At 31.6% G+C, this 72,089-nt stretch overlaps 5 protein-coding genes across 9 annotated transcripts; 1 reads left to right on the forward strand and 4 right to left on the reverse strand.

Moving 5' to 3' along the window:
* Positions 1-1,318: 1,318 nt before the first annotated feature.
* LOC107953587 (protein tipD) lies at positions 1,319-7,647 on the reverse strand. Its single transcript, XM_016888935.2, has 7 exons — positions 7,123-7,647; positions 5,408-5,792; positions 5,166-5,322; positions 4,943-4,987; positions 3,773-3,938; positions 2,857-3,224; positions 1,319-2,082 (listed from the first exon to the last, which is right to left on the reverse strand). The coding sequence occupies exons 1-7, from the start codon at positions 7,285-7,287 to the stop codon at positions 1,767-1,769; spliced, it is 1,602 nt and encodes a 533-aa protein (XP_016744424.2). The 5' UTR covers positions 7,288-7,647; the 3' UTR covers positions 1,319-1,766.
* A 693-nt stretch (positions 7,648-8,340) lies between these two features.
* Positions 8,341-16,558, reverse strand: LOC107953586 (protein MEI2-like 1). 4 transcript variants are annotated; one of them, XM_016888930.2, is made up of 15 exons: positions 16,078-16,558; positions 15,127-15,297; positions 14,864-14,909; positions 13,906-14,193; positions 12,988-13,412; positions 12,706-12,864; positions 12,430-12,546; positions 12,193-12,341; positions 11,835-11,917; positions 11,341-11,736; positions 10,444-11,092; positions 9,884-9,968; positions 9,687-9,755; positions 9,379-9,558; positions 8,341-9,019 (listed from the first exon to the last, which is right to left on the reverse strand). In XM_016888930.2, the coding sequence occupies exons 2-15, from the start codon at positions 15,208-15,210 to the stop codon at positions 8,855-8,857; spliced, it is 2,895 nt and encodes a 964-aa protein (XP_016744419.2). In that variant the 5' UTR covers positions 15,211-15,297; positions 16,078-16,558; the 3' UTR covers positions 8,341-8,854. The 4 variants fall into 4 exon arrangements, with proteins under 4 accessions (XP_016744419.2, XP_016744422.2, XP_016744420.2 ...); XM_016888933.2 differs by having other exon boundaries at positions 11,341-11,727; positions 16,078-16,557; XM_016888931.2 differs by lacking the exon at positions 16,078-16,558 and adding an exon at positions 15,628-16,049.
* Positions 16,559-22,449: 5,891 nt separating this feature from the next.
* On the reverse strand, positions 22,450-25,988 carry LOC107953585 (protein MHF1 homolog). The gene is made up of 4 exons (XM_016888929.2): positions 25,727-25,988; positions 25,535-25,606; positions 24,847-24,927; positions 22,450-22,843 (listed from the first exon to the last, which is right to left on the reverse strand). Exons 1-4 carry the CDS (start codon positions 25,848-25,850, stop codon positions 22,695-22,697), a joined length of 426 nt encoding a protein of 141 aa, XP_016744418.1. The 5' UTR covers positions 25,851-25,988; the 3' UTR covers positions 22,450-22,694.
* Positions 25,989-28,355: 2,367 nt separating this feature from the next.
* LOC121219290 (magnesium protoporphyrin IX methyltransferase, chloroplastic) lies at positions 28,356-30,093 on the reverse strand. Its single transcript, XM_041097199.1, has 2 exons — positions 29,298-30,093; positions 28,356-28,973 (listed from the first exon to the last, which is right to left on the reverse strand). The coding sequence occupies exons 1-2, from the start codon at positions 29,877-29,879 to the stop codon at positions 28,572-28,574; spliced, it is 984 nt and encodes a 327-aa protein (XP_040953133.1). The 5' UTR covers positions 29,880-30,093; the 3' UTR covers positions 28,356-28,571.
* A 13,838-nt stretch (positions 30,094-43,931) lies between these two features.
* Positions 43,932-50,457, forward strand: LOC121219291 (signal recognition particle subunit SRP68). 2 transcript variants are annotated; one of them, XM_041097201.1, is made up of 14 exons: positions 43,932-44,072; positions 44,237-44,332; positions 44,477-44,543; positions 44,635-44,745; positions 45,058-45,253; positions 45,752-45,837; positions 46,039-46,234; positions 46,900-47,011; positions 47,718-47,845; positions 48,021-48,227; positions 48,325-48,434; positions 48,803-48,932; positions 49,121-49,270; positions 49,948-50,457. In XM_041097201.1, exons 2-14 carry the CDS (start codon positions 44,242-44,244, stop codon positions 50,167-50,169), a joined length of 1,806 nt encoding a protein of 601 aa, XP_040953135.1. In that variant the 5' UTR covers positions 43,932-44,072; positions 44,237-44,241; the 3' UTR covers positions 50,170-50,457. The 2 variants fall into 2 exon arrangements, with proteins under 2 accessions (XP_040953135.1, XP_040953134.1); XM_041097200.1 differs by having other exon boundaries at positions 43,987-44,128.
* The last annotated feature ends 21,632 nt before the right edge of the window (positions 50,458-72,089 follow it).

Raw genomic sequence — 72,089 nt, forward strand, 5'->3', positions numbered from 1 at the left:
CGTGAGGACTATCTAAAATGTGGGAAGCTCATCAAGACTATCTTTTGTGGAAGTCCGTCAAGACTATCTAATATGTGAAAAGTTCGCCTTGTGAGGAAAGTTCACCAGAAAAACATAATTTCACCTTATGTTCTTTTGTATGAGTCCGCAAAAAGGTGATTTATTATTTTGGGTAGGCCATTGTGCATGTGCTAGCAAATAAATTAAGGCGAATATAAATTATGACGATCCGTCGGCTTATTCTTACAGTTTTGCAGCTACCGTAATTGTGGAATTCATTTTGGTGAAAGTTCCAAGTGCGGTCAGAGATTCAAATCTAAATTTATAAGCCCGCATGCTAGTAGCACATCCTACGATGGATCCCACTGTACAGGCAAATTGTATGGAAGTCACATTATATATGACAGTCTGCTAGGTTCTTTTGAGGACAATGCAAGGGTATTCTCCTATACTTCTGAGATGAAAGAACTGTTCATTCAATTAAGTACTGTATCTGACTATGCGGTTGAAAGTAAGGATCCACCTACTGGAGACCATTAAATCAAGCAATAATAATGGTTCATGGTGGAGGGTATTCTCTATGATCTACCCTTCACCATAGGTATGACACAAGATAGATGCACGAGTATCTCTCTTAAGTATGCAAGTGAGAATTCGCAAAAAGTATTTTGAAAAGAACAGCGAAAGGGTCCGCAAGGGAAATTATGGAAGAAAGGATTGGCGGAAATTACCCGCCAACATACCAACGTCTCTACCTTGGCATTCTTGATTATGCCTCAACGAAATATCACTACTGGAACCTATTCAGTTAAGGCTACGCAAGCAAGATTTGACGGACATGCTCTTACACCAGCACAGCCATGTGGTTTTCCAATAACAAACTGCTAATTCAATAAATGTTATGTCAATCGAACATACCATTATGTTGCTATGAATTGCAAGTAAAAAGAGGAATTTGAGAGTTTAAGAAGGTATCAAGCCAAAATCCGCCGAGCTAAGACAGATTGTCTCTTAATCGTAGTGTGCATACGATGGGACAGCCTTGAGGCAACGCCTCAGGTCTTAGATGTAATTTTAACTAGCTGCATCTAGAAGGTCTCTTTCCAACTTAGTCAAATGGTCAGTATGTTGAAGATTACTTGTAAAATATCAGAGGTTCTAGCATAATTGGAAGTAAATTCACGTACATTGCAAGGTTCATTAAATAATTGAGATTCTATAATACTCATACTACGTGATTATAAAACTCAATTGCATGTGGCAGGAACGATTAGACAATCGTATTCTATTATAGATTGCATTAAGTTCAAATGGCGGAAGAAAAAATACATATAAATATGTTATTAATCAAGAATGTGTTAGAAATTTCAGATCTTGAGCATAGCACCTCATAGTTCGGATCCGACGATTGGGTCGGATATAGGATGTTACAATTATAACAGTAAATATATATAACTGTAGAGCTTCAACCAATACTTGTGACGTCCAAAAAATGGGAAAACATTAAAAATTTTGAGCATTCTTGAGCTATATGTTCTCTCCTGATTCAATAAAATCCAGATTCCATACTGGTTTGTAGATACTGTATAAGTTTAGCTTCAGAATCAAAAACATGTTCATTGACCAACTCCTCTTCTCGGATGAGTTGCAAGACTTCAGTTCTAAAGCAAAAACGAGGATCAAGCAGCAACAGAGCAAAACGAGAGCAAATGCGGAAGTTGCTCTCTCATGGGAACGAACATGCTGTCAGCTACAGAAAGGTACTTCTACATTTTGTGCAGTCCGATTTGAAGATCAGAAGATATGGAAATGAGAAGCGGTAAAGAGTGATCCCATACAGCTTTGAAGACTCGTCTGCGATGAGCTCGGATTGATTGGGATGGCTTGCAAGCATTGTACCTAATATCGAAAATGTGAATATCAGGGTCAGCTGAACCCGACGAGAGGTATAAACCATCAGGAGACCAAGCTTGATTGATAAGAGCCGAATGAGATTCACTGCTTTCTTGCTTCCACCCAAATGAATGCAGTTCGGCATACATCGATCTAATATCATAAAGCCGGAGCTGCCTTTCATGGACCCTGCAAAAAGATACATCACATTGTTTAAAACTTTGGAAGGTAAAGTTATAGAACTCTTTTAACAATATATGCCTCGCAATATGTATTCGAAGGGTCATATTACTATACCAATATGCATAGGCTACAAGCACTTCCATGAGCAACAACGGGCCAAAGATATCCAAGATTTAGATAGGTATAAATACTATAGAAGTTCTTGTACTAAGAGTCAGATTGCATTTTGCCCCCTTTACTCAAAAAATTGAGCAAATTAGTCATTATACATTAGTATTAAAGAGTAAACCAGTCCTTCTGTTAAAAATTTCATACATTTCTACGTTTAAACACTAGTATGGTTAACGGAATAACCAAACTGTTACACATGGTGTGCCATGCATACCACATTCTAACGTACAATGACCAATTTTTAACAATAGAAATAGATGGAATTTTTAATACAAAAATTAATTTGCTCTTCGATCTAACATATAGGGACTATTTTACTCATTTTTTGAGTAAAGAGAGCAAAACACAATCTAACTTCCAGTACAAGGGCTTCCATGGTACTTTTAACAATTTAGATATTTTAAAATTATGAACTGCAAAACTGATTACAATACCACAATTATGCACAACAGCCCTAGTGCCTAACTCAATGTATCCAAAATGAAGGTTCTAGGAATATGGTTTGAAGTGTTACGGGTTTATTTCATTACCAATATTCAAAAAGCACGAAAGGTTAATGGTCAACAAACATAAAGAAGCTTTTCTGGTCACAGAACAGATGTTTCTTACCCAGTTTGAATCATGAATAGATTGAAGTCACAAGGATTTGGTAAAACACTCATGCATTTACTTTCTATTAGATACTTGAAGTCCACACGTCCAGCAAGCACATCGAACCCAACAATTCTTTTATCAGCCCCGGCAGACAGTACAATCTGCTTTTGCTGCATCCCTGCAACTCCCATGACAGTAGAAGAATGTAGAGTTCTATGTAAGGTCTTTGGCTTCCATACGTTCTCATCTTGCTCGCCCCAAAGCACCACCGCATGATCACTGCCACCAGTAACAAAACAGGTATCTTCCCAGGGCATGAATGTTATGCTGTTGATGATACCTTTAACATGAGGCTTATCCTCTAAGTACGTTACATTGGATCTCTGTCATTGCACATGCAAGAAAAACGATAGTTGACTTTAAATAAAGATAGGCCCCTACTAAAATGGAAAACAACTGTTTTTACTAAAAGAATTACAGGTTATATTGTTCTTAGGTAAAAATACCATGGAGGCTCTTGTATTTTGCATTTTGCTTTCTTCACTCAAAAATTGAGTAAATTAGTCCCTGTCCATTAGATAAAGAGCAACCTGATCTTTTCTGTTAAGAATTCCATCCATTTCTATTGTTAAAAACTAGCATGGATGATAGAATAACCAAACAGAGAAATGTGATGTGCCACATGTACCTTATGCTGACGTACAAGGGTCAGTTTCTAACAATAGAAATAGATAAAACTTTTAACAGGAGGACCAATTTACTTTTTTATCTAATATACAAGGACTAATTTGCCAAATTTTTAGTAGAAGGGGCAAAATACAATCCAGCTTCTAGTACAAGGGCCTTCATGATACTTTTACCATCTTCCATAGTCTCAATACATCCAAGAATATATTATTTCTAAATAAATTCATATATATATAACACTTACCCCTTCTGTTTTCTTAAGATTTAGTACCGATATCTGAGAATCACCTGCATCAGCAGTGTATACAGAAAAAAGGCTGTTTCGATGTGGATGCCACGCCATATCTTCTGGCCATCTTCTCTCTCCCGATGATACACAACTTGTGGTACTAAGCAAAGAAGCGGATGATCTGAAGTTCAACGCAAATAAACAAAAAAAGAACAAGAAAACCTTAGGTCTCAATTGATACAATTGATAAACATATTTGCAATAAGCAACAAATCACAGCCTGATCTAAACATGTCAGTTCTGCAATGTACTCATAAATGCCATCAAAGCAAAAAGTATGAAAAATTAATGAACATGCCACTCACAGCCTAAATCAATAAAAGTACCATAGAAGCCCTTGTATTGAGAGTCAGATCGCCTCTGCCCCCCTTTACCCAAAAAAATGGACAAATTAGTCCCTATACATTAAATCAAAGAGTAAACTGGTCCCTTCTAATAAAATTTCCGTCCATTCCAACTGTTAAAAACCAGCCTGACTGATGAAATAACCAAACAATTACACGTGGTGTGTCACAAGTACCTAATGCTAACATACAGGACTAGTTTTTAACAATAAAAAAGAATAGAATTATTAACAATATGACAAACTTGCTATTTGATCTAACGTACAGGGACTAATTTGCCCATTTTTTGAGTAAAGGGGGCAAAATGCAATCTGACTCCTAGTACAAGGGCCTCCATGGTACTTTTACCTGCCTAAATCATAACATGAAGGGGAGGAAAAAGGATCAATGAATCATACCGATAAACTTCAGAAGAGCTCAGCCTAAAATCAACCTGATATTGTATTTTTCCATCGAGAGTCAGAAGATAAACCACTCATTTCAAAAATGGTGCATACAATTTAGGCCTTAACCACAATTATCCTTTTCCTCCATTTCACATGCTCTAACCACACTAACCTTATCATGCTAGCTAAGGTACTTAAAAGACAACCCTCCCCTTTTACCCAAGGGCAGAAGAAATGTCACAGTTAACACCTTTCGGCAAAATGAATGCTTCACTACGTCTATCGAATGTATCATATTCATAGTCCACCATGGATATAAAGATAAACACATGTATCAAATGCATACCATGATATAATTTGAAGATCAATTATATGAAAATTTTGCCTTAACTCACCCTCTACCTTGAATTTGCCACAAGTTGACTAATCCATCCAAAGCACTGCACATGATCCAAGACACTAGAAAAAATAAGATCCTAGAATATAAAGAAACTATAAATTTTGCATGCTTAATAGTTCAAACAATGAAGTGCATGGGGCCTTCGATCATGCTCCTAAAACAAAAGTTTTCTCATAATGAAAGGCATACCTTCCGTCTCAATTATTAAAAAAACATACCTGGTTACAAAAAGCTGATCATTCACCGGACACACAGCAAGACTTCTCAACTTTCTTTTGTGCTGACTTGGGATCAAATTGCTTGAATAGGATCTGATTAATGTTGGTGAAGAGCTACTTTCAACCAAGGGAATCAAGTCCTTGTGTTCCTTTTTTTCTATAGAGAAGAAAGTTTGTAATGTTCAAGTAAAATCCAACATCGAAATAAGTAATCAAAATCTAGTTCAAGGTGATTGACTTACCAAACTTCCTTTTAGTTCCTCCATCTTTAATTTCAACAACTTCCACATCCGTAGTAGAACTTGTATTAGATTTCTTAGCTCTTTTTCTTACAGCCCTATTAGAGGCAGCAGTTTCTTCGAGATCAATGATAGTTTTCGCAACTAACCCTTCCGGTTTTATAGGTTGTGAAATCTTGGGACTTACGTTAGGTATTATGAGTTCCGTTTTTGGTTGCAATAGGTTTTCAGAACCTATATTTATATGTTCAGGACTGACTATTCTCTGCTCTACCCTCACCCTTTTAGTAGCCAACAACGAAGCATTAGATGATGCCAAGAAACGTCGACCTCGAAGGCGAGCCAATTTAGATTGTGAATCTTGAAACCTCTCCTCAGCTTCAACAAGCTATGTTTCAAACAAGCAAGAAGAATAAAACAATAAAACAAAGCAATCTGATATAAATGCATAGTAAAAGTACTATGGAGGCCTCTTTACTAGGAGTCAAATTGCATTTTGCCCCCTTTACTCAAAAAATAGGCAAATTAATCCTAGTAAGTTAGATCAAAGAGCAAATTAGTCCTTTTTGTTAAAGATTTCATCCATTTCTAGTGTTAAAAATTGGCATGGCTAACAGAATAACCAGACAGTTATAAACCAATTTTTAACAGAAAAAATAGATGAAATTTTTGTTAGAAGGACCAATTTACTCCATGATCTAAGTACAGGGACTAGTTTTCCCTTCTTTTAGTAGAAGAGGCAAAATACAATCCGAGGGCCTCCATAGTACTTTTATCTCATTACAACACACTTGCCAACAAGATAAAAGAAACAACTTTATTAGCAAGCAATTTGGTTCACTAACAGTATGCCTCTAAACAACATTATAAGCTATGTTTCAAACAAGCAAGAAGAATAAAACAATAAAACAAAGCAATCTGAGATAAATGCACAGTAAAATTACTATGGAGGCATCTTTACTAGGAGTCAGATTGCATTTTGCCCCCTTTACTCAAAAAATAGGCAAATTAATCCTTGTAAGTTAGATCAAAGAGCAAATTAGTCCTTTTCGTTAAAGATTTCATCCATTTCTAGTGTTAAAATTTTTTATTAGGAGGACCAATTTACTCCATGATCTGAGTACAGGAACTAATTTGCCCTTCTTTTAGTAGAAGAGGCAAAATACAATCCGAGGGCCTCCAAGTACTTTTATCTCATTACAACACACTTGCCAACAAGATAAAAGAAACAACTTTATTAGCAAGCAATTTGGTTCACTAACAGTATGCCTCTAAACAACATGATAATCTCATAAACCCATAATAAAATATTTAACAAACAATGAAAAGATAGTTTCTTTGTATTCTACTACTGATAACAGCTCATGAAAAGTGGTAAATTTTATCAGATTGGTCCGTTCACTTCAATGTCACTTATTTAAACTTTTGTTTCTCAAAAGAGAAGGCATTAAAGCGTACATAGTAAAATGGAAAAAAATAATTAAAAATATGAAAATTCGAAAGAGAAAAAACTACTCTTTTTTTCATCTATTGTTTAGTAAAATTGAAAAATGAGAAGAAAAAAAAATTAAAATATTTAACTTACATCTGTCATTTTTCTCCTTTTATTATTCCAATTTAAGATTTATTCATTTTTACACAAAAAAAATTATTTTTCCACAGAATACACTCAAAAATTATTTTCCACCAAAAAAAAAAAGAAAAAATGAAGGAAGAACCTGAGATTTGTAATAGGAGACACGTTGGCGAAGAAGTTCAACTTCTTTGGCGCGATGTTCCACTAAAGCCACTAATGCTTCTTCTTGCTCTACTAAGTCGTTTTTGTCTTCTTCATACGCTTCTTCTTGCTTAACTCTCTTTGAAATCATTGAACCGTCGCTCATTTCTTTTCACTTCTTCTTCACCTCACAGTGCCACACCTTCTCGGCTTCCTCGACCCCAAAACCCCTTTGGTTTTCCTTTTCTTTCAAGTTCACATATTAGGGCGCGTTCTTGGTCTAATTTTTAAATGTGATAATTGATGTTTAATTGATAATATTTTAAAATAAAAAATTTAATTAAGTGGTTAAATTAGATCGATAGTGGAATCGGCTAAGCTATTGGTTTATTCCGATGGTTCAATTCTCGTTTTTATTTGTCTAAGTAACACAACTACTTTTTTATTTGTTTAAATAACACAATGTTATTTGAAGCAACTTTAAGCAATTATTTTAGTTATTTCTATATTACTTTTTAACATTTTTTAATTCTAATTATCTCATTTTATTCTTTTATAAATATATAAATAATTAACCAATCATTAATTTCACTCAAGGAGTAGGTGATCAAAAGACTAATTTAAAATAATAATAATTTGATATACTAATCAATATAAAATCCTCATAATTATGAGAAACCAATTTAACACTAGATTTATCAATTCTGACTTGAACTCAAAGTATTTGATCCAATTACTTCAAATCCGAACCTGTTCAAACCAATTTGATCAAATGATGCAAAATACCGGAATTGAACTGAGATGATCTGACTCGAAAACTCAACTAACACAAAATAATTCAAAACTGAAATAACCAACAAATTTCAAAACCTTTGAAAAAGCAACCCAATTTGTCTAATTGACAGATCTAGCAAGAACTCAACTAATTTCCACGGCTAATGAAAGTATGAAACATCTGCAATTATCAGCCTCACCTTTGCCTCATTTTCAGACAAAAACCTCCTTAAAATTCCTGTTGCTGTTACTAACATAATCTGGCAAATATTGAAACAAGAATTACACGAAGATCTAATGCTTCTCTTATACAACATTTTTCGAACCAAGTTGTTATTTTTGGGTCTTAGTTCGAGGAAAGAAAGCAGTTCACCATAAAGTAGTCATCCAAGTTGTATGTTACAGAACATAGAAATAAGAGAGGACATACAAGAGACCAAAAACAGAACAAGAATATACTTCCATTAAAGGTAAACAAATAGCTTCAAAATTCCACAACTAGAAAACTTAGATATGCTGTTTCTTGCTCTCTGTATCTCTCTCTCTCTCTTTCTCTGTAAGCAATTACACCCCAAATAGACCAAAACCAGGGATTATACGGATTTGAGAACCCCCGGGGTTAAAAAAATGAGATTCACATAATTCAGGTACAAAACTGAAACAACAAAGGATTCCCTAAAGTTGGTGCATAAGCCCTGGTACTTCTATACAACATGATACCCTTCGGTCATAAGACTATCCAAAATTTGAAGCCCTCATTACGCCAGTCTTTATACTCATAATGGCCTACGGGCTTTGATAAAAAAACAAAAATTTTCAAGTTTAGTTTTGGTTATGCATCTTGCTTTCTGAAACTGATTCTCTATAGCCAAAAAAGAGTCATCAGTCCACCATCAAATACAGAGTATTGTCTACAAAAGTTCTAGTACTCTGCAGTTAGAGATGGATAAGTGGAGTGCTCAATCAGAATCTTTGGAAGAAACCAACAATGAGTCGACCCCATTGGGAAATTCCTCTGTGTTAGCTAAAGTTGAAGAACTACCTTGGCGGTGGCTCTCGTCATTGCTAGTTGTTCGAGGTCTCCTTGGTCTTGGTCGAATATTGGTACCCATAGGAAATGGCTCCTACAAAAGCAAAGTAGGAATTAAATACTCAAAACATCCATCTCCATTACAGAAACGAGTTTGTTTAGGTAAAAGTACCATGGAAACCCTCATACTAGGAGTCAAATTGAATTTTGCCCACTTTACTCAAAAAAAAGAGTAAATTAGTCCCTATGCATTAAATCAAAGAGTAAACTAGTCCTTCTGTTAACAAAAATGGATGAAATTTTTAACAAAAAGAACCAATTAGCTCTTTGATCAAACATACAAGGATTAATTTGCCCATTTTTTGAGAAAATGGGGCAAAATGCAAATTGACTCCTAGGACGAGGGCTTCCACTGTAGTTTTACCGCTTGTTTATGGTGTCAAGCTAGCTTACCTGATCACCAGCATTTGGGCCATTAGTGTGAAAAAGAATAGGGCGACATCGTTTATCTTCATTCATCAAGCTCGAATTCTGGAAATGAGTAATAAGAGCAGCCTTTCCCTGGATCCTAGCAAATGCAATAGACGCAACCTTTTCACTGTTGAACTTCTCCCATTTGTTGCCATTGAATGCCTGAAAAGATATATTGGTTTAACCCGAAGGTTTGATTTATCAAAATATAACCACACAACACACATGCAAATGACAATATTTTACAGAGCTAAGAGATATTAGTGTGAGATATCATCCATTTATCAAACCTTATAGAAGGGAACAATATGTTGCGGGTCAATCATGTTGATGAAAGCATAGCCTACATTGCATTTATTCTGACAAAAAATAATTATTTGTAAAATTTAGGTTAGTAACATTGAACTACAAGTAAATGTAGCACAACCAAGCATGTATCAGAATGTCGAGGATGGAAAATGCTTAAAGGACCAATTGAGTTACTTGCCTTGAAGTCAATTGGCAAATAAATAAAATCATAAGTTCCTCGACAGTGCTCATCAATGGCTGCCAGAAGCATCTTTGAGGTATACCTGCGAAAATAAACATTTAAGTTTTTCTTAAGTTGATAATCATTTTGAAAAAAGAAACATAGGGAAAGGACAAGCAATAAAAAATCCAAAGGATGAACATTAGCATAACATCACGTCAAATTCATTAAGCATTCACCACCTTCGCTAACTCACTTCAACATATTACTATAAATGGTGAATTTGAATGAATCAGAACCAATATATCAAGTAGTCAAATAGAAACTACATTGCAAAATTAGTGATGCATCAACAATTAGTCCATTTTGTAGCAACAATGAGATATAAAGGCAAAGTGCTGCTAATCATCACAGGCTATCTGCAACTTTAAGATAATTTATCGCACAGTTTTCTTCAAGCATGAGAAAGTTCAAACAGAAAAAATATTCTAAGAAATAAATTATTGAATAGTAAATAAAAATAAAAATTCAAGACATTATATATAAAGAGTAAAATGTCTGAGGAGCAGTTCACATACTTGTTGGGTATATTTTTAATCATAAGCGTTGTTCTGCTGTCTTCCCCGCGTATGATTCGGTCAATATCAAGTTCATATTGTTTTTTATCAGCATTACTAGAATTTGATTCATTTCTGCGGTATGAAAAGTTTCTGACACGATCATTAGGAGAATCAAGAGATGCGGGCATAATAGGGTTCCTGCGAGGGAAAAGGTGGCGCATCTGCTGAGGAGAGCGTACCCCACCAGTTTTTGTCAAATCCATGCAATTTCCACCAACATGAGAAAAAATGTTGTGGGAAGCATATTCCACCGGATGTGATAGCGAGCTACTAGGAAAGCCCACGCTTCCAAGAGATCCAAGGGGAAAACCTGAAGTTTCAGGAGACTCCCCGATATAAGGATGCCGCTTGTCCCAGAATGCAGAATTAACTGGTGGCGCTGAGCCAATGTGGTGGTGTACAGGTGATCCTACATTCAACATTACAGAAGGAGCCCTAGGAAATGCAGGGATATGTGGAAGGCGATTAGCATGAATGCCATTAACAAACAATGGTGAATTTGGCCAAACCATGGCAGTTGGCAGATCTTGCTGGTGCGAGTTGGAGTTGTTCCACATGTAATGGTTTCCATTACGTGACAAGCTTCCATTTCCAGATGACCCGAACACTAGAGAATTTATTAGTAACACAAAGTTAGTTTTAGGAAAGTAAAATCCAAAGCATAAGTATCATAATTGAATTCAAGAATAAAGAAGAATTACATTAGTCAGAACTTTTAACATAATAAATTGTGAGCTTTACAAAAAATATTAACATACTGAATTATGAAGTTCCTATAAATTCACAAAGAGGTGCAACAAAGATGCTGGAAAACAATTTTAATTAATATTAGATACCATAATCAGCTGAGCTTACCCCCTGCATTAGGTTGCATTAGGTGCCCATTTGACCTTGCTCCTCGAATATGCCTATTATCAAGTCCTTCAGCCATCATGGGACTGCTGCTGCTAGCCATGTCTATTATGGTACAAGAGGAGTTGAATGGAATACCATTGGCTAAGCTATCATGATACTCAGGTAAAGAATGGGGATGGAAACTTGGTACACCTTGGTTAGCAAACTTCATTTCATCTAGAGAGTGGTCGGGCTCCCGAAAGCTTAAGGGTTTTCCTATCGGTGACACTCTTGCTGGAGAGGCTAAGTTAATCGGAACACTAGAACTTCGATGAGTTTCAGCAAATGTACTCACAGGTGCAACAACCTGAGTAGACCCATTATCCATGCAGCCAGATGCAGTCAATCCTGGAGAAACTGTCAGAATGAGTATATGAAGCAACAGAAACATTTGCTCTGAAACAACAGTTTATAATGAATTGATCAGGTGGCAGAAATTTAAAGGGAAATCATACCACAATTTCCCGATGATAACTCATCAAAAGAGCTTTTGCATAGGTTAGGTTCATCTTGCTCTGACTCAGACTGTTGCGTAAAGCTGCAAAAGGAATTCTGATGTACTATTACTTGTAGAGGCCACAGAAAAAAAGAACTTTTTTTTTACTAAAAGAAAAAAGAATAAGGAACGGAATACAACTTAGAAGCACAAAATGCAAATAAGCTATCCCAAAAGTTACCAAACATGATTTACCAACTCCATATTCATATTGAAGTAGACAAGTAGCACAGCATCATCATGTTAAAAATAAAAACAAATTCCCACTTTCAGGAGCCAAGATCATGGAAAGGGAGAGAACAAGTTTATGATGTTACCATCCAATGCCCCATAGATGGCTTGGTTCAATTTTGATCTGCTTCCCAGCAATGTCACTGCTATTCAGTGCTTGAAAAGCAGCTTCTGCAGCTCTAACATCATAAAACTCAATGAATTTGGGATTATGCTTCTGCGGAGTTTCATGGATCTGCCACAAAATTTAACCACATGAGATACATTATCATCCCAAACATAAGGGAATTGTGAAGCCGAAGGAAATTGAGTGAACCCTTTACTTCTTTAATTTCTCCAAAAGCACCAAATATTTGTTGAAGTTTATCGGATGAAACAGAAGAATCAAGGTTGAAAACCACCAGCGCCCCATGGTTCACATCTTTTTCAGATTGGTTTTCCTGAGGTCGCAAGATTTTGGAAAATAAATTAATAAAGCAGCAACATGTCACATGAAGATGAAAAAAATTGGACAAAACAAGGTTGTAAGTTGAAACAACAGAGAGTAACAACAATAAAAGAAGACATAACCATCCAGAACAAATTGGTTGAAGCCAAACCTTTGGAATTGAATAATGTATATCAAGTTTCCTACGCCTCAATGATTTATTCTGCAGAGCCCTCATTGCATTTTGGGCTGCTCTTATATCATAATAAGAAATCATAACAAACCCACGATGCTTGCAGGCAGTATAGAGAGTTCGAATATCTCCATATTGCTGACAGAAGAAAACAGGTTGGTCAATTAACTTACTAGAACATGTACCTTTAAAACGAGATTTGATGGATTTTCTTGCAGAAAGTCTCAATAAACAATGTATCAGATTCAAAGGAACACGAACCTCAAATAGAGTCTTTAACTCTGAGTCTTCGACATTGCTATTAATGTTCCTAACAAAAAGTGTCCTAGAAGGATGTTCACCATATGGATGTTCACCAACAATTAAGCCATTTGAACCCCCTTGAATGTTGAATACTCTAACAAGATCAGAATTCCTCGGAACCATGGATACACGATCATCACCTTCTAGTTCCATTCCTCCACCACTGCTGAATAGGTCAAAGTCTTCTAATTCATCTCCTTTACTGTCTAGAGTATTAAGTCCCAAGTCATCAATCACCCCAGATAATAGATCATCTTCATCAGGAAGGAGATTTCCGATAGTCTGTGCCTCAACTTCTTCCATAGATTTGAAAGGTTCTTCCTCAACGTGTGGAGCAGCTGAACTGGCATGTTGACAAGATAGATCATTCCCTAATAATCTCACTGCATAAAGACAAAAGCAAAGCAAATCACAGATAAAAAAATTATTAATTGTATGCTAATGAAAAGAAAAAGACAGTGAGTAACCAGAAAAAATTGGGGGAAAAGGAATCATTGCAGTGAAGAACGATATCAGCCATGGTTTTCAGTCAGATGGGAAAATGTCCTACTGGGATGAACCTCTAGCAGAGAAAAAGGCAAATAGAGAAATACATGTGTGTGTGTGTGTGTGTCTGAACAGATTGATAAAATAGACAAACCAAGAAGTGATTAATTAACAATTTCATATTTTCTTTTAGAAATTTTAGCATGATATGGTAGGAAATTAATAGTCATCAATCAAAAGATTCAACACATAAAAAGCTATATAAGCATCTGATATCAGAAAATCAAGAGAGAAACAGTGCAAACATGGAATGCAAAAGTATCTTGACGCATGAGTCCAGACACCCATAGATATGCACAGAAGCTTGATGCATGTGGTAAAAACACTTACACTTTCTATTAAATACTTCAGAGAATGAACTTGAAAACAGGCTACTTTCATGCTGGATCACATTGCCATAGGTCCTGTTTCTATTCAAGTTCTCTGCTGGTTTTGTATACAGATTTGACATTGATTTAGGATGGTGATTCACAGAATTCCATGAATGCTCAGACAAATTGGTAATTTCCTTCCAACCAATGCTTAACTTTTCTTCTTGATCTCTGGCCAAATTTGATGGGGGTTGTTCCATATAGTCAGTAGACAGTTTTTCCATCGGAGATGGACCAACAATCTTGTCTGCAAAGACCAGAATTTTTTTTACACAAACAGGAAACAAACCATGCAAAAGGTTTTTTAGAGAGAAAAGTACATTAAGTTTTCATTTTAAAATATCCAAGATTTAGGAATGATATTCAAAGTTTTACATGTGACACCAGCAAAAATTCCATAAAACAAGAAACATATTGCTAACAAGAATAAGAAAAATAAGTGAACTTACTAAACCAATCAAGGTTAATATGCATGTATGCTATCTCAAGGGATAAACCTCATGTTCCCAGAGAGATCTCACAAGGGGTGAATTCTGACAATAAATACAGCATTTGCAAAAGGGGAAAAAAAACTAAGACCAACACCAATTGTTGGCTCTCAATTACACCGAGTATATCATACACTTTTGGAATTAATATATTTGCAGTATTCACTCAACCATAAAGGTTAATGGTGATTCTTAAATACACCCCATACGTCATCCCTAGGTCAAGGATGCATATGTCATCGTAGTAACCAAGAGACTGAACTGGTCATCTATTAAGTTTAACAATGACAAAAGCTACAAGTTAAGTTTTTCTAATCTAAGCCTACAGGCAAGAAATTGACAACCAGTTTAAACAGTCAATGCATTTAAAATAAACCAATTAGAAGCAGAGAGAACAAGCAATTCATTTGTCCATATCTTTGTTCTCACCTTGATTATCAGACATTGTATTCGGCTTCCAAAATCCAACTTGTCTCTGCCCAATGGAAGTAAATGTTAAACAACATGAAATGAATTACTGTTTTTTGATACAGTGACTTGAAAGCTTCAACGAGAAGAAAATGTTCACAATTCAAAAAGAAGCACATACAGGAACCTTACAATATGTCCAAAACAAGACACCAAGACCCACTAATAAACTCAAAATATAAAGAAAAATAAAAAATTGGGTGCATCATTTTTCCCTACAATACCTCAACTGGGAGAAGAATGTCTTCTAAAAAGTGGGATGATGCCGATGCCGATGCATTACTTTGATCCATGACCTCGAATGGCATTTTTCAGTTTTAACACCAGACAATCTGAAAAACTGAAAGCTAAAAGTCCAACATTTGCCGGTTGCAACTCCACCTGACTTGATGGACCTATATCAAAAAACATTCAACAACCAGCAATTCCTAGTCAATAAACTTGTAAGTTTTCATAAAATAAAGATAACACAACATTGCAAGAAGTTCAAATTTTGAAAGAAACATGAATTTACTAATTTAAATTCTAAACTCTTTCGTTTCAATATATCAAAAATCTTAGAAAGAACAGAAGATAGACACAAAAGCTACCTATTTTCTTAAAAATTTGGCAACTTAAAAGCATTTTTAAAGGAAGAATAGGCGGCAGTGGGTTTTTTTTTTTTTTACTTGTGGTAATTCAAAAAAAAAATTGAAACATGTAACATTAGAAGGACAGCCACTTACCTACCAACGACCAAATGAAATTACCCCCGTTGGGTTTCCAAGAACAGGTACATGTTGATTATGGGGAACTTAATTTAAAAGTGATAAAAGAAATATACATGATGCTGATTAAGGTGAATTTTCCATTTGCGAACCAAAAAAAAATTACAAATTTTTTATAAAAAAATCATTAAATTCCCAATATTTATATTCTAGTTTCCTTTTCTTTTCCCTTTTTCCCACGACCTTTTTGTAGGCAGCTAAAACAAAACAAATGATTTATGCAACTTCAACCCTGAAAAGAAATTTGTTAGCTACAGCACCAGTTTAAACTTTAAACCCAACTTGCATTTCTTAAATTTGACCAGATCGAGGAATTTAGTCATGAAAAATGCCTAAATTCTGAAATTATCCTTAAAAAACCCAAAATTGTCAAAGTTTGACCTCAATAAAACAGAAACCAAACCTTACCTTTTGAAGCCAAAACAAAATTTGTTCAAATTTCTGCAAGCCGTTTCATGAATTGATACCCAGGTCGAAAGCAACACTCATTCAATTTTTTTTTTTTAAAGAGCAATTCCGAGAGAGATAAAAGGGTAAAAAAAATCAAGGCATAGAGGAAGAAGACAAAGCAAGGGATCTCATCATCTTTTTCCCTGCATTGCAAGCCATTACTCGCCACAAGAGAGAGAGAGAACACTTTCCCCTTTTTTTTTTTTGTTGGTTTTTTGTTTTCTTCTACAAAACCATAATTACATAACCATTTAACATCAATTTGAAAAAAAATGAAATTCAATTCTCTCGGCAGCTTTGAAAAAAAAGGAACAACTACAAAATTCTGACGATCAGAAAAAGCGAAATTCCGGCGAGATTTGATTCTCGCCGGTCGCTGAGTTTTTCTTTTAAAAAGAGAAAACAGGGAGAGAAACAAGTTTAGATTTTTGGATTTTAGAGAGAAATATATATAATTAATTAATTAAACGGGATAAAAAAAAAAGTGTTTTGCTTTGTTAGTTGGCTTTGAGGGGAAAAAGAACATAAAAAAGAAATAGGCGCGCTGGCGCAACGGCTTTTTATATTTTGTTTTTATTTATTTATTTACATTCCTGAATTAAAAAAATAAGGTTAAAACTTCTCATAAATCTGAAATTAGTTCATATACTTTTATTTCTAAAAATTTACTCTTTCTATTTTATTATTTCAAAATTCAGATGTAACGGTTAACATTGTTAAACCTATTTTGTTAAATTTAGGTTTATTTTAACGTTATTTTTTTAGTTACATTACTATTAAGTGAGTTTTTTTTTATTTCAAAATATCATACAAACGAATTTAACAAAATAATAATAATGTTAACAATTAAATTAGAAAAAATAAAGGGACTAATTTTCTAGAAATAAAAGTATATAAATTAAATTTCAAATTTGTGAAGAGTACAGGGACCTGTTGCACATTTTAACCAAATAAATAAATAAATTTCGTCCCTTAAAAACGACCATAAATTTTGGTTGTTAGTAGTAACCGCGTTACGGCTCTATTCTTTGTTGAAAAATATTACCGATATAATAAATTGAGCTGCTTTTTTTAAATATATTTTTAGAAATAAATAATATGATTAATTTCACTAAACGAGGTCTCAAACTTTAAAATATTGCAATTGAATTTTTTAAATATCAACCTAGGTACCAACATAAGGGACATAAGTCACATACTTACAAGTATGGTTCCACTTAACTTATATTAGGTTGGTGGTTTGAATCCCCGCTCCAAAAGATTTGTAGAATCAAACTAGTAGCCAAACCGATTAAACCATCAATTCTCAATTTAATTAGTCCAACCGATTTTAGCTAATTCAATTGAATGAATTATTATAAATATTAGAGAAAACTAGTTCACCTATCTATTTAATTGGTCCAACCCCTTATTCCATACTAGTACCTCAATTGGTTCCTAGTCTAATTTTGAAAATAGTGCCTTGAGCGCAAGTGATTTACATAATTAAGGTTACGTGCTACACCTTACAAGTTGTATCTCTACTAAACGAGATGCTCCCCTTTTCATGAACCCTTTAAGGTTCTCGACAAAAGAGTGAGACAAAACCTCAACACGAGGACAATACATGCTGTTATTAGGGTTTGGTTGGCTATCCAGTGGATGACACTTTAAGGGCTTCTCTTGAAAGAGTCAACCCCCCTCAACGATACTAATACTTTAAGGACTCGCTTAGATTTTTTTGTTGTATAGATAGTAATTTAGAATTTGGATCATAATTGAAGGATGAGTAATGGAATTATCCCGAAAACAATAATAATTTGTTATAATTATGAAGAGAATTTTTGTAGGTAATTATGAACTGCTTCGTTTACATTAGAATTGATAATTAATCTTTCTTATATTTAACTTTGTTTTCTAATAAATTTTTATAAAAATAATAATAACAGATTTACGAAATCAAGCAAAGGCGGGCATAAGTATTTGAAGGCGCCAGCCAGCTAGTTTCAACTTTCAAGCCGGCGCCATCTAGTTTTGTAAAGCTCCGCGTATAAGATTTACGTCCTTGTCTTAATTTTCCACGTGTCATTCATCTATTAGTACTTCAAATACGCCTAACATGATTTTTTGATAAGAGCAAATTTTACAATAAAAATAATAATACTATTGAATTTTATTTTTATTTTGTATTTTGTATAAATAGAATAAATGTTTTAAATGAAATATTGATGCATAGTTGGGGAGTGTTTAGGGATGCCGACGGAAAGTGGTTAGGTGATTTTTCGATGCAGTTGGAAAAAGATTCAATTTTTAAGATTGAGGCAAAAGTCTTACCCGGGGGTCTACTTTTATCATGGAGAAAGAGTTATCGACAATTTGAAGTGGATATTAGTTGATCTTAGTTGGCGGACCCGTGGATAGTTACTTGGCTGAATTACGTTTTGTTCATCACTTGTTGAGTCGAAACTAGAAGGTCATTGTTCGTCATATTCCAATGTTCAAAATTGAATGTGTTAAAAAATTCTGTTGTTGATTATATGGCCAAGTGTATGGCGACAAAGTTTCACATAAATTTATTGGTTTGAAAACCCCCCGCAATCAACTAGAAGCTTAATTGAGATGAATTATGTTACTTCTTTGAAAAACTAGTGTATTATTTGGTTTTCGCTTTAAATTGTCTTTATCTATCCAAAAAAAAACGATAAGAGTTTAAGTGCAAAATAAAATAAAATAAATGAAGAGATTCTATTACAAATTGATGTGATGCATCTAAATAATCACAATCAAAATTAATATTATCAATTGGAATATATTCAAAATTAAATTAAAATAAATTTAATCCTCTCTTAAATGATTAATAAAATTACACATTAACTTCCAAATTCAAAATATATATGTTTAGTCTCTTCAAAAAATGATGAAATTACAAATTAATACATAACTTAAAAAATCTCGATCACCTAAAAAAATTTTTGAATTTACCCAAGAATAAATTTGGACTATCCATATAAATTGAAACTTAAATACAAAATTTTAATTTTATCATTTAACCAATACCTCGTGACGGATAAAAATTAAATTTTAATAATTTAATTAAATGTTAATTTAATATTTGGGGGTTATCTCTTGGTTGGCTTTTTTTTTTTAATTTTAATTTATGTAGTGGAAAGTGATGTGTATATAGATCATCCAACAAACATTCATTCCAAGGATGTAATGGAAATGGGAATGTTATAAATTATTTTTATAGAAAAAAAGGAGTCAAAGAAATTATAGAATCTTTGAAAAATATAAGGACCTTTCATGAAAAAGGGGAGACTTCAACATAATAATCTTTTAATCCTAAAGCAATATAAGAATGTAGACAACTCCATGAAACCATGGATATGATTTCTTAAAACACTAAATAAAATTAGGATCATATTTGCTACACTTTTATTTAACCATCAATTGGGTCATTTAAATTTATTTAAATCTGTTTCTGAATTTTAAAATTCTCACCTTCAGTAAATAATATAATGTTGATTGAATTGAGGTGATAGAATAAATTTGAGGGGTTTTTTTTTCTAAATATAAATTAAATTTGATTAAAAAATAAAAATTCCAATTCAAATAAATATTTTCGTAACTATATCGGTGATTGAATCAATTAGGAAATTAGAGAACTTTGATTTAACCACCAGTTTAACCGAATTTTTAATTCTATTCAACTAATTTAATTAATTCACGAATCAATCAATCAACATCTTATTTCGGATCAAAACTCAGATCAATTATCAATCCAAATTTACAAACAGTTATTTAAACTAAAAAATTCCAAACTTTAACTAGACCTAAAATTTAAAAGCATATTAAATTAATTTCATTTTCCATAAAAATTCAAAATTAATTTAATCATCCTAAACCCTAAGAAACCTAAGAGAATTTAAATTCAAAAAAAATCTTTATTTGCATCTAACATGTCTGATCCCAGTTCAATTACCACCACAAAATCAATAAGATGTCTAAAATCCCAAACTTTAATTAGACCTAAAATTTAAAAGCATATTAAATTAATTTCATTTTCCATAAAATCCAAAATTAATTTAATCATCCTAAACCCTAAGAAACCTAAGAGAATTTATATTTCGTATCTAAAATGTCTCATCCCAATTCAATTACCATTGATTGAATTTTCACCTTCTTTAGCAATAATTTAAGTTTCAATCGTAATTGAACAAAACAATATATCTTTATGAAATTATTAGTAAAAAAAAACTATAACAAATAATATAATTTTGAATAAGGTGATTAGCAATTTCGAGTTTATTTTTTTTATTTAAATCCCATTTATAATAAAATCAAAATTTCAATCCAAATTAAGAGTTTTATAATTAAATTGGTGATCAAACCAACTAGATTATTATTTTTCGAATCGACTGGTTTGATTGATCTAACTGGTTTATTCGGTTCGATTGAATAAAGTATTAAAATTTAAAATTTAAAAATATATTATTTTAAAAAATAGAGAAAACTAACTCAACCGCCTATTCAACTGATTTTTTAACCCAATTCAATTGAATCCCAAGTTAACCAATTCCACATATTATTCAGAACCAAAATCTTGACCGATTAGTGATTAAAAAAAATACCAGACTTAAATAAAAAAAAGCATATTAAATGAAGTCCATTTTCCATAAAATAAAATAAAATAACAAAATTAATAACCCTAAACTTAAAAAGAAAAAGCAAATAAAAAAAACCCCAATTGAATCAGCACCACAAAGTGAACGGAAAACCTAAATTAGGCAAACTTAAATGGACCCCACACATTAAAGCATGAAATAGTATAAAGTTCCATGTATGGATCAAATTTATGTCCATCGTTATTAACCTAATCCATTGTCCATTATCCAAACAAAAAAATGCTTAGAAAAATACAGCATGGCATGTTCACTTTTTAAGTACCTCTAATTATGGATTCTAATATCTTTTTCAACATGCTTTTGTCGGTTCTTTATTCCTTTTGATTTCCATTTTATATATATTCCTTTCCTCTTCAATATTCATTAATAATTTATCTTATCACAACATGGTGGAATATTTTATATATTTCACAGTTTTTATTGGTTGTATAAACAAATATTTTTAAAAATAATTTTATAAGTTTTTAAACTTCAAAACAATTAAATAAAAATAATTTAAAAGAGTTTAAAACATTTTATTTTTGTGGTTGTGATTATTAAATATTTTTAATTTTTATTTAAATAACAATATTTTTATAAAACATACTAACAACCGATGCACCGTCTGAGATAGTTTTTATTTTGTATAATCGTCAATTATGAGGAAAAATAATAAAAATATAATTCATTTCTTTTCGAATGTTTGTATTCAATATTATTTAATAAAATCTCATTGATTTTTTTTATTCTTAAAAAATAAACATAACTATCCGTTCACAAAAACAACCTTACACGTATACTTGTTTTGAACTTTAGGATTAATACAACTAATACTTAATTAACTAATTTTCGGTTCTGCATCAGTTATGGCTATTTCGGCCTATGCATATTATTCTAGTAATAAATTGATAAAAAAATCTTTTTTTTGCACCGCTTAAATTTTCAACCTGTACCATCACACCAACTTGTTCTACCCTATTTTGGTTGCATCGATCAAAATATTGTGTACAAACCGGTGTAAAAATAAAATAAAAATTTTAACTCTTGTCCAAAATGGTAATAAATAATAAAAATTTAAAAAAGAACATTGTACATTGACTTGTTTTTGAATATTTTATATTTAAAATTTATTTAATATCATTTATTGGTTATTTCTAAATATTTTTATATGCATATATTAATTTTTTTTCCCAAAAATACGACTAAATCCAAAATGATACACCAAAACGGACCAATACTAATACACATCAGTTCCAATAAAAAAATGATGCATCCACTAGTACAATATGAATTACTTTGAGTAAAATTGTAAACCACATCAACCTTAAATATTTTTATATGCATACATTAAAAATTTTTTTCCCAAAAATATGACTAAATCCAAAATGATACACCGAATTAGACCAATACCAATACACATCAGTTTCAATAGAAAAATGATGCATTCACTAGTACAATATTAATTACCTTGAGTAAAATTGTAGACCAACATTAAAAAATATTTACTTGTAATGTTTTAAAGTGACTTGGAAAAGAAAACCAGACCAAAATTCAACATATTTCAAAACGCGAACAATGACTAAATTACTCAAATTTTTTTCAAGTCACTTTGAAATACGACAAATCATCATTTTTCTTTCAACGTTCTATTGGATACAATTTTACATATTTGCTTCAAAATTAAATGTAAAAAAAAAACCAAACTAAATTATTCGATTTTATAGTAGAGAGATACAAAGACTCTCAAAGTAGTTTAACATATACAAATTTGACACTAGCATGCAACTAGTAAATAGGTTGTATTACAACTTGAATTACCATTAAACATAAGTTTTTACAAGCTTTTAGTGTGTAATGACATATAAGTATAGTTCAGTACTTTCAGGTAAGAGTTGGTTATGCATAAAATCTCCTATTAAGAGAAACCTAGAATCAAAGATCGGGGATATTCACCATACCGTCGATACCCTTGTCCTCTTTTCTAGGTACTTTCTTCCTCTTCCTTTCGGATTGGGGTTCTTTTGCTTTAAGCTCATCGCTGTAGGACCTCAACGAGGCAGCTAAATGTTCATTTCTATGAGCTGAAAATTGAAACAAATATGAGTTGGCTACTTCTAACCTACTGATACGAAATGGACCTCAATGAGACAGCTAAATGTTCATTTCTATGAGCTGAAAATTGAAACAAATATGAGTTGGCTACTTCTAACCTACCACTACGAAATATATCTCAATGAGTCAGCTAAATGTTCATTTCTTTGAGCTGAAAGACGAAGCAAATATGCGTCAGCTACTTCTAAGCTACCAATACGAAATGGATCTCAACGACGCAGCTAAATGTTCATTTCTTTGAGCTGAAAATGGAAGCAAATATGAGTCGGCTACTTCTAAGCTACCAATACGAAATGGACCTCAATGAGGCAGCTACATATTCAATTCTGTGAGCTGAAAATTGAAACAAATATGAGTTGACTACTTTTAACCTACTGCTACGAAACTGACCTTGATGTGGCAGCTAAATGTTCATTTCTTTGAGTTGAAAATCGAGAGTGAATAGGTTTTTTTGTTTCTGTAGCTCTGAACAAATATGAATTGGCTAGTTCTAACCTACCAATACGAAATGGACCTCAAAGAGGCAGCTAAATGTTCGTTTCTGTGAGCTGAAAACCAAAGTGAATAGGTTTTATGTTTCTGTAGCTCTGAACAAATATGAATTGGCTAGTTCTAACCTACCAATACGAAATGGACCTCAAAGAGGCAGCTAAATGTTCGTTTCTGTGAGCTGAAAACCAAAGTGAATAGGTTTTATGTTTATGTAGCTCTGAACAAATATGAATTGCCTACTTCTAACCTACCGATACAAAATGGACCTCAATGAGTCAGCTAAATGTTCATTTCCATGAGCTGAAAATCAAAGTGAATAGATTTTATGTTTCCGTAACCCTGAACAAATATGAATTGGCTACTTCTGACCTATCGATACGAAATGTACCTCAATGAGGCAGCTAAATGTTCATTTCTGTGAGCTGAAAATCAAAGTGAATAGGTTTTTATGTTTCTGTAGCTCTGAACAAATATGAATTGCCTACTTCTAACCTACTGATACAAAATGGACCTCAATGAGGCAGCTAAATGTTCACTTCCATGAGCTGAAAACCAAAATAGATTTTATGTTTCAGTAACCCTGAACAAATATGTATTGGCTACTTCTGACCTACCGATACGAAATGTACCTCAATGAAGCGGCTAAATGTTCATTTCTGTGAGCTGAAAATCAAAAGCGAATAGGTTTTTATGTTTTCTGTAGCTCTGAACTAATAATGAATTGGCTACTTCTAACCAACCGATATGAAATAGACCTAAATGAGGCAGCAAAACGTTCATTTCTGTGAGATGAAAATCGAAGTGAATAGGTTTTATGTTTCTGTAGCTCTCAACAAATATGAATTTCCTACTTCTAACCTACCAATACAAAACAGCCCTCAATAAGCCAGCTAAATGTTCATTCCTGTGAGCTGAAAATCGAAATGAATAGATTTCATGTTTCTGTAGTTGTGAACAAATATGAATTGGCTACTTCTAACCTACCGATACGAAATGGACCTCAATGAGGCAGCTAAATGTTCATTTCTATGAGCTAAAAATCAAAGTGAATAGGTTTTTATGTTTCTGCAGCTCTGGACAAATATGAATTGGCTACTTCTAAGCTACTGATACAAAATGGACCTCAATGAGGCAGCTAAATGTTCATTTCTGTGAGCTGAAAATCAAAGTGAATAGGGTTTTATGTTTCTGTAGCTCTGAACTAATATGAATTGGCTACCTCTAACCTACCCATACAAAATGGAACTCAATGAGGCAGCTAAATGTTAATTTCTATGAGCTGAAATCGAAGTAAATAGGTCTTATGTTTCTATAATCCAAACGAATATGAATCTGTTACTTCTAACCTATCGATACAGAATAGGCATGCTCTTTCTCTCAAAATAAGTCACTACTTTAAAGATGAACAAGATTGTCACTAACAATAATACCACAAAATAAGAAATACTTCCAAAAGCATTGTTTGACATTATGCACTCACCAGAAACTATGACATCTGTCATGGTCACAGATTTACGACCGGCATGGTGTGCAAATAGTTCAAGGTCCTTTGCCAACTGACCTGCAACTCAAACAGCCCAAACACTTCATTAAATCAAGCAATCATTTTTCATAATAATATCAAACAACACAAAGGGTTCTATAAGCAAATGCAAATTTCTCACCTTCTGCAATTGATAATGGTTACTGATTGTAGTTATAATACCACAGGTATACTGAGAATATAAATATACAATCACATTCAATAAAGCTTGAAATTATATGATAATTATACCAAATGCCTTAGTGCTCAAGCACCAACGAACGCCAAGTCTCAGCGGTGTCCGATGGTACCCAATTTCATAGGCCATCAGGTGCAAATGGTGCTCGAACACCAAGTATTACTAAGGCATTCAGAATTTTGCAGAAATAACTCCTAAATTGTTAATAACTAGTTCATAAATGTTCTTAATATAATAGCAAGAAATATCCTCTATGGTTGCCTTCACTGTAAATTGACACAAAATCTTAATAATTGCTTCTTTCAGCTTCACCGTTAAACCCAATAAAATAATGAATTGGAATACTAAGATGCTTCATATTCAAAGAAGGAAGTAGAAACAACATAAAAGAAAACCGATTCACGAAAATAGAGAATTTAAATAGTAACGAAAAGTGAGGTGTTTTACCGATGTATTTGAAGGCCAAATCGGCAATACAAGCTACTATCGGTGGAGAAATTTCCATACCGCTTCTCTTCGCTGCGACAATTAGTTGAAGATTTGAATTCAATTTAGTCGATTATGAAAATTATTTAACTAGAAAAAGAAAATGCTAAGAAGCCAAAAATAAGAATAGAAATTGGGTCGAAAAAAATGGACCTTCGGATTCGGCGATGGAAATAGCGGAGAGACGAAAGCGATCTCTCAAGAGATCGGAAACTGAATCGTCTTCTTCCTCTTCTTCTTTCTCAAAATCGCTCCTATTATCTTCGTCGACTTCCATACTTCTTTCAAATCTAGGGTTCAAATTTCCCGGTCTTCTTCAGTACACCATCTGATGAGAAGATGGAGAAATGCGCGGGAATTTGATCCAGGCGTACGGTTTTGGGCCCTTGAAGACTCCTATATCTTGGGCTCCATCATGGGCTGCTTTTATAGTATGGTTTTAAAAAACCGGTTAGACTATCAATTTTCGGTTCAATTTTTTACCTAATTTTAATTAAATAAATTATTAAAATTTTATAAAAATGTATATTCAAAATTATAAATTTGATTCAACTGGTTATTATCCCGATCCAATTGATTCCAAATGATTCACTCAAAAATCGGTTCAACCCCTTTATGTGTATCGATATATCAACTAATTCCCGAGCCCCAGTCCAACTAGTCCGATTTGGTTACGGCAGCCTTGTTTTATAGAGCTCTCAGTAAAAATTCATAATGATTATTAACATTTTGTAAAATATTAGCTTTTTTTGGTTGATATATTACAAATTAGGAGAGGAGTACATGGATTGAACTTTGAAAACTAAAGGTATCAACACATAGCTTCAGTTATTATCGCTGATGATGTTTGAGATTAGCCTCAAATCCATCTCAATATAGTTTTATTTGATATATTTTTGTGTTTTACATTTGTATTTGATTTTCAACATTTATAGACATGGTATAATCTTTTTTTTAATTAAGTATATTCATGAAATGTTACATTTGGATTGGATCCTACCACAGCATCCATTCAAAGCTTATTTTCACCCACAAAATAGCTGCTATTTTCAACTCTTGAAAACCCACCTCTGATGCCAATGAGCACTAAATTGGAGTGATATTGGATTGGTTGGATTGAAATTGTTTTTAAAACTTTTTAGTAGTTTATCATAATTAGACTTCTTTCTGTTCAGTTTTCAATTTTTTCATATTAATTTTTTATTTTGAAATTTCAAACTTATTTTTTATTTTGAATTTTCAGACTTATTTTGATAAAATATGTTTTATTTTATGGCTTTTGAATATTTTTTTACAAAATTTTAAAATCTTTTTCATAAATATTTTTAAAAAGAAAAATAATTTGTCAAGAATTTTTAAAATATTTTCGCCATTTTAAATATAAAATATTTATTTTTATATCATAAAAATTTAAAATTAATTATATATAAGTAAAAAAAAATAGAACACAATTTGGTTTTGAATAATTGCAATTCTTAAACTTGCATTTCATATCGGTTTTTCTTGCTCAGCCGTAACCTGAATCAATTAACATGCATGAGAATGCAAAGTTGTTTACTCGGTGAAACAACGGAACAAACATTTCATGCCACTAACACCAAATTGAATACCAAAAATGCTCGCAGTAAAGAATAGAGTACGAGCATGGAGTGAACCATCGTCAATCTCGACATCAGACCAAGACGAACTTCAGTAGGATTCAGTTTCTTCATACTATAACCAACACAGTGTTGGCCAGGTCAGATTCGATTCAATACCAGAAAAGATGGAGTAATCTTCTTACTGATTTCATGAAAATACTAGATGCAGTGTAACTAATTTCATAATCCAAAGTTTCAGTGATTAAATTTATAATGTTGTAGGTTAGGTCTGATTTGTATTTAAATGTCCTAACATTCCTTTAAGGGTAACTTTAACATAAACCAACTTCATAATTTTCATTCTTGGGAAGAGCTTGGAACAAACAGAGAATCAACTACTGTCTCTCTTCAACCAGACAGGTGAAGCTAAGGATGGACCGAAGCTGATGCGGTTGTCAATTGATGCAAGTGAGGGCATTAACTAGAAAAAGGTTATCGAAACAAAGAGTAACATTCCAAGTTCTCAGCTTGAAGCTCAAAACATAAACTACCAACTAGATAGGGACCTAAGGAAGGAGCAAGCAGATAACTTGGTGGCTGCCCCCAAAAAGTGAAACCTAAGATAAGAGATTTAGCTTCACACAACACAGTGAAGCAAAGGGGAAAGAATTAGGGAAGGCAAGAACAGGGGAACGTAAAAAAGCCCATGGTTCAATCGTGCTGACCTACATTCATGAGAGACAAGTCTAAACCCTAAACCCTAAAATACTACATTGATGATATCCTAACTTGTATGAAAAAAATACATAGAATACTATTTATACAGTGTTGTAGGCAATGCAATGAAAACAATAATTAGAGAAATGTTCAGGATTACAACCGATTAAAATCGCCTATATACATTTTCTTAAGCTTTATGATTATCAAAAAACCATCCCAAGTTCTAGTATTGTAAAGAGACCAAGAGGAAAGTAAAAAGCTTTCGAACAGAACAGATAGCCACATAACCTGGAAACCTGTTAAGACTTTCTCACATATCTTCTTCAATTTGACAATGAAAAAATTAGAAAAGTTTAACATCTTGTTCTCGCAGAACTGTACATCGAGCTCAAGAAAAAGGGCACAAAGAAGGAAAACATTTTACCATGACATTCGGAAAAATTATGCAATATTCTGACACGATATATGCAGACAACATCAAATGAACAAAGATTAGTCACTAAATCTGATAAAAAAGAATTGTTAACAAGTATTGGAATTTAGATACAAGGACATCTAATATACAATTAAGCACATAAGCAGATATATATAGTAATGAGCACACAAGAAAATTCAGTGCTTAGAAACATTCCGGACATTTCTATGCGGAATAGGTAAAAGAAAATGGAAATAAAATCTAACCTCTCCTCCCGGTCTAACTATGCAGGGACAGCCTCGACAAGTCTTGCAAAGTAGAACTGTGTAGTGATTAGCCCTCTCTTTCTTATTTTCCATCCAACCTTATTTAGTGCCCTTTCTACATCTGCCTCGGCATGAAGATATGCCCTCGTTGCTTTAGACGGCCCTGGAAACAATTCACCGATCCTCTTCAACAGATCATAATAAAATGTCTTTGGTGCAAAGCTCAAAATTAATCGGTTTTCGGCTAGTGAAGCAAGGTGTGCGATCATTCCGTCAGCTTTATTCTGCGGATAATGTATTAAAACATCTAAACACACCACAGTATCATATTTCCCATCTAAACTCTCCAAATCCTTCACTTCGAATTTTGGCATAACTGGTGCAATATCACCATTCCCAGCTGTTAACTGCTCTTTCGCCTGAAATCATAATATCACATAATTCAAGCTTCTAATTCCCAATCAACAAAGCACAGTTCATTGCAATTGAATCTGAGAAATGGATAAAATTTCATTCATTTGTTGAAGCAAACACTTAAATTGGATCATTCAATAAGCATTCATTACTTAAGATTCAATTATCCAATCAACAAAGCACAGTTCATTACAATTGAATCTAAGAAACGTATAAAATTTTCATTCATTTGTTGAAATAAAACACTTAAATCGGATCATTCACTAAGCATTCATTACTTAAAATTCAATTATCCCAACAATAATGGTAGAGAGGAATAACTAACTAACCTGCTTCTCAGCCTCGGCCACCATGGCGGTGGAAATATCGCTGGCGGCAACAACGGCACCTTCTTTAGCTAAAGGAATGGAGAGACAACCGGTGCCACAACCAGCATCGCAAACAGTGACGCCATTCAGTGAGCCATCATCGGTCAACATTTTCATCACATTTTCAACGGTTTTGGAATGCCCTAACCTAATATCAAGCTGGACTTTATTCACATCATCGGTCTCTCCATAAATCTTCTTCCACCTTTGGAAACCGGAATTATTGAAGTAATTCCTAACGACTTCCTTATCGCCCCCACCGACTTCTTCCGCCTGAAGACGACGTCGGCGTTCCGGGTCAGTGAAGGAGAGAACCGCTGCTAAGGCAGCGACTGAACCTCCACCTATGAGAGCAACAGTGGTGCTATCTAAAACGGAGAGGTCGGTAACCGATGTAGCGGTGGATAAGGGTGGAATGGCCGCGACTGTGGTGGTTGTTACGGTTGTTTTCAGTTTGTTAGGAAGTTTTGGAGGGAATGTAGAGAAGAATCTAGAGTTAGTGTGGAAATGAATGGGAGAAGACAGAGAGACTGAGTACGACATTTTGTTTGAACTGAATTACTTCGATGAATTCCTCCGATTTCTCCGATGAATTCCTTCGCCAGCCGGTGGCGGAGGGGTGGCTACGTGTCTACTGTGAAGGTGGTTTGCTGTAAGTTGTGATTTTATTTTGGTTATATATTCTATCTTGTGGATAGCATGAAAGGATAGCGCTAATCTCCGATTCCATTTTTTAGGGTCCACTCTCTGTTATGCCGTGTTTGGTTTCGCACACTATTTTTTTTTAAGGATATCATTAGTTACTAAATTATGAATAAATTTACCACTCAACTAAAAAAAATCATAATTTAGTTACTAAACAATTCAAAAGTTTTATTTAAGTCACTAGACTATTAAAATCGATGTTATATAGTTTTTTTTGTTCACACTACTCGTACCAATTAAAAGTTTTCTTTTCCATCTTCTACAATTAGTTTTTTTTCATGAAATAACTTTTGTCGTCATGAATCTACGAACAAAAATTTAAATAGCTTTTTTCTTCGATCTCTAACTTAAATTAAAATTTTTGAATAGTTTAATGACTAATTTATAATTTTTTAATTAATTCACCGAAACGAAAATTTATCCATAATTTATTAATTAATTATATAGTTTAATAACTTATCTATAGTTTAGTAATTAGGAGGTTAATTTTTGACGTGACAGTGTTAGCCAATCAGATACCAACACGTGAGGTCCTCTTATACCTATTTTTCTTTTTCTTTTCTTTTTGATTTCGTCTTCTTTCCCTTTTTTTTTCTTTTCTTAATTTTCTTTCTTTTGTCAAAAACCCATTTGCTTCTTAAAATGCCCATTTGCTTCTTCTTTTGCCTTTCTTTACAGTCTTCATCATCGAAGAAGATGAAGCAACCCTAATTTCTCTAATCCATTTCATTGTTTCATTCCTCCTTAATCCCAAACCTACAAAACCCCATCGCAACAAAACCCCCAAAACACAAGCTTTAAACCCCCCATTCTCCACACCTTAATCAGTGCAAACACAAAAAAGATGAACCCTAACATCCCAAAAAGCAAATCACTACTTATCTCTTTCCTAAACAAGCAAAGAATACAAAACCTTAAAATTACTAAGAACCCTAAAATTTTCTCGTCGTTTCTTCTTCGAGTTGTTGGTTTTTTCCATCATTTAAATCTTACTTCATTGAAGTCGTTCAAAAACTTAAGCCCTCATTCATATGCAACAACTAAAATTTGAATGATCAGATCCAACGGTTGAAGTAAGATCTTGAGATTCGAGGCCAAAATTGCGACCAACTCAAGTGCGAGCTTAGTTGATCCGTGAGACCCATTTCTTCTTTTGCTTATTTTTGCGCAAATAATTGGGTTTTGGATCTGGGTTTTGGGTGAAAGAACAGAAGAAATAGTGAAAATGGGAGATTTCTGTTGACACCATTTTTTGGATGAAAAACGGGGTCGACTTGGGTTTTGACGAAAACAAAAAAACGGGAGTCGCCACCGATCTTTTTAGATGAGGTGTGATCGGGTCACCTCGAAAAGTGGTTGTTTTTAATAAACGGTTTGATTTTATTAAAACAACAAGTTTGGTCCATGAAATTCAGAAAAATGGGTTCGGGAGTCGGTTACGCACGAGGAAGGATTAGCACCCTCGATACGCCCAAAATTGGTACCTTAGTTAATTACTTAATGTCTTAATGTCGAAAATTGAAAACTTAGAAGAATTTAAAAAATACGATCCTTGTATTAAAACGTTGAAATTTTTTTTAGGAAAGTGGGCATATTTCACATTATTCGAGAAAGAGAATCATATCCAGTAAGTTAGAATATAATGTCTCAAATTCCCAATACGTGAATGAATGCCAGAATTTTACTTATTTAAAAGATATTTTAGCCATCTCGGGTTTAAAAATGAGTTCACGACCAGTAAGTTAGGACGTATTTCCTTTTTAGATCCCGAGATCGTTTCGAAATTTGAGTTCGAAAAAATTCGTGCATTTAGATTTATCGTAAAAATCGAAACCCAGTAAGTTAGGGTACGATCCTCTCGAATCTAAACACAAAATGCCATTTATTTAAAACAAGTTTTGACATATTGAGTAAAACGAAACACGAAGTCGTAATAAGAGAATGTGAAAACAAATTACATTGTTGATATGCATGGCAAAACCATAATAAATACAAAAGTATATAAAAAATAATACAAGCAATAGCAATCAAAATAAAATAAATAAAAGAACAAACCAACAATTCACAAAATAACAAATGTATAAGCAAATAAAAATAAAATATTCTCTTAAAATAATCATGAGAACTTAAATAAATAAGTAAATAACAATATGATTAAAATTATAAAAATATAAAAGTACATATATATAATAAAACAATGTAAATATGTACATATATGTAAGCATATAAAAGAAAATAAAAATAAAAATATGAATACGTATATGGATTATAAAACATAAAAATTATATAATAATAACTATAATAAGACACCTACACTTTAAACTTAAATAAGTAAACACAAACAATAATATATTAACAATAACAAACTATAATAACAGTCATAATAATATATAATTTATCAATGTTATTAATAAAATAGCTAAAAATAATAAAACAAAGGGCTAAATCGAATTTTGAGACGAAATTTGGAGCTTAAAATGCAAATAAACGAAAAAAGGGGTCCCGAGGGACCAAAAAATAATGCGCCCGAAGAATGGAGGGCTGATTAAGCAAATATTCCCAACCTTTAGCGCGCCATTTCGTTCAGGACCAAATTAGAATAGGCGCAAAAACCGCGGGGCCAAATTTTAAAAAATAAAAGACTTTATTATAAAACCATTAAAAAGCGGAAGGGCTAAAGGTGCAATTAGCCCTTCCGTCGAAAACACGCGGATCCTCCAGGAGCGGGTCGGGTCGGTCCGAGCTAAAGCAAAACGACGCCGTTTTGGGCGTTATGGAGCTGGGCCAAAACGGCGTCGTTTCACACGCCTATATATTCAAAAATTTTCCCAAAAAATTTCATTTCCTCTTTCTTTTTTCAAAAAAAACACCAAAACCTCTCAACCCTCCCATTTTCTCTCTGAGCGCCGGCCAAGGGTCCGGCCGAGGGCCACCGCACCGGCTGCCGCCCTCCGGCGCCGGCGCCACCGTGTACGGCGGCGGGGAGACCAAAAGTCTCCCCTTTTCTCTCCGATGACTCTTCTCGACCTCCTGAACGCTCCGGTGACGGCAAAAAAGGGTAAAAATGCCTCCTTTTTTTTATTTTTGTTGCGAAATAAAATAAAATAAAATAAACGGAAAAGAAAAAAAACAACCTTTTTTTTATTTCTGTTTTCTTCAAATCTTGCAAAAAGTGTTTTTTTTTTACAAAAATCGGAGAGAGCCCCCTTAAGATGATATTCGGCCTCTTTTTTATAACCGATTTTGCTTCTACTTTTCTCTGTTATTGCTGCTTGCGTGTTTGCTTCTTTGTTGCAGGGGCTGATGGTGGAGTTGGTGGCGGTAGATGGCGATGGGACGTGCAGCTGACAGAGAGCAGCGGCAAGTGGGATACTAGGGTTTCGGTTTCTGAAACCCTAGTCTGATGTGGGCTTGGCTGTTGGGCCAGGGTGCTGGGCCTTTTATTTCTTTCTTGGGCCCGGGCAAATGGGCCTGCAACAGCTGCCCCTCTTTGCTCGTTGTCGAGTAACGATAACAGAGCAAAGACTAAGAAAGGCCCATTTTGCCCGGTCTCGCCGAGTCTTGACTTGTTCTGGTACTTCTCCATTTCAAGTAGTTTCATTCCAATCCACTAGGTCTTGTTGCTTCGATCCATTCCACTGCATTTTAGAGAGATGCGTCCTGTAGCCTTTATCTTCTTCGTAGCAACTTCAGGGGGACGAGGTTTGTGGTTTTCAATCTATTCCACTGCATCTTTAGGGAAATAAGACTTGATGCGACCTACTCTGCTGTAACCTCAGAGAGATAAGATCCTTTATTTTAACCCACTCCACTGTAACTTCAGGGAGATAGGATAGTGTCTTCGATCTGCTCTGCTGTAATCTCGGGGAGATAAGATCTCTGGCTTCAATCTGCTCCACTGTAACTTCAGGGGGACAAGATCTGTAATTTCCAATCTATTCCACTACAGGTCAGGGATATAGGACTTGTGGTTTGAATCCGCTTCCTTACACTTGGAGATAAGATTTGCTGTCTTTGATCTGCTCCGCTACGGCTTAGGGAGACAAAATCTGTAACCTTTAACCAGCTCCAATGCAACCGATGGAGGCAAGGCTTTGTTTTCGATCTGCTTCGCTGTTAATGTAGGAAGGCAAGATCTTTTGTCTTCAACCAGCTCTATCACAATCGAAAGAGGCAAGGTTTGTGTCTTCGATCTGCTTCGCTGTCAATGCAGAAAGGCAAGATCTTTTGTCTTCAACCAGCTCTATCACAACCGAAAGAGGCAAGGTTTGTGTCTTCGATCTGCTTCGCTGTCAATGCAGAAAAGCAAGATGTTTTGTCTTCAACCAGCTCCATCACAACCGAAAGAGGCAAGGTTTGTGTCTTCGATCTGCTTCGCTGTCAATGTAGGAAGGCAAGATCTTTTGTCTTCAACCAGCTCCATCACAACCGAAAGAGGCAAGGTTTGTGTCTTCGATCTGCTTCGCTGTCAATGTAGGAAGGCAAGATCTTTTGTCTTCAACCAGCTCTATCACAACCGAAAGAGGCAAGGTTTATGTCTTCGACCTGCTTCACTATCAATGCAGGAAGGCAAGATCTTTAACTTCATTGATCTGTCCCTTGGGGAACATGACCTGTATGTTCTATTTTATGAACCTAATTGTGCCTAGTGATTAGGATGACATAATCAGAATGAATCAAATGCTCCTAACTAGATATGTATGAATGACATTTGAATGAATGCAAAATGTCATGAAGATGATTCCTTAATGCTTACGTTAACATCACGTAAAAACTTATTAAGGTTTTATCACTGACGTACTACAACGCCTTTTTTGCTCGTCTGGTATATCCAAAGAAACACTTAATCTGGCTGCCCCCCACTGTAAATCTTAACGTTTAATCTATTAGGGCACAAAATTTGTACCATCCTTCTCCCACTACAATCCAAGGGTAGAAATATGGTTTTTCCTCAATCCTCTTTTATCACAATTCAAGGATATAGGATCTTAATCTTTCTGGTCCCCCTTACACCATTTCCAGGGTGTCGTTTCAAAGACTCATGCACAAATGAAGGCTCTCTTCTCCGAGGTAACCTCTTCCTATTGCCTAGTGATCATTGCTTGCTTGTTTATTTAAGCTTTTTCATTGACACGACATCTTGTCACTTTGTTCAATCAATGCATTTGTCAACAAAATCCAAAGAGAAAGTCCAAACTTAGACTCTTCCTTCTCAAATTTCCAACCTTCAAATTTGGCATGTTCTAAACAATAGTCCTGTTTCAGGTTCCTGTATTATTTAGAAACTTTTCAGAGTAATATGCAAAACTTCCTTTGTGAAAGTCTTATTAGTCCATTAATCATTATTCCAATGCTTGCAAAAAAGGTCATAACAATGGATAAGAATAAAGTTGGTTCTGAGCATAGCTCGAAAGAACAAATTATCGAAAATAGTGAAGGACAACAAAAGAATTAATTGGGAATGTATATCTTGGAAAGAAAGAAAAAGTATTCCAAGAACAACAAATAACATGAGAATTGGGTGCCCCAGATATCACAGCTTGAACTTCTCTATACAAACTTTCTGAAGACCTTTTTGAGTTGGACATGTGTTTAGGAGATCTACAATGCTCTGTCGATGCCCCCAAAATGTCGCCTATCCTTTCCTGTTGATTCAGGCATGGCAAGATCAACACATGCCTCAATATGAACAAAACTTGAGCAGCTTATATCACCTCATGCCCCATTTTGATCAGTATTTGAGCCGCCCTTTTCGGGTTTTCAGCTCAGATCCCCTTTGGCCTAAGGTGCCCTTTGCGGGTTTTCCCCTTAGCCTCTCCATTTTACTCTTTTCATTTTCCATTTTCATTCTTCATCTTTTTCTTTTTGAACTTCATTGTCTTATAATACAGTGACAAACTGTGATGTCTGATTTTGAACTGATTACAGCCCTCAACTATCATGTTGTCATTCTAGTTCAATACATTTTCCCATACCATCGTCTCTGGAATTCTATATTGGCATATGATGACATTGACGCATGCTGTAGCTTTTATCCATTTGATGAAGTAATTAATGATCTCAATAGTGAAGCAATGCCCATTAGAAGTCTTCGATAATGGTGATGTCCATGCCCCATTGTGCTCAAAATTTGAGTCACCTTTTTCGGGATTTCATCTCAAAACCTTATTTGGTCATAAAATGCCCTTTGCGGGCTTTCGCTTTGGCCTCTCCCTTTTTTTCTTTTCTTTTTCATTCTGATTTTTCATCTAGATTTCTCTTTTTCATTCTTCTTTCTTTTTCTCATTTTCATTTTGATCTTGATTTTGATTTTTTTCTTCTTTTTGTTTTTTATTCTTAAGCCTTTTGGGGCGCAACTGCGACAAAAACTTTGGATCTTCCTCTTTGATCAGGATGGACCCAATAACAACCTGAAGAGATGGAAATTCGACTTCAAATGGGCAAAGCTATGCTGAATTGACGAGAACGGTATTGCCCCGGTAAAGAATTGCATCGTTCGCACTGTAAATTTCTGACATCGTGCTGTTGTGCAGGTTTTATTATAAGAATCGAGGCATACCCTGGTATGATCATACAAAGACATCTTTGAATTTTTCGTCTCTGTAGGCAGGTCAATTCTAGTCTTCATCAAGCTCACAATTTCTAATGATTCACTGAGAGGTAGGATCTGTTTATCCTTTTGTTCTACCATCCTCAACAAGTTTGGAGATAAGCTACGATCTGTGTCATCTTCAAAGTCGTGAGATCCCTCTAAACACATATCTCGCTCAAAAAGGAGGTTCTAAGTCTGTAGCAGTGTCATTCATGTCGTTGATATCCAGGGACCTATTGTAGGTACAAAATAATATATAAAGAATGTATGAATTTAAGAATAATTATCTGCACAGTATGATTATGAATGAAAGAATGATTTGGATGGAAGAATAAAAGAATAATCAATGAAAAATATTAGTTCAAAAGATCGCAAAAATGCATTCCATTAGAATAATGACGTTCAGACATAAGCCTTTTTCACAAAAGACTTCTTGTTGCTCTAGGCTGAAAACAACAAGTGTGTTTTGAATATTACTCTGAGTAAGCTCTAAATACTACAAAGGTTTCTTTAGAACACTCCCAGGTTTATAAGGGCGAACACCTAATAAGATCTCTTTTCAATTATGCCTTCATATATGTGAAAACTTCCCCACACTTTCTCATATATTGCGTTCACCCCATTGTTAATCATGATTGGGTGGCGAATTTTCTGCACTAGATGAATCACCAAACTTGACGACACCCATGTTGATGAGCTTTTCAACCAGTTTCTTGAAGGCTATACAGTTCTCTATGGAATGCCCCGTATTTCCCGCATGATATTCGCAATGTGCATTCGCAACGTGCCATTTGGGGTACGGTGGCTGTGGAGGTTTCGTGTAGAGAGGGGCGACAATACGTGCGTTGAATAAGCTTTGATACAACTCCTTATATGCCATCGGAATTGGCGTGAATTGAAGGTTCTCAGTGCCTTGCTTCACATACGATTCTTGTCTAGATGAAACTTGCTGACTAGTAATCACCTTTCTTGGCTGTGTAATCGATTTGTTGTAGGTGTTCACATTGCTCACCTCGTTTTCCTTCTTCTTTAAGTCTGACCTTCTATTATTCTCCCCAGCATCAATCTTTCCACTTCTCACGGCACTTTCAATCATTTCACCGCTCATGACTATGTCTAAAAAACTCATCGAAGCACTTCCCAACATGTGAGTGATGAACGGGGCCTTCAATGTGTGGATGAAGAGCATCGTCATTTCTTTCTGTAGGAGTGGCGGCTGAACTTGAATAGCGACCTCCCTCCACCTTTGTGCGTATTGCCTAAAACTTTCATTAGGCTTTTTCTCCATATTTTGAAGGGTAATTCTGTCAAGGACCATATCAGCTACATGACTGTATTGTTTCATAAAGGCTTGTGCTAAATCCCTCCAAGAACTAATCTGGATACGCGTCAATTGATTGTACCACTTAGACGCTGCCCCTGTGAGGCTATCTTGAAAGCAGTGTATGAGTAGTTGGTCGTTGTTGACGTATCCGGCCATACGCCTACAGAACATAGTAATATGAGCTTCTGGGCAACTGGTCCCATTATATTTCTCGAATTCCGGCATCTTAAATTTGTAAGGAAGCACCAAATCCGGAACTAAACTCAGATCTTTCGCATCTATTCCATGATAGCCGTCGATACTTTCTATCGCCCTAAACTTCTCTTCAATCCATTTCCATTTCTCCTCAAACTGCTTTGGTAACTCCTCCTTCATCTTGTCTTTCTCCGCTACTTCATCGAAGTCCGGGACAACCAGATTATCGTCAGGACTAGAACCAGATCTGACCTGAAGGTTCTTCGGTATTGAAGCGTCACCTTGAAAGTGTTGAGGCCTAATTGAAACAGAAGATCTTCGTGGATGTGGTTCAATCTGAATTTGCGCTTGCGGAGGCGTGTATCCTGGAGAAAAAAGTGGCTCATCATTGTTTCCTTCTTCATCGCAAACCACAGGATTTTTCCCTTTATCCACTCCCTTGGTTATTAATTGCGTCAATTTAGTCATTAGTTCATCCTGAGACTCCTTCATCTTTTGTGCCATGTCTTTCTGGATCTTTTCCATATGTTCTTTCATTTGCACCTGTAACTGGTCTTGCATCTCTTTCTGCGTTTGCTCCAGTTTCTCTAATCTTTGATCCATTTCTTTGGCTTTGCGACGAGTACCGTAAGGATGTTTGGTTGATTGGTTTTCCAGATTAGCTGAAATAATTTTACATAATTAGGGCCACTTCGTGAAAATCTAATGCATATGATGCAATGTAATGCAAATGCATGAAATGAATGCCTAAAGAGACGTTGATTCTGATTCAATTACATTTAGGAAGCTTTTCTAGAAAGCAAATTCCCTTACATAAAACGGACACATGTACGACCTCACCCTCATATTCCAAGAAACAACATCGATTTTTTTTCATCCGCATGTTTGAGGTAATCTCACCAATAGATGCCATTGCTAGCTCATTTTCTTGATCTTGGTCGCGATCCATCATCTGCCCATCTTCATAAGGCTCGTCAGCTTGTTGAAGGCTTTTGGACAATCGTCTCGAATCCCCAGGCCACCAAGCAAGGTCACGAACTCTTCCATCGCCATTCTTGTGTTTCTCAGAATATGTTTGGGAAGTCGTATTGTTTTCCACTTTATCAAAGAATTCGTATTCCATGACAAGCTTTCTAATTTAGTAATTGGATTTGAATCCATATCTCTTTCCTAAGATGCAAATGCAATGTAATGCAATCATAATCAAAACACAACAAGAAGGGTTAGTACAAAACATAAGCAAGCACAGAAAACAAAAAAGTACCTAATCGGGCAGATACTAGGGGTTTGGAGTGGCTCTACCTAGGTTAAGTTCCTAAGTCTACTATATGAGGGTTGGTTCTAAAGTAAGGGTACCCGAACCAGCAGATTCCTCGATCCTCACCCATTATAGGCTCATACGGACCAAGTTCGATTCAGGGGGATACATTTCCCTATGGCCATGCGGAGATGAAAATCTCACGAAGACATAGGTACGGATGTATCCCGGAAGCGATTCACTATCCCATGCGGAGGTGAAAACCTCACGAAGGCGTAGTTTCTCACTCCCACTTAAAAAGATGTGACCAACGGTCGTGCAATGCAATGCAGAAAGATATAAAATTTAGAATACAAAACATGATAAAAACTATAACTCAAAACAAATGAAATGCAATGAGAGGATCGTATATTTAAACCAAATTTTCAACTTTCGACAAAAAGACAAAAAATAATCAACTCATGGCTTGACTCTCTTATTTAAAGTCCCCAGCGGAGTCGCCAAGCTGTTGACACCATTTTTTGGATGAAAAACGGGGTCGACTTGGGTTTTGACGAAAACAAAAAAACGGGAGTCGCCACCGATCTTTTTAGATGAGGTGTGATCGGGTCACCTCGAAAAGTGGTTGTTTTTAATAAACGGTTTGATTTTATTAAAACAACAAGTTTGGTCCATGAAATTCAGAAAAATGGGTTCGGGAGTCGGTTACGCACGAGGAAGGATTAGCACCCTCGATACGCCCAAAATTGGTACCTTAGTTAATTACTTAATGTCTTAATGTCGAAAATTGAAAACTTAGAAGAATTTAAAAAATACGATCCTTGTATTAAAACGTTGAAAATTTTTTTAGGAAAGTGGGCATATTTCACATTATTCGAGAAAGAGAATCATATCCAGTAAGTTAGAATATAATGTCTCAAATTCCCAATACGTGAATGAATGCCAGAATTTTACTTATTTAAAAGATATTTTAGCCATCTCGGGTTTAAAAATGAGTTCACGACCAGTAAGTTAGGACGTATTTCCTTTTTTAGATCCCGAGATCGTTTCGAAATTTGAGTTCGAAAAAATTCGTGCATTTAGATTTATCGTAAAAATCGAAACCCAGTAAGTTAGGGTACGATCCTCTCGAATCTAAACACAAAATGCCATTTATTTAAAACAAGTTTTGACATATTGAGTAAAACGAAACACGAAGTCGTAATAAGAGAATGTGAAAACAAATTACATTGTTGATATGCATGGCAAAACCATAATAAATACAAAAGTATATAAAAAATAATACAAGCAATAGCAATCAAAATAAAATAAATAAAAGAACAAACCAACAATTCACAAAATAACAAATGTATAAGCAAATAAAAATAAAATATTCTCTTAAAATAATCATGAGAACTTAAATAAATAAGTAAATAACAATATGATTAAAATTATAAAAAATATAAAAGTACATATATATAATAAAACAATGTAAATATGTACATATATGTAAGCATATAAAAGAAAATAAAAATAAAAATATGAATACGTATATGGATTATAAAACATAAAAATTATATAATAATAACTATAATAAGACACCTACACTTTAAACTTAAATAAGTAAACACAAACAATAATATATTAACAATAACAAACTATAATAACAGTCATAATAATATATAATTTATCAATGTTATTAATAAAATAGCTAAAAATAATAAAACAAAGGGCTAAATCGAATTTTGAGACGAAATTTGGAGCTTAAAATGCAAATAAACGAAAAAAAGGGGTCCCGAGGGACCAAAAAATAATGCGCCCGAAGAATGGAGGGCTGATTAAGCAAATATTCCCAACCTTTAGCGCGCCATTTCGTTCAGGACCAAATTAGAATAGGCGCAAAAACCGCGGGGCCAAATTTTAAAAAATAAAAGACTTTATTATAAAACCATTAAAAAGCGGAAGGGCTAAAGGTGCAATTAGCCCTTCCGTCGAAAACACGCGGATCCTCCAGGAGCGGGTCGGGTCGGTCCGAGCTAAAGCAAAACGACGCCGTTTTGGGCGTTATGGAGCTGGGCCAAAACGGCGTCGTTTCACACGCCTATATATTCAAAAATTTTCCCAAAAAATTTCATTTCCTCTTTCTTTTTTCAAAAAAAACACCAAAACCTCTCAACCCTCCCATTTTCTCTCTGAGCGCCGGCCAAGGGTCCGGCCGAGGGCCACCGCACCGGCTGCCGCCCTCCGGCGCCGGCGCCACCGTGTACGGCGGCGGGGAGACCAAAAGTCTCCCCTTTTCTCTCCGATGACTCTTCTCGACCTCCTGAACGCTCCGGTGACGGCAAAAAAGGGTAAAAATGCCTCCTTTTTTTTATTTTTGTTGCGAAATAAAATAAAATAAAATAAACGGAAAAGAAAAAAAACAACCTTTTTTTTATTTCTGTTTTCTTCAAATCTTGCAAAAAGTGTTTTTTTTTACAAAAATCGGAGAGAGCCCCCTTAAGATGATATTCGGCCTCTTTTTTATAACCGATTTTGCTTCTACTTTTCTCTGTTATTGCTGCTTGCGTGTTTGCTTCTTTGTTGCAGGGGCTGATGGTGGAGTTGGTGGCGGTAGATGGCGATGGGACGTGCGGCTGACAGAGAGCAGCGGCAAGTGGGATACTAGGGTTTCGGTTTCTGAAACCCTAGTCTGATGTGGGCTTGGCTGTTGGGCCAGGGTGCTGGGCCTTTTATTTCTTTCTTGGGCCCGGGCAAATGGGCCTGCAACAATTTCCATGAACAATTGAAAGTTTGAAGAGAAATGGTGGATTCAAGAAATGGGTTTAAGAAAATATTGGTGTTGTAGTGAAGGACTTGGGATTTGAATTGAATGCTCTTCTCTATCGTTCTTGAAAATGGATTGGTAAAACAAGTAAAAACAAAAAACAAAATGAAATTTTGAAAAATAAAATGGAACTCATAAAGTTAATATTTTATATTGATTTTCGATTTTTTTTTGAGATAAAAAGGAGGAACAACTTATGGCGGATGAGCGATTGAGCTCCATCATGAATTTTTTTTCTCCTTTTTTTCAAACTTTATGTGGCTTATTAAAGCCCTATTATTTGTCTGATAATTCAAATGCTTGAACCATATAAAAACTAGAAAAAGAAATGAAAATGGAAATTTGGGCGTCGGAAAAGTCAGTCTTTGTGGGTTAGTTTGAAAAGGGAAAATTTTGGTGGCAAGAGTTTTTACAGAAGAAAGAATGGATGAAGGAGTGTAGAAGCAAAAAGGGAAGAAAATGAGGGAAAATAAAAAGAAATTTAGGTACAATAAGACACCACGCCGTGGCACGCCAGCAAAAAGTTAAAAGGTATTAGTGTTAGGTATCAATATAGTGGACTGAAAAAAGTTTAGATATTAATCTGAAACAAAAAAAATTATAAGTATTAATCTGGAAGAAATGAACAAACTTTAGTACCAATTTTATATTTAATTATAATTTTTTTTTATAGTTGAATGACTATCCATATAGTTTACCCAAAAATCAATTGGTTAAATGTTTTAAGTTTTTAGACTTTTGTTTTAGTTGATTAAAAAAATTCTAGCACCTTTCCAAAGGGCTTTGAGTTTTGCACCAGTCTTCTTATGCCTTGGAACATATGTACTTATTTGATTAAATTTATTACTTTAGATATACTGATAAACGTTCATTTTAGAAAAAAAAAATGAAATTCTATCGTGCAAACTTTGATATATTTTCTAAATGATTTTCTGATATGTAAAACATTATAATATGATATAATGATAGTAGAAATTTCTTTTTCAAGTTTTAGCACACCTCAATTATTCATACTTTCGAGTAAGGAAATAAACGTGCGGATGGTCTTGTTCGTCTTGGAAGTAATCTCAGAGACCCTTTTGAATTGAACATCCTGTTTCTTGCTCAAACAATAGTACAAATGTTTTTGTGTTTAATTATTTTGAAAATCTATGCATATGTTTAATTCCCTCTGATTATAAGCCTTTCTTGTTGGCTGAGGCCAGGGCTTTTCTGCTTTTTTCTGTATATTGTATCTTATTTTAAGTTTAATAGATGTTCCTTTTCTCGACCCAAAAAAAAAAATTGGAACTTGAAACATGAAACATTGTGAATATTTGTAAAAACATTTTGTTTTTGAGCTTTCAAACATTTTACAAAAGCTTCACCATTCCCTCATTCTCTCTTTTATAGTTTTATTTTGTTTTTATTTTTAAAAGTTATGCAATAACATTTTAAATTTTATTTAGTCTTTTTTTTTTTAAGTTACGATACATAGGATTTAATGTGTCATTTAAAAAGTTTAGTAATTAAAAAACTTAATTGATATAACCTCAATAAATTGAGGATGCAATTGAAATGTTCTAAAGTTTTGGGGATTAATTTAAAATGAGAGTCATAGTTTGAGGACTTTTTATGGATTTAACCCACGTCATACTTATCTGCCATACGCGCACTATCGTATCTGTGCAAAGTAACTAAAACCGAAGCAAATGGTTCGAATCAGGCCCAATCTCAACAAAGATTACCCGACCCAATCAAATCCCCTGCAAAGAGGCCCAGCATAGGCCTATGAAATCGAGATTGGTGTTGCTTCAAAGCTCAGACGGCTTTCTACGGTTGCACGCCATTCTTCATTACCATTAGATTAATCCAAGGTAACGCCGTCGGTACTGTCAAAATTTTTAGATCTCCACACTTGGTTTGTTCGCCGGTAAAATGCCTACATATTTTTTGGTTGAATTTTTTCTGTCACAAATCTGCCAAAAACGTCTGTCAATGCAATCTTATTGTCGTCTTTTTTTTTTCTTTTTTATCGAAGGTGTTATGGCGAAGGTTAACGAAGCAGCGGCGATGGAAATTGATGATCCAAATGCAAACATTTCTGACCAGATCAACCCTAAATTCTCAATCAATGGTTTGTTTTTTGATGTTCTTTATCGAATTTTTAACTTAAACAATTGCATCAACTGTACTAATTTGTTAGCGAGATTGTATGTTCTGTTTGATTTGTTTCTTGTTTATTTGAAATTATATATAAAAAAATTGGCTTCCTTTTCAGTTTTGCAACTTCTTAAGTCTGCTCAGATGCAACATGGATTACGACATGGAGATTACACTCGTTACCGGTAAATTCACTTTGAAAATGATTACAAAATTATTGAAATGTTTTATATTTGGACATTGTTAATATTTAAACGAATGATGTTGGGACTGCAGGAGGTATTGCACTGCTCGTTTGAGGAGGCTGTATAAATCATTGAAGTTCACACATGGCCGTGGTAAATACACCCGAAAAGCCATTTCGGAGTCCACAGTCACTGAAGTGAGGTCGGCCTTGTTAATTTGCTGTAATTTGACAATTTTTTACAATTTGAAAGTTGCTTATATTTTCGCTTTTATAAGTGCTTATTTCTTTGTGTTTGTGCAGACATGGTTAGAGGGTAATTATTGGTGTTGTGTTGCTTGTGAAGTAATAGTTAGAACATGTTTTAGAGTTTCTTGCATTAACATGTCTGGTTTTAAATTGTTTGCTTTAGAAGCTTTTTGTATTGCAAGGGATTGGTTGGTCTATGCTGTATGTACTCAAGTTACGATATCTTTTCGAAGCTTACAGTGTTACTTTGATTTGATGTGAAATAGGTTTCTTCATGTGGTTCTGTATATGGCAGAGAGAGCTTGGAGCCATGCCATGGAGAAACGACAGCTTCCAGATGGTCCAAATGCACGCCAGCGTATCTATTTGATTGGTAGATTACGCAAGGCAGTCAAATGGGCTGATCTCTTTTCACATTTGTGTTCTGTCAAAGGAGATTCTAGAACATCTTTAGAAGCTGAGGTTGGTTTGCAATTTTATTGTTATTTGTACATCTACAATCTTCAACCCACTTTTTTGGGTCTTAAGGAAGAAATGAATAAGCATAAAATAGTTATGTGCGTACATTATTTCTTTTAAATCTCTTGCTTTTTTCTTTTGTTATCTTTGGTTAAATGGTGTGTCTTTTGAGTTGTGTAAAGGTGTAAATGCTTTTAATTAGTATGTAAATTATTGTTTATGCCTTACAATAGCATCGCAGTGAGCTTAATGAATTTTTGCTTTCTGATTGAGTTTGCTATATCTGGATGTTAACTATGCTTGGAGCATAGACTGTGTACTTGTTGTGGACAAGTGAAGCTAGGGATGTCTGTAAATCTATGTTTATCTTAATCAAATTTACAATTTTGTTTCCATGAGCCTTAAATTACTCCAGTGTTTGCCGTTATTTTGTATTGTTTTCTTTATGAAGCATGACTGTAATTCTTTGCAGTTCATCTTTTTTTGATTTTTTCTTTCTAGGCCTATGCGTCCTATATGAAAGGGAATTTGTTGTTTGAACAAGACCGGAATTGGGACACTGCATTGAGGAATTTCAAAAGTGCCAGGTTTGTGCTCGTCTCCAATAGTATCCTGACATAGAAATAATAAAGTAACATGTTCAAGTAGATGGCTAATATTTTTGCTTGATCTCATGCTCCTATCCTGTGTCAAAAGGAAAAAAAAATCAATATCCTTCGTAATACTTTACCCAATAGTTGTTTTGTCGGTTATAGCACAAAAGGCTAACATCTTTGATTATGTTGCAGGTCGGTTTATGAAGAACTAGGGAAATATGGAGATGTAGAGAATCAAGTCTTGTGTCGTGAACGAGTTGAAGAACTCGAACCTAGTATTCGCTACTGCCTTCACAAAATTGGAGGTTCAAATTTGCAAGCTTCTGAACTTTTACAGATTGGTGAAATGGAAGGTCCTGCATCGGACCTTTTCAAATCAAAGCTAGAGGTAAGTTCTTTTCTGTGAATAGGAATTAATGAGGCATTGGTAATTTCATTTTCTTTACCATGAATAATGCTGCCTGTATTAAGTTTTAGTGAGTCACTGCTTATTTTTCTCCTGACTTGCTACCTGCCTGCTTGGCTAAGGAATTAATCTGTTATAGTGTAAAATGAATCAAATCTTCTAAAAATTTGCTTTCCAAGTTAACAAGAACTTGTTCCAACCGTTTACCACCTTACCAAAGGTGAAGTGGTGAGAATAGATAGTTGCTTTCTGAATTATAACACATCATTTCTTTTGATATTAGTTCAATTGGAACAAACTAATCATTTGTTCAGAAATTTTGATAAGATGTTTGAACTATCCTTTTCAACCTTCAAGCTGATCTTTTGTCTGCAAACATTTTCATCTATGGTCGAAAACCTTTGGCTGCTTTTTACGACAAATTAGTTATGCACTCCTCAAAGTTTGTATAAATGATAATTTCTTTTCTTAGAAGAATGCCCATTTGTATTATAGCTGTTGGAATTGGTTGTGCTCGTCCGAAGAGCTCGTCAGATAACTGTCCAGGGAAGGGAGAGGGAGGGGGATAATAACTTTTGTCCTTTTCTCTTTATTCTGCAGATGGTTTTGTCGGTTACATTGATGTCTTATACTATCCTGATTTGCAGGCTGTTATGGCGGAGGCAAGATCACAACAGGCTGCATCTCTGACAGAGTTTCATTGGCTTGGCAATAGATTCCCAATTACTAATGCAAAAACTCGGGTTGCTATTTTGAAAGGTTTGCCATTAGCTTTTCCTGTGAATGTCAGTAATGAGGTTAGCGTGTGTATGGCACATATTAAGAATCAAGACTGAAAACCACTTGGAAGTTGTTATGGTAATTTATGATTGACCTATATATTTTCTTAAATTATGCATAGACTACTGACAACTGAAGAATGCTGGGTGTGGTTTTGATTGTCAGTTATCTTCTGTTTCAGATGAAAACAAAAATATTCACCTTCCTCAGTCTTCTCTTCTTCACCCTAGATCCATTAAATGCCAAATTTGAACATAGTCAATATGTTAAGCTTTCATTTTATTGGCACTTAGAGTCAGTATTTGCTCTTTATAAATTTTTTTTTTTGCATTTTATTTTTCAATTTTTTAGCTCATTGCTTTAATGACTCATCCTAGCACCTAAACCAGACATAAATTGCAGTTGAAGCTAGCTTTCAAATTTCTGTGCTGCACTCCTTTCTGCTTCTCTCTTCTTTCTCTGCTAGATTTAAGATGCAGCCAATTCTAGCAGTAAAAATTTCTAGCTTCAGTTGAATTCAGTGTCACAAATCATGTTTTTTTCATTAATTGTAGATGTGAAAAAAGCACCTGTGTGCTTGAAACTTTTTTATTCTTGTTTTGTGGTTATCCTTGTGACCCTTCAAGTTGGTTTAGAGTCCAAATATGGCCTAAATTTATACTTTTCCTGTGTGCAAAATTTGCAGCCCAAGAACTGGAAAAAGATTTACATGGCCCTTCAGCTGATTCAGTCTCAGCTGAGAAAAGACTAGTAACTTTTGATAAAGTTTTTGCAGCATATCATGAAGCTAGGAGCTGTATCCGGAGTGACTTGGTATGAAGTGTTAATTTGTAGTGTTGCTTTCTTTCCGTAGAAATTGTGTACTTCTTATTTCTTTTTTCCTTAGTACTATTTCTTAGTAGAATTTAAAAGTTGCAATTATTTTCAAACTATTGATTTCCAAATCACTTCTTTGAGGCTGATGTTGATGATTTAGCATACACTCTAGGCCAGTGCAGGTAGTGCTGAAAATGTGAAAGATGACTTAAATGGTCTGGATAAGGCTGTTAGTGCTGTTCTAGGTCAACGAACAATTGAGCGCAATCAGTTGTTGGTTAGCATTGCAAAGAGCAAACTTACAAGACGTCGTGATGACAAAAACGAGAAAGTCACCAAGCCTGAGGAGTTGGTCCGCTTATATGATCTTTTATTACAGGTGAGGAAGGGGATATCTGTTTTTGGCATGCGTTCCTTTCCAGGAAAAGAAGCTTGTACTAATTCTTAGTTTGCTTAATTGATGCTATATTTGGCAGAATACAGCTGATCTATCTGATTTAGTTAGTTCTGGAAGAGATAGAAAACCTGAAGAAGTGACCTTTGCCGAAGAGTGTGAACTTAAAAGTTTGGCCTTCCGAGCTGAAAGGTTAATTTCTCTTACATAACTGTATAAAGTCTTCCTTTTTATTGGGTAGCATATTTTTGCTTAAATATCTGCCTCAACCAATTCTACAGTAATATCCTTGTTCTCCTTTTCCAAGAAAATAAAATATTCTTTTTGACCTCTAGATGATGACATTCTGCAGTTTTCTCCAGTTTCTTCATTTGAAGGATTTTTCTCCTTCCTGGTGGTGTTAGGAGTAATGAAATAGAATCGTTAATTTCCTGCATTTCGAATGATGAAATTAAGTCGAATTAGAAGTGATTCATTGTTTTTTAACATTAATTTCGGGTGCATTACTACAAGAGGTTGTCTTGTGAAACTGATGCATGGACCTCTGGATTTCTTTGCAGGTGCTTCTACTTGGCAAGATCATATAGTTTAGCTGGAAAGAGATCCGAAGCATATGCGCTATACTGCCGTGCTTGCTCTCTCGCTGAGAATGCCCTACAGAAGTTTCAAGCTCATACTAAAACCGATCAGGTGTCTATATTTAATAGGGGTTTGCCTTCCCCACTATTTTTGGTATATTTTCTGTGTTAAACTGCTGAATGCATGTATGTATGCAAATGACGTGCTTGACACTTGCAACGTTTTCTTTAGCACTGTCTCTTAACTTTCGGTTCAGACATCTGATCTGTATTTAGTTGGTACCTTTATATTATTTACAGGTGATGATCAAAGAGTTGAAGACTTTATATGATGAATGTCGATCTTACAGTTGCATAGAGCATGCAACTGGAATTATCGAGGAGGTGAAAGCTCCTGAGAATCTTTCAAAGAAAATATCTACTATATCACTGACTGGAGCTGACAAGAAGGTATAATTTATATTTAAAAAGTTTCCTATTTACATGATGAGTTCTCAACTAGTTAATCAGTTAGGGATGGCAATGGAAATTGCAGAGTCAGATATTTGTGGATATTTGACTTACTTTTTTGCATATTCAAATATTGCGGATTCGGATTTGAATAATTTATTTACCATCCATAGTGGATTGGAGCGGATGTGGATATTAACCCTTCAATATTCATTATCCAGAATTCCAAATATGCTCTACTTTTGGAGATAATGAATTCAGATATCTGTTATCTGAATCCACTTTACTTTTGTGGGTTACGGAGTCAGATTCAGATATCCAAATCCATTATACACTTTATTTTTGAGGAACTTTTGGACTTGCTAAACTCAAATATTTAGTGGATTTTTATATCCTACAGATAATTGAATTACTTCCGATTTGGATTCCAAAATAATAATACTCATAGATTTAATGCAAATATTAAGCTGATTCATGTTTTAAAGCAGATTTGCATATTGTAGAAATTGCATAATCCGACCCACTGGCATCCTTTACTAATTTTGAATCCTGTAGAAATTATCACGATAACATTTATTTCCATTGTTGCATAAACTCCTTCGTTCATTATCATTTGTGTTGCCTATGATCCCGATTTTGCTACATTGTTGTAATGATGCTGCTTTGGAGTGGTTCAGGTGGAAAAATACCTACTCGAGAAACTCGATCTCTACGAGCCTGCAATTAGCGAGTCAAATGTGAAAGCTGTTCCGCGTATAGAACCCTTCCCACCGGCCTTCCAGTCAATACCCCGTAATCCAATCGTTTTAGACTTGGCTTATAATGCCATTGATTTCCCATCTATAGAAAACAGGATGAAGAAAGACAAGAAGGGTTTCATAAGTAGGCTTTGGGGTTGAGTTACAGTTCAAGGTAAGATTTGATTTGAAAGGAATAGAACCAAAAATTAAAAACTGCTTTCTTTTCACATGCTTTTGACTTTTGACGTTTGACTTCATGATTTGGTTAACTGCAAAATTTTGGTATTTATACTGAGATGATGTGAAATATTTGAGAGATGGTATTTTGGACGGTAAAAAATCGTTTTTTTTTTATTTGGATGATTTTCAGATTCTGATATTAGTTTTATTGTATCTGATCGGAATTTCCTTAAATTTGAGATCTGAATCCATTTTTATTTTAGTTTAGATATCTGAATTTGTTTTGCTTGTATGGATAATAGATTTGGACTGATCTTACAGATTTAATTTTTGTTTAATTTTGAATTATTATTTTGTTAAGCCAATATTTTTATCTTCAAATGCCGTTTTGAATGGAAATATTTAAATAGATGTTTTACCATGTAAATATCACAATTATACATTAACTTTGATCTAATGTATAATGTCATTTATGAATGAGATTTGTATTTGATTCAATTTTTATAAGTAACTAACAACATTATCGTACATAAACAATTATATTAATTCAATATGAAAATAGATAAATATATTTATTAATTTAAATGTATATAGTTAAATTAAAATTAATTCTTTTGTACTTACAATTCAAGTTAGGATTAATTGACTAAAATTTATATATATTTGGTTTTTATCCTTAAATTAAAATTTTCTAAAATACATTAGTGGAGGGATTTTTATCAAAATATTACAAAAAAATAAAAAAAATACTAAAATAATATACAAAAAAGATTATTTATCAAAATAATACAAAAAAAAGGCTGAATGGAGGGCCTGTCACAGGTGGTACCAACATGTTCGTATTTTAGCTCTTTGTTCATATTTTTTTCCGGATTTTATTACTTTAAAAAAATATATTATTTTCTAATTTTATTATTTTATATTATTTTAGTACATTATGTTTGAAATGTATTCATTTAGTGTGTTTTTTATTGAAAGTAATAAAATCCGATAAAAAAATACTAACAAAGGGCCGAAATAAGGTTTTTTTTAATTTATTTAAAATACACACTAAATGAATACATTTCAAACATGATGTACTAAAATAATATAAAATAATAAAATTAGAAAATATTATATTTTTTAAAAGTAATAAAATCCGGGGAAAAAAATACGAACAAAGGATCGAAATAATGGTTTTTTTAAAAATTTATTTAAAAACACAGTAAATTAATACATTTCAAACATAATGTACTAAAATAATATAAAATAATAAAATACATAAATAATATATTTTTATTGAAAGTAATAAAATCCGGAAAAAAATACGAATAAAAAGCCGAAATAAGGATTTTTTTTAAATTTATTTAAAAACACACTAAATGAATACATTTCAAACATGATGTACTAAAATAATGTAAAATTAGAAAATTAGAAAATAGTATATTTTTTTAAAGTAATAAAATCCGGGGAAAAAATATGAACAAATGACCTAAATAAGGGTTTTTTTGAATTTATTTAAAAAACACAGTAAATTAATACATTTCAAACATACTGTACTAAAATAATGTAAAATTAGAAAAATAGAAAATAGTATATGTAATACCCAATTTTAGCCCAGACTCACATATGGAAACATAATCTTCGAGGATATGCAATCTTAGATATGATATATGCAATCTTAGATGTGATATGTAATCTTAGAAGATATGATTTTGTAATATTAGAGATTTAATTTGTAGATACCCTTTAATCTTCGTCGTTGATGTAATTGATCTGTACTGTTGGATTTGGGGAGGCTCAGCTATAAATAGAGGCATCTCCCTTCATTGTAAAAGGAGAAAAGAATCAATAAAAAAGGGAGAACAATTGGCAATTTTTTAAAAGTGGCTTATTGTTTTCTTTTTTCTTTTTCGATTATTTTTTACTTGTTTACAATTTTAAAAAAGGGAGAAGTGATACCACTGCGAATTTTATTTATTTATTTTATTTAGCCCTAATAAAGTGACGCGTTTCAAAGGATGAAGATATTTTCCCATTTGAGCCCTATGAGTTATTCGCGCCTTTTAATTGGGCCCTTCATTTTTTTTTAATTCTGTTGATTTTCAAATTAATCCTTAATATTTCATTTTAGGTTTTTAGTCTATTTTATTAATTTGTTATTATTATTTTTATTATTATATTATATATTATTATTATACCTACATATATGTGCGCATATGCATGTTAATATATATACATATATATTTTAAACGTTTTAATATATATACATATTATATACATACTTTATTATTATTTTATTTTTATAGTTTTTTTATACATATATATACACATTTATATTTCATAATATTTATACGTTTGCCCATATTCTATGATTTTTATATGTTTATACATTTTTGTAATATATACACATATTTATACTCCATTCAAAGCTTATTATAAATATTTTCCACGTTTTTATATTATACTTATATATTTCATTTTTTTGTAAATGCATGAATATATTTTATATGTATATATTTATATTTTCCTTGTTTTCATAAATGCATTATGTATTTTATATATATATAAGTTTTATAACCCAAAATTTTATGAGTAAATTATCTTTATGTCTTTTATTCTTCATACTTTCAAATGTATATATATTTTGTACATTTTTCTCTTTATATTTTTTTTTGTTTATTTCCTTCATTTGCTTATTGATTTATGTTTTCATTTATATTCATTTGATATTTTACATGTCGTTGTTTATGCACATTAATTTCGTTTATTTCTATGCCATTGTTGTATTTATTATTACATTTTATATTTAATGTAGCATCACATCATTTTTTTCGATTTTAAAATTTTCAAAATTGAGATAACACTCGTATTTAGGATTTTCAAGGAAATTGAGCCCTAACGTATTGGGTTCCGGTTTTCTTCGTTAAATCCAACGATCGAGGGTTGCTCATTAATAAAAAATATAAAAAATAAAAAAGCTTGTTGTTGGGGAGTTAAATATGTTGTATCCTAACGTATTGGATGTGACGTATTGATTTCTCGAGACAAAGATTTTTTTGAAAAAAATAATAATAAAGGAAATATTTTAAGTTTGGGATTTTGAGGAATTGTGCCCTAACATATTGGGCCGTGATTTCTTAAATCTTAAACAAATGAATATTCTTTTAAATTTTTATTACACGAGTTTTAGACTAATTCATTTTTAAGGAAATTAGAATGTTGTGCCCTAACGCATTGGGTGTGACATTTTCTTTCTCCGAAATGATAAGGGTCTTAATAAGTAACGTTTTTAAGTTTTTGCTAAGGATTATATTTTTCAAATTTTCGACATTACGGCACTAATTAATTAACTAGGTACCAATTTTGGGCGTTACGAGGGTGCTAATCCTTCCTCGTACGTAACCGAATCCCGAATCCGTTTTTCTAAAACTCGTAGACCAAAACCGTTTTTTTAGGTAATCCAATCACACCTTAATAAAAGATTGGTGGCGACTCCCAATTTTCATTTTTTAAAGTCGTCAACCTAAAATTTTTGTTTTTCAAAAAAATGGTTTCGACAGTATATTTTTTTAAAGTAATAAAATCCAGGGAAAAAAATAAGAACAAAGGGCCGAAATAAATGTTTTTTTAAATTTATTTAAAAAATACAGTAAATTAATACATTTCAAACATAATGTACTAAAATAATGAAAAATAATAAAATACGAAAATAATATATTTTTATTGAAAGTAATAAAATCTGGAAAAAAAATACGAACAAACGGCCGAAATAAGAGTTTTTTTTTAATTTAAATAAAACACACACTAAATGAATACATTTCAAACATAATGTACTAAAATAATATAAAATAATAAAACTAGAAAATAGTATTTTTTTTAAGTAATAAAATCCAGGAAAAAAAATACGAACAAAGGGCTGAAATACGAACATGTTGGTGCTGCCTCTGCCATAGGGTGCATTGGTGCTGCCTGTGACAAACCCTCCATTCAGCCATTTTTTTTTGTATTATTTTGGTAAATAATATTTTTTATATTATTTTGGTATTTTATTATTATTTTTTTGTATCATTTTGGTAAAAATCTCATTAGCGGATCATGTTTTTAGTTCTTATTTATCATCTAACATTAAAATTTTCACACCCAGTAAACGGTAAAGTTTCTTAAATATTTATATTGAATTTTCTAACTATTTTCCTTTTTGAAATTTATTTCAACTATATATTATTATATATTTAAATTTGGAATGGTTTTTTTAATGTTATTTTAATATTTAAAGTATGATTTATATGTTGAAATTAAAGTTTATGAGTAATTTATATTAATTACTTAAAAATATTTAAATCTCATATTTAATAAATCAAAACATGAATAATGAGTTACAATCAATTATTTTTTATATTTTTATTATAATTCAAGTGGATAGATTCCATATATAATAGTATTAGTGAATTTAAATATTATTTAAATGTATATTATATATTTTTACACATTTTATATGATTAATATTTTTATAGAAGGTCTTTCCTTAGGCGATGGGCAATTGGGCCTCTAGACTAACATGCCTGAAATGGGCTTATGGATCTTGTACCACTCTAATCAAAATCATTATAAGCTTTTAATGGTGGTGGAGAATAATAGGATTCATGCAATTTATAAACTCAATTTGTCTCTTCATTTCTTTCTCATTTTGTTCCATCTTCTTGATTTTTTTTTTTAAAAACCTTAAATCAAACCCTAAATCCGTTAAGGTTAAAAAACTCTACAAACACTAAAACATGTTTTTAGATAATTTTAAAATAACAATAATAATCAAAACTGGATACATGTCCATTTAATTTTTCTTGTGAAGTTAAAAAAAAAAAATACTAGGGACTTTGGTAAGTAAAATTGTGAAGTTGGGTAAGGGAAGAAAAAAGTCTCCAACTGAGGCAAAGTAAGTGAATTTGGGTGTGGATTCTTAAAGGTGTGATTAAGAGAAAGGAAAATGTGGAGGACCATTTGGTCTGTTGTTCCAATAATACAATTACCATTGCCTAACCTTTTTTTTCTCCTCCTTTAAAAAGGAGAGAGATAATGGTCCATTATTCTCTACCAAACATTTGCCTTTCCTTTTATTGATAACATGAAGCTTGCATTGCATGCTTCATCAACTCTTTCTTTTAGTAAAAAACCTAAGTGGCATCAATGCATTCAAAACCACCCAATTTTTTCTTCATCCAAGTATAAGACTATAGGATAATACTTGGTATACTGGCAGTAAAGTCTTTAATCTCCATAATTAGGGTTGGGACGATGAAAGTATTTTATAGGCAGAAACGAAACCAATACTTTATTTTTGGGGCAAAGTTAAATTATAAAATTTTAAAGTGATCAAAGTATAATTTTATTTTTGTATGAACTTATTATTTTAGAATTTTAAAAATTCTCATCTTTAAGGGATCAAAGTGTATTTTAGTTTTGCCTGTCCCTTTTGACGTCGTCCTTGACTATAGGGTGCAATAATATATTTAAAAAGATAATAATATAAAAGAATTGTCATTTAACTCTGTTTGTGGAGTTAAAAAAATATATTGTCAGCATATCACCTTAAAATTAATATTAGTGAGGAGATAAAAGGAAATCTAATTATTATATTTAAGCTGAATAAGTATGGTGTCAAAATCTAAGTGAAATTAGCATGAATTTAAGGGGGAGTAATTGGTCGGTTTGATTAAAGCAAATCGAAAATTTTATACTTCAATGATTAACTGAATTGCTTAGGTCCTAACGAGCATATTTAAGATCGGTGGTTGAACCAATTTCTTTTTGGCATAATGATTTTTTGACCCTATAACTTTACAAAAATATTATTTTAGCCTTTTATTTAAAATTTCACCTCTTTTAGCCCTTCAACTTGTATTTTTGTCAAATCACCCCAAAATGGATGGAAAAGTTAACTTTGCTGACATGGCGCATACATGTGGATTGCCACATGGCAATCTGAATTTTTTTAAAAATTAAAAAATTAATTTAATGCTGACATGCTATCCACATGGCAATCCATGTGTATGACATATCATTAAAGTTAAAAAACGTTCATCTTTTCATCTATTGAATAGAGAGCTAAAATGACTTATTTGTAAAGCTAAAAGATCAAATAAGTCATTATAAATTTAGGTTTTAGTTATGTATATTTATAAATAAAATTTTAACACTAACCCTTTTTTTTAAATCAATAAATATTAAATTTTAATTAGCACGTAAATTTGAGTATGAAAAATTATAAAACTATTTGTTAACCAAAATTTAATTAATCATCAAAATACTGAATTAACTTAAACTAAAAACTATGAGCCCTACATAAATTATAAACTATGATTTTGATAAGAAATTAATGAGAATCTTTTAGCGACGGTTGATCACATTTAACAAAGGGTGGGGATTACACGACACATGTATTTTATTTATTTATTTTTGAATAATCCATATATGTTTTTTTATACAATGTCTAGAATTATTTAAAGCCCCTCCTCAACCAATAAATAGGAGGATAAAGCGTTTTAGCGCACTCGAATCTACGTCTTACTACATTGACAACAATACCCATATCAATCGAAATAAGACTCAATGACACATGTATTATATTTATGTATATATGTTACTTAATAGTGTTAATATTTTATTAAATCCAACAATTTCATTTTAAAAAATCTTTAAAAAATAATTTAAGCATCAACTTCTAACAAAGAGTATAGTGTTATATGATATGAGAGTTTAGATGCAATTTCCAATGGCTCCATTCTTACACTCAATTATATATAGGATAAATTTTGTTATTAGTCTTTATACTTTGCGAAAGTTGTGGGTTTAGTCTATCTATTTTAATTTGATCAATTGTAGTCCTTGCACTTTATAAATTAGTCAAATTTAGTCTTTGTACTTTTTAAATTTTGAATTTTTAGTCTTAACCTAAATAGTATCAATTAAATATGTTTGGTTAAATTCAATTACTAGTCATATACTATGTGTATAGTTGTAGGTTTAGCCATATTCTCTATTTGGAACATTCTAAATCCCTATACTTTTTAAATTTTAAAATTTCAATATTGACAAAAATGGAAATTGTTAATCTATTAATTGGATTTTTAGTGAGTAATATGTGGAAATAACAAGTTGATATGACATTACATATATGATAATATGTTTGCTGTGATGAGTTTTGGAAATATCAAGACTTAATGAATTTAATAGTTATCATTTTGTGAGAACTAGAATTTTAAAATTTAAAAAGCATAGGGACTAGAAATGACTAAATTAAACTAAATGAATTAAACCCATAACTTTCATAAAGTACAGGGACTAATAGCAAATTTTAACCATGTATAAACAAGACTATTTATTACAAACTGATAATATGTTACGAGAAAAGCGTATTACTGATATCCCTATATTTGTTTTTTATGATTCAATAAAAAAAAATCCTTTCCCGATGAAGCTTTAGTTTTGTTGGTTAAGACAAAAACTTTGGATTATTGAGTATTCAGATTGGACTCAAGTTCAAGTCCCACCATTTGTAATTGTAACGTGTGGATTTTCAATTTCAATATGTGCATATATCATGGATAGATTTTGTTTTTTTTTTCGTTTCTTTTGTTTTATATGGATGGATTCTACATCATAACTGCTCAAACATCTATTTATATTATGATAAAAAAAAACCCTAAAACATAATGAAAGCTCTAATGCCAAACCTGAAGATTTTGTTTATGTATCCATCTATAAATCAATTTTTTTTATAAAAACATCATTTCTAAACTTGAAGTAAATAAAATGTTATTAAACTAACGCCAATATGGCAATATAGAACAATTGAAAAGCAAAAAGAAAAGAAAAATAAAACACATAGTTTTTACGTAAAAACCTTTTCGGGAAAAAATCTCGGTTAGAGGAATAGAAATTCACTAATGTTGAAAACTAGATGATACAAAAAGAGTTTCAACTATATCTATTTAAAGGTTGAAAAATATTATTCTAATCAATGTCAAATAGAAGAGATTTAGTTTTATACCCTTAAACCCTACAGAGATCCCCTTATTTTATCATTGTATTTTCTTTAACAAGAATTTAGATCACACAACTCTAAAAATTATATTTACATATTGTATATGAAAAATATTATCCAAGTATAAATTTGGGTCAAGTAACTTCATGAATCCATGGAAAGATCTAGAAATGAAAAGAAATCATAATTTTAACTCTTTTTTAAAAAAATAAAAAAGGAAAAGGACAAAATAAATTAGAGAAATGGCATTAATGAATTACCATTGTGGGGGAAACTATTTGGATATCACACCATTCACCATTGTCAACATTATGCCAACTTCTTCATTAGTGGTGCCGTTGGTGGGGGTGGGGGTGGGGGCTTCACTTTTTCTTTTTCTACCATTTTCTTATTTTTTTATTTTATATTTTTAATGTCGTGTTGGATTAAAATTCTTTTTGACATAAATTAACCTAATATATTATTATATACAAATAAATATATATTAAATTGTGGTAGGATTAAAAAAAACAGATTTATGTAATAAATTTATAAGAGCGAATATAGAAAATCTTTTAGGACGGAATTGAATTATGACTTTTTTTTGTGAAATTAAAGTGTAATTTTGTTTTTATTAACTTATGATTATATTGTTTTTGAGAGAACTAAAAAAATTCTCTTTATTTTTGCGTAGACAAAATACAATTTTATCACATAATAATTTTCCATTTGGATGGAGGAAGCCCCTTGTCTCCCCTCTAAATTCGTTCATGTAAATATGTTTATAAAAAATTGATAATAAATATTAAATAAGTTTTTGGTTGAATTATAAAGTATGAATATTGAAATTTATCAAGTTTTGGGTTTAAATTCTATTTTATATATTTATATATATATTTAAAAACTATAAAATGAGAGAGAAAAAACACCTTCAACATAATATTGTTTACTTTGTAAAGGGTATTTTCATCATTATTTAACTAAATTAGTGCATATAGTTGACTCGTGGCACCAAATTCACTAAAAGATTTAATATTAACAGTGGAGATGACAAAAATCTCAAGATTATATAATCTACTTTGTAAAATAAATGTATTTTTGTTATTACTTAGCTGAATTGGTGCATAATTGACTCGTGACACCAAATTTAGTAAAAGGTGTAATATTAGTTGAGATGACAAAAATACCCTGAACATAGTATAGTTTACTTTGTAAAATAAGAGTATTTCCGTCATTACCTGGCTAAATTAATGCACATTTGGCTTGTGATACTAAACTCAGTGAAAAATAGGCATAATGACTTATTTGACCCTTCAACTTTACAAAAAATCGTTTTAGCCCTCCATTCAATTTTTCGCCTCTTTAAGCCCTTGAACTTACATTGTTTGTCAAATCACCTCATAATGGATTGAAAATTTAATGTTTGCTACCTTTGATGATGCAGTATCTACGTGGCAGTTCATGTGTATGCTACGTTAGCTATTAATTAGCTTTTTAAAAAATAAAATATTGAAAAATATATATTTTTATAGTTTTATACTTTTTAATAATTTTAAAAAATTAATTAATTATTGATGTGACAATCCACGTATATACCATATTAGCAAAGTTAACAAACTTTATATTTTCCATTTATTTTTAGGTGATTTGATAAATAACGCAAGTGTAAGAGTCCAAAAGATTCCAAAAAAATGAAGGGGTAAAATAAGTGAGTATACCAAAATTAAATGAGGAGAGATAAATAAATGCGTGAACAGTTGAACCCTAGTCATGAGATTGATGGCTGATTCATTACCCTACCAAATAAATAAATTACTATTATTGTAGTTTTCCCAAGCAAGATATCCTAGATTAGTTGTATATTTGACCGAAAACTGGCCATGGAATATCTCCCAAAGTTTGATTCCACTGATAAGGTTCCATGAGATTTTGTCCCCTTCGTATCGGAGGTGACCCCTCCTTATTTATTTTAACCATTGGGGATAACTTCAAAACCAAGAAAATTCAAAATTATTATTTAATACTTCGGACAACTATTTTTTAAGGGATCAAAATCTAATTTTACCATTCTTGATTTATAAATTTATAAATTTTAAGAGATAAAATATACAATTTCTCAATTTTTGGAGAGGTCAAAACCCCTGTTTGCCCCATCTCAATAAATCCCTAAGGGGATATGTATTATCTTTAAAACCCTATTATTGCCTATTGGCACACTAAAAAGGTAATGGGGAAATTATCCTTGATTAAAAGTAATTAGAAAGTGTCTATTGTATGATATGAAAAGCTGAAAACTATAGAGGAGATTAGATTAGAGGCTACTATCTACCATTCCTATATAGCTTGTGTAGGGTGACTTGTCTCTACTCATTTATTTTTATCTTTTCGGAGAAACCCACGAGAGAAAATGTTGTTAATTTTATTTTCCCATTTTTAATTGCTTCACTCTTGGGCAGGGCAGCTATTAATTAACTTTGATTTGTAACATATTTGGAATAAATAAAATCATACGTCAATTTTGATTCAATGTGCAATTATATATATAAAATTTTAATTATGGTTCAAATATACATATTTAAAAAAATAAATACATCAATTTATTTTTATATTTGATAAATATAATTATTTCAGTACGCAATATATATAATAAAATGATGCTATATGAACAATTATGTTAATAATTTGTGAGAATGATTAAACTAAAATTTCATGTAAAAGATTATACAAAATCAAAGTTCATGTATACAATTTATACATTAAACCAAAGTCCATATATAGGTTTGAGATTTATCCCTAACAATTTATATTATATCATTTATATATATTTAAAAAATATGTGGAGATTTCAGGTAAAACAATTATTCCTAAAAAAGGGTAAAAAATTATTACAAAAATATTTATAGAATATATTTCAATTAATTTTAATTATAAAATATTTTATAAATATAAAAATAATTAGGTAATATTAAAAAAACCAAGTGTTAGTTTGAGCTTTGAAGTTTTGGATAAGTACCATCCTAACTTGACTTAATTAACAATAAATAACTATTGCATAAGTAAAATTTTAATTTTAGTTAATTTTTTTAATGTTGAAAATTTTATTCTAATTAAAATATATAAAACGAATTTTTTTTCAAGAGTGGTATAAAATTATCTCATATTATCAAAAAAATATATATATATTATATCCATTAACAAAAGTAAGATGCAAAGTTTTGTTAGATACTATAATGAATTTTCTTTTATGAATAATTAATTTAAAAGGCAAAAGATATATTAAGTTAATAAAATGCATGAGATCTAAATTAAAAATATTTCTAAATTTACTACATCAAATGATAGAACATACAAAAAATTTAAAGGGCTAAAACATAATTTTATCATAATTTCGAATAATAATATGCATGTATTAATAGATTAATAAAAAAATTAAAATGATTTGAGGTTGGCTTGCCCCCTACAAGCCCCTTATCTTTGTACCATATTTTTTAATAGATAATTATTTGATATGTTTGTGATGGTCGAGGGTATTCACTGTCTTAGGTGTGACCTGAGTTCAAATCGCATTAGTTGCGTTAATTGTTTGAGCTTTACCTTGTTATTGTATTTCATAAAAAAAAGAGAGAGACATATATATCAATTTTTAATCTCGCTTGTAAAATAAAAAAAAATCAATATCAATATCAATACATCAAATAATAATTTTTAAATTATATTTTAATTATTTTTCTTATATTATATTTGTCTAAGAAGCCTAACATATAAACCCCACCAATCAATTCAAGTATATTTAATCCAAAATTAACATCTAATTGGGTTATGATTTTTAACTATTTAAAGCTTTAAATCTTGAATTTAAAAATTAAAATAAATCAATAAGATTTAAGAGTTACTTTTATTTTATTTTATTCCATTATATAACACAAAACCGTAAAAGTATTGTGGAGGGATTTGTATTAGGAGTTAAATTGCATTTTATCTTCTCTACCTAAAAAAAAAGCAAATTAGTCCCTTTACATTAGATCAAATAGCAAACTAGTCTTTTTATTAAAAATTTCGTCCATTTCTGCTCTTAAAATTTTGACCATGCACATTAACATAATGTATACATGGCGCATCACATGTCATTATCTAGTTAGTTTGTCAACCACGGCACAATGGATAAAGTTTTTAACAAAAAAGATCAATTTGCTATTTAATCTAACGTATATGGACTAGTTTGCGTAGAAAAGGCAAAATGCAATATGACTGTCAGTACAAGGGCCTCCATGATACTTTTACCAAAAAAACCCTTTTTATATTTATATACTAGCTTTCTTTCCATGCAATGCACATGTTTAATATGTGTATAAAATGATTTGGAATATATTTAATATTTTGAATATATTACATGCATAAAAATTCTAAAAGACAAAAATATTAATATCGAACAAATAAATATGCAAAGATGAAGTTATAAACTTAAAATTAAATTATAAACGTATTTTTTTTATGTCTAAACCTTACCTTAGTGTGTGTATATATATATATATGCATTTGTATACTCTTTGATTTTATTCAATAATAAAAACATATTAAAATTTATAATACAAAAAAGAATATAATTTAAAAAATAATAAACTTTTAAATAGAATTTAGATCGTGGATCAATCACTATTATGACATAATTATAGCATTAAAGATAGTTTATTTGAATTAAAAGCATAAGTTTTTATATCATTTTGATGGAACAAAAAGTTGAGGTTAAATTTTAGGAAAAAAATATTTATTATATCTTATAATTAATTGTTATATATCATTGGTTCATATTGATATGAATTATTGAAATATATATATTTGATTTGGTGGTTAAAAATTAACTTTTATCAAATTTATTTTTTTAGCATAATGATAGTTAAACTTAGTATAAAATAGTAGAAATAATGCAACTAAAATAATTGAAAAGTGAAGGAATTAGACATGCATTTATAGCCACACACCTCTGTGGAAGTGATTTCATCCATCGACTAAACTACATGGTCAAAAAGGCTCTATTGCATAAGTTTGTGCAAATTATATGAAATTGTATTATGATTGTTGAAGATGGATAACCTATGTGACGAAAAAGAAATACTAAAATGAAATTATCTAAATAAATAAGGACTCGAACATAACTTTGCAAAACACAACATGACCTACAATGAAATTAACCCCAAACCAAACTTTGAATATTGAATGCCCTTTCTTCTCAATGAGATCGTCTATCGATCCCGACCAGGCTCCCTCCTCGATGTCCACCATGATATGGTTGCCCTTAAAAACTTCAATAGCACCTACCCATGAAACCTCTTTTGACTCTTGTGCTGAAAAAATCATGGAACTGTTCGGTTTCGATGTTTGGTTGAATACGACCAAGTTTTCCTAAAAATGAACGATTTATGAGTGAAACGTTGTGGGATCAAACCTATCAATAGGGGATACGTCAATTACACTATTTACTTATTGTATTTATAACTTATGTTTTATGTTGCTCAAATTGTATTTAAAATTCAAAATTAATAAAAAAAAATATATTTTATAAGTTTATATTGTCTTTTATTCATAAGTAAAAAAAAAAAGTAAAAGAATCTATCACCAGCCTCATAAATTTAAATTTATAATTTAAATGTTTTATATTTATCTCAAAGAATGTATGTATTTATAATATTAAAATTATCTTCTATTTTTTAAATTTATATGCGTCATACCCAACCTTATAATTTCAACTTTAACATAATGTATTATAATTTGAATATTTTATATTTATCAAAGAATGTATTTATAATTCTAAAATTATCTTCTTCTTTTTAAGACAAAAAAGTAGGCCTCCATGGAATTATATTTTATTTCAACAAAAGTCATAATTATATCCCAATTACCATGAAATGATCTTTAATATATAATAAAGAATATATTTTATTTTTTAAAAGACCAAAAAGAATTAGCTGTCCACAAAAGGCTTAATTATATTCCAATTATCACAGAATATATGATATTCAAAATAATTTTATACACACATGTAATATAGTATATAATTTAATAAAATAAAAAATATATTTGATTTAAATTAAATGGAAAATTAACTTCTCTAAAATTTCTATTTGTCTAGTTAAAAAATTATCAAATTTTTTAAATTTTATGTCTATCTATTTAAAATTAAAATTAATTATAGATAATATACAATTAAATAAAAAATTATTTAAGTTAAATCAAATGAATACTTATTTTATCTAATTAACTATTTGTTTTAAATATAAACCTTTGGAATTTAATGGGTAATAAAAATTATAAAAATATATATAAATTACATATAAAAATATAATTGCTCCACTTGTCATAATTTTAGAGTAGGCACCTTATTATAGGCTATATATATGATATGTGTGCATTTTAAACCTATAAGTATTAGGCAAACCTAATGTATTTAAACCCTACAACAAATATCAATATCGAATAGCCATATCTAAAATTTGTACTTTCTTCTTACGGCTATTAATATAATCCTATATTGTGCATTAAGTTAGGCATATTCTCATAGGCTTATTCGGCTCTATTTATCATACCTAGCAACTTACTTTGGGTGCTTGCCAATATTATGAAAATAAATAAAATTGTTAATCTAGAAATTTAATTTTTAACTTATTCATCATTAATTAAATTATAAAATGTTAGAATTTGTGTGACCCAAATCCCGTCACTTATTGAAAAAGTAAATACAGCGAAAAAATATGGGGATCTGTGGGGGCGAGAGGCCAAGGGCTGTATAGAACTATACTTCTACTTTTTGACTTTGATTAGAACAGGGTTTTTTCTAATCCTTAAATGGATGTAGTCGAAACTGCTCTTATATCATTCGTTTTTTAACGTTAATGAATTTCTATTCCTTTACTCGTAATTTTTTTCTCAGAAAGGTTTCTACGTAAAATTTGCGTGTTCTTAATTTTCTTTTTACTTTGCGACCATTTTATTGTCATTATCAACATTTATTATAACATAAAAAAATGAGTTGGGAGAGCTTCTAAGTAGATCTAAGTGTTCTATAAAAAAATCATGAATTTATTACAAGAAACTTTAAAGTCTTGTAGTTAATGTTAGAGTTCTCTCACTTTGTAACTAAAATCGATTATACATTAATACTACTCTGTCCCGAACAAGACTAAGATAACATCGTAAATGGATGAGGACATTAGTGGTTATTTTCAACAAAAAAAAAAGAGTAAAGTAATGCATACCCTTAAGATATGTTAAATAAAATAATAGGATAAATACCAAAATTATATATGAAGTTTGATACAATTTGAAATGTTATACATCAGTTTTAATTTGATGCATTGGTATGAATCAAACTTTAATTTTAGTTCAATTTTCACATTTCACTAACCCCTATCTATGTGGCATGATTTTCTGTTAATTCATTTGTAAATTGCCGATATTGTATTTGGTTAGGTTAACAAACAAACAAACAAATTTAAATTATTTCCACCTAGATTAAAAACAACACCCACACTTGGGGAAATGGTTTCTTATTTCCCTTAGGTAATTTGTTTTCTTTAATCTAGGTGAAAATAATTTAAATTTGTTTGTTTGTTTTCTAACCTAATAAAATATTGTGCCAACCATTTACACATAACTTAATGGAAAATTGTGCCACATAGATAACGAGATTAGTGAAATATAAGGATTAAATCAAATTTAAAGTTAGATGTATACAAATATACCAAATTAAAGTTGATGTATAACATTACAAATTGTATCAAAATTCATGTATAATTTTAGTATTTATCTCTAAAATAATATCAAGCAACTATTGAAATTTTTCATTTTTAATGAAATGAAAATTTTCAACATATAATTTTTTAATTGTGTTTGATAACCATAATAACATACATACATACATACATACATACATCAGTTTCGATTTACTAACATACCAAGTGAATGAATACAAAGCAACTTCTTGAAAATAGCAATTACGAAATATACAAATAAAAGCATAATCTGATGAATATATGATTTTCTAGTAAACAACATCTTAATCTCGACCAATTCTCCACTATACAAAGGTTGTCTTGATTCAATTAAATCCAATCTACTCTTCAAGGGCCAGAGATTGGTTTCTATAGATGGACTAGAATATCTTCAAAATATCAACACAACAAAACCAGTCCAAATATTATGCTTCATTAAATTGCCAACTCAAATATGACAAGTTGCTACATCGTCTCAGTGGTAGATTGTAGTGGACACTACCGAGTGCCACTCAGGTCATTGCAGCACACCTTACCCCAACAAGTTTTTTTTTCCAAAACCTATTTTTGAAATTAATCATATCCTCACTTTATTAAAAATTAAAATATTCTAATTTTATCTTTAATTTTTTATACAAATCTATTCAAAATAAATTAAATAATATCATATTAATAAGATTAAAATTATAAAATAATTATTTATTAAAAATCGATATTACTGTTATCAAACAAAATAATTATATGTCGTGTTTAATTTTTACTAATATATCAAATAATTTTACAATCTAAATTGAATGCTTATAAAATTCAGTACAAATATTACAATTAACATAGCTAAATAACCACCATCATAATTAACAACACAAAGCACAATCATAACGATAATTAGAATATATTTAAACATAGACCAAATAGATGTGGATAAAGTCCACACATGATACTACTTAAACCAAAAAATTTCAAATTGAGAATCGAACATAATTTACATAGGGTAAAATTCGAACAAGTAATCACAAAATTCCCAAAACATCAGCTTTAGCATTAAGCCAAACCTCGATAGCAATTTTCTAAAATATTTATACAAAACATAAAGTTTTAGGATTTCATTTACTAATTCTTTCAGAGTTTATGGTTGTTTGTAATATTAGGATGATTAAGAAGTACATAGTATAACATTTTTAAATAAAAAAATTGTTTATAATTTAGATAATTAAGTTAAGTGTCACATCTATGACGTAAATGGATTTTTCGCAATATTAAAAAATAAATCGTATAACCATTATTATAGTAATTTTTCTATATAATATGCATCTAAATAAATATATTAAATAATATAAATTTTTTTGAAAAAAATTTAGAAAGCATAGAAAACTTGTTCAAAAGATATATATATATATATGTCTTATTTTTAATTCGCTTTCTTTATTTTTTTTTCTTACATACCTTTTTTAAAATTAGAGCGATTAAATTTTAAATTTGTGAATAGTATAATGACCTATGACATATTTAAGAAAAAGGGTGTTCTTTTATCCTTTTATTGACAAATTAGAGTTTTAGAAATTTAGGATGAATAATATTTGAAGATGAAAATTTTAATCATAAAATTTAGAAGGATAAACTACACCATTAGCCACTAAACTATGGTAAAGTTTTTGCTTTGGTTACTTAACTAAAAAAAGTTACAATTTGGTTATTGAACTATTCAAAAGTTTTCATTCAAGTTACTAGATTGTTAAAATCGATATTATATGACTTTCTCTGTTCGCACTGTCTGCACCAATCAAAAGCTCTCTTTCTCGTTCTCTTTTGCAATTTAAATTTTTTCATGAAACAACTTTTGATGTCATGAATCTGCGAGCAAAAATTCAAACAACTTTTTTCTCTGATCTCTATCATTGGTCGTTAGATCAACTTGGATCCAAGATATATCCTTCTACTCGTTGAAAGGTACTAATCCACCGTATGATCGTCAAATCATCACTTCGAGCTCACTGGCAAAATTAAAAAAAAGAAACTTAACAACACAGTGACTTAAATAAAAAATTTCGAATAGTTCAATGACTTCAATGAAAACTCTTGAACAATTCAGTGACCAAATTATAGTTTTTTTAGTCAAGTGATCAAAACGAAAACTTATTCCTAATTTAGTGACTAATTAGAATCAGTGGACATGGTCTTAGCCTTTAGGGTGGATTTTTTTTTAATATATATATATCTGTTTTATTTATTTATTAGAAAGAAGAGAAGAGTTTTTAAACTTATCTTCTAATAACTAAATAAATAATGGTGTGTAAAAGTTGTGGTCCTACGTATTGTGTACAATACATGGAAGCATGGCCAATTATTTTATGTGGTGTTCTTTATTTTCTTGACATCTTTTTTTTTTTTTTGAAATATTGTCATTTTTACAAGTTTATTTCATTTTTCATGGGTGAAATATCCTTAACAAACTTCACATAAAGCCATTTACACGTGAAAAATGTGAGATTTTTTTATTGTATGATTGGGTTAAATTGTAATTTTGGTATTTGTGTTTAATTTGAAGATTTAGTTTCTACACTTCCTAATTTTGATATATTATTACTTTTTGGGATGGTCACCTTACCAGTTACCACTGTTAATGTTATCTTTAGTCTAACGAAATTTCAATACTCAAGTTGATGTGGTATTTAAAAAAAAAACTCAAAAACTAAATTTGTTTATGTCATTAAAAATGTTAAATTATGGTTATTAATTCGTTTTTACATTCTACGAAAAATCTTTAACAATGTAAATAAATTGGATTAAAATATAATATTAATGATCAGGGTGAATCTATAATTTATTTTAGTTGGGGCCTGAATTGAATTATAATTTTTGAGAGCTTAAAGTACAATTTTGCTATATATTAACTCATGATTTCATTATTCATGAGGGGGGAGTAAATTAAAAATTTTCTATTTTGGGCTATCCCCTTAAGTTGGCCTCTATTAATAATAATTGAAATATCACAAGATGCCAATTTATATTATAAAAGGCTAAATCCTCAAATTGAGTATAAAACAGGGACGGAAATCATAATTTGACCATCCTTTAATTATGTAAGTTATCTTACTCGGTTAGGAAATAATAATAACAAAGCATATAGGAAGTCCAAGAATATGCCGTTTCACCTTTAATATTAGAAGTCCATGTAAATGGGGCTTTGTCGTTTTGACTCCAAATATTAAACTATATATTAATGTTAATAATAAATAAAATGCACGCTTTTACCGACCAACGCTTTATGTCAATCCACCTTTGTTAAAATAAAATTCAAATAAAATACCAACAAAATAGAAAATTCAGACTACATTTGCTCTTTCCTACTTCATACTACACCTAGTTTTGGCTTAAGCCCCACACCTCATCAAGAAAATTAAATATTTCTTTTAAGCACAAGGGTTAAATTGTATGAAATTTCCAAGCACCATCCCCTTATTTTTTCTTTTTTCTTTTTTCTTTTTTTTTAACTAGTTGAATCAAGAACTGATTGGGATAGAATAAGAGACCAAACCATTTGACTTGCGAATCAATGCGGACCAGTTGAATGGGTTTTAATAATTTTTAATCAGATGATTAATTTTAATTAATTCATTGGTCTAATTCTAAAAATATTGATTATATTCTTGTATACCTAAGAAAAAATAAGGCACATCTTAACCAAAAAAAAATGATTGACATTTGAATTGTAAATACATATTGTGAAAATTGAAAAATAAAAGTGATAACACAAAGAATCGATGTGATGTGGAAGAGATGGCGATGGAGATTGGCGGACAATTCACCCTTAAAGGCTGTGGTGAGATGGCAAGGGCAAGGTGAGAGTTAGAAGGGCTATTGCTTGTGTCTATGAATAGATTATACGAGACACATGGCAACCCTTGATTGACCAGTTAATTTCCTTAAGAGTTTTAATTAAGTGGTTAATGTGACATTACTCGAATCATAAGGTGTGTATATGACAAATGACGTGGGCTAAGTAATAAAGGCCAAATATGCTTAACTCAATCGTTCATTTTTATATTTCTGTCATCATAATTTAAATGCATCATCAATTATCTATGATTTTGGGAAAAATATTAATAAATAACTATTAAAATCAATTAATAAATGGTAATATTTAAAATTATTAGTGTAGATTTGTTATTGGACAGACCCACGTGACCCCAGAAACTGTCATGACTACCACGTGGCATAATTCCATTGCTGACTGTCAATTTCTTATAAACTTTAAGCTGTATACAATTCTCATCTCAAATCCGGCACCACCCATGAAAAAAATATGCAATTTAAAAATTAAAAAAGAAAAAGAAAAAAGACCGCTGATAAATAAATAAATATAAAAAAATAAAACCGAAACTGAAATGTAATATCGTTTCAAGTCCGTAACGGCTCAACGGGAGCTGAATCCCACGGTTGAGGGCAAAGTTGTAGGTACAAATACAGTTAAGCCCCCTAAAAAGAGAAAAATATCATTCTGGCCTATTTTATATTTTATGAAATTTGTAAATTACTAAATGGTCAATTTGCGTATTGGCATTGACGTGATCACTAGCATAACAAACAATGTATAATCATAAAAATTAATAAAAGTATTTAAAAATCAACAAAATTAAAAGAAAATCATAAAAAACTCTTAAAAATTTTATCCATATTAACAATGAAGTATACATAAATTGCCACGTCAATGCTATTAAAAGTTTAACAGCTTAGCCAATTTTTCCGTCAAAAGCAAACTATTTGACTAAATTTTAAAGGGTGAGAGCCAAAATAATCCCCCAAAAAATAAGGACCAGAATAATAAAATGAATAAACAGTAAGGGCTAATTTTATCTTTATGCGTAAATAAAATTGTTGCACATTCATGTATTTTTAGATGCTCTAATTACTTTTTTCGAATTTAAATATTAATGTAACACGCCATGTTTCAACTTCTCAATATTTCTGTAAATCACATTAGCGTCTGTTAACAATTATATTAATCGATGATGGTTTCTTTTAATAGAAAGGTTTGATTTTTTTTTTGTCATTAATGGCTTAATCATGTAGACTTTTTTTTCTTAAAAGTGTACAAATTTTAAACAAAGTACATAAAAGTATTAATTTTTTTTTGAGTATATACATTTTTAGTTTTTAAAATATAATTTGAGGAGTTTTTACATTTTAAATAAATTTTAATTATTTTTAATAATGTGAGATATTGTCCACGTCACTCATCAATTCCATATCATTTCCATGTGAATGATACGTGTCAAGCTTCTATTTGTAGTGGATACAAAACGAATGCCAATCTACTTCTCCACTTGCATAATTTAAATTTGTTTTACTTTTGTAGATAATGATTTTGAATGTTTATTCATTATTATTATTTTAATTTTTTTACGTACTAAATTTAAATACTTAACATATTAAAATATCCAAAAATAATTTATTTATTTAAATATTTAAAATAATGCATTTAATATGTAATAAAAAAATTCATATTTTAAAATAAATATATAAATTTAGTATTATTTTGTAACAAAAGGAAATTATGAAAGATGCTAGGAGAGGGGAGGCAGAATAAGCATGGCCCCACCTTATGGGATTACTGCAACCTTATTTGGAGACATCACGCGGACAGTTGAATGCCTCCCTTTTAATTATATTTTATTTATTATTTTATTAATAAATACTATTAAATTATGTGATACTCATGATAGGTAAAAATATTATAAGTCTTTCTATTAAAAATAATTAATATTTATATATTAGATTATAGAGTAAATTGATATTTTTGTTAAAAATTTTATTTATTTCTATTATTTAAAAACTGACCTACGTACGTTAAAATGAGGTACATGTACTATTTGGTTACTCTCTCAATCATGCTAATTTTTAAATAGGAAAAAATGATGAAAATTTTTAACATATACAATAATTAATTTACTTATTATTTGAGTAAAAAACAAAATATAATTTAACTCTTTAAAATGTAAATAAAGGAAACAATACGAAAATAATGATTTGTTTATTTTTATAATTAGCTTTATTGTTGCTTTAAACTTCAAAATTTGATATCATATTTTTAAATAATTTTAAAATTATTTATATAAATTATTAAAATATAA

The sequence above is a fragment of the Gossypium hirsutum genome, chromosome D07, assembly GCF_007990345.1.
Source record: "Gossypium hirsutum isolate 1008001.06 chromosome D07, Gossypium_hirsutum_v2.1, whole genome shotgun sequence".
Lineage (NCBI taxonomy): Eukaryota > Viridiplantae > Streptophyta > Magnoliopsida > Malvales > Malvaceae > Gossypium > Gossypium hirsutum.

What these genes read in the sequence shown, in the direction of transcription:
- LOC107953587 (XM_016888935.2), bottom strand. Translation starts at nt 7,287, where the DNA reads ATGAGCGACGGTTCAATGATTTCAAAGAGAGTTAAGCAAGAAGAAGCG. An exon ending in AGGAACTAAAAGGAAGTTTG is followed by an intron (nt 5,323 to 5,407) that starts GTAAGTCAATCA and finishes TCTTCTCTATAG; the next exon opens with AAAAAAAGGAACACAAGGAC. An exon ending in ATCTTAAGAAAACAGAAGGG is followed by an intron (nt 3,225 to 3,772) that starts GTAAGTGTTATA and finishes GTGCAATGACAG; the next exon opens with AGATCCAATGTAACGTACTT.
- LOC107953586 (XM_016888930.2), bottom strand. Translation starts at nt 15,210, where the DNA reads ATGCCATTCGAGGTCATGGATCAAAGTAATGCATCGGCATCGGCATCA. An exon ending in CTTTTGGAGAAATTAAAGAA is followed by an intron (nt 12,342 to 12,429) that starts GTAAAGGGTTCA and finishes ATTTTGTGGCAG; the next exon opens with ATCCATGAAACTCCGCAGAA. An exon ending in CATCTATGGGGCATTGGATG is followed by an intron (nt 11,918 to 12,192) that starts GTAACATCATAA and finishes TTCCTTTTGCAG; the next exon opens with CTTTACGCAACAGTCTGAGT.
- LOC107953585 (XM_016888929.2), bottom strand. Translation starts at nt 25,850, where the DNA reads ATGGAAGTCGACGAAGATAATAGGAGCGATTTTGAGAAAGAAGAAGAG. An exon ending in TTCCATCGCCGAATCCGAAG is followed by an intron (nt 25,607 to 25,726) that starts GTCCATTTTTTT and finishes TAATTGTCGCAG; the next exon opens with CGAAGAGAAGCGGTATGGAA. An exon ending in GACAGATGTCATAGTTTCTG is followed by an intron (nt 22,844 to 24,846) that starts GTGAGTGCATAA and finishes TTCAATTTTCAG; the next exon opens with CTCATAGAAATGAACATTTA.
- LOC121219290 (XM_041097199.1), bottom strand. Translation starts at nt 29,879, where the DNA reads ATGTCGTACTCAGTCTCTCTGTCTTCTCCCATTCATTTCCACACTAAC. An exon ending in TGGCCGAGGCTGAGAAGCAG is followed by an intron (nt 28,974 to 29,297) that starts GTTAGTTAGTTA and finishes TTATGATTTCAG; the next exon opens with GCGAAAGAGCAGTTAACAGC.
- LOC121219291 (XM_041097201.1), top strand. Translation starts at nt 44,242, where the DNA reads ATGGCGAAGGTTAACGAAGCAGCGGCGATGGAAATTGATGATCCAAAT. An exon ending in TCCACAGTCACTGAAGTGAG is followed by an intron (nt 44,746 to 45,057) that starts GTCGGCCTTGTT and finishes GATGTGAAATAG; the next exon opens with GTTTCTTCATGTGGTTCTGT. An exon ending in TTTTCAAATCAAAGCTAGAG is followed by an intron (nt 46,235 to 46,899) that starts GTAAGTTCTTTT and finishes CCTGATTTGCAG; the next exon opens with GCTGTTATGGCGGAGGCAAG.